Source organism: Magnolia sinica, chromosome 7 (genome assembly GCF_029962835.1).
Source record: "Magnolia sinica isolate HGM2019 chromosome 7, MsV1, whole genome shotgun sequence".
Classification (NCBI taxonomy): Eukaryota; Viridiplantae; Streptophyta; class Magnoliopsida; order Magnoliales; family Magnoliaceae; genus Magnolia; species Magnolia sinica.
Genome location: NC_080579.1, coordinates 9,149,488 through 9,203,370, shown reverse-complemented (window position 1 = coordinate 9,203,370; position 53,883 = coordinate 9,149,488). Strand labels below are relative to the sequence as shown.

At 38.8% G+C, this 53,883-nt stretch overlaps 2 protein-coding genes across 8 annotated transcripts; one reads left to right on the top strand and one right to left on the bottom strand.

The window, feature by feature from the left end:
* Window positions 1-9,761: 9,761 nt before the first annotated feature.
* Window positions 9,762-34,319, top strand: LOC131251011 (rhomboid-like protein 20). Its single transcript, XM_058251454.1, has 8 exons — window positions 9,762-9,942; window positions 10,101-10,204; window positions 18,427-18,567; window positions 27,445-27,511; window positions 30,895-31,046; window positions 31,211-31,312; window positions 31,889-32,014; window positions 33,795-34,319. Exons 1-8 carry the CDS (start codon window positions 9,918-9,920, stop codon window positions 33,966-33,968), a joined length of 891 nt encoding a protein of 296 aa, XP_058107437.1. The 5' UTR covers window positions 9,762-9,917; the 3' UTR covers window positions 33,969-34,319.
* Window positions 34,320-37,170: 2,851 nt separating this feature from the next.
* On the bottom strand, window positions 37,171-49,155 carry LOC131251009 (uncharacterized). 7 transcript variants are annotated; one of them, XM_058251449.1, is made up of 6 exons: window positions 46,917-48,581; window positions 42,921-43,340; window positions 42,229-42,529; window positions 40,712-40,834; window positions 40,317-40,461; window positions 37,171-39,239 (listed from the first exon to the last, which is right to left on the bottom strand). In XM_058251449.1, exons 1-5 carry the CDS (start codon window positions 47,090-47,092, stop codon window positions 40,318-40,320), a joined length of 1,164 nt encoding a protein of 387 aa, XP_058107432.1. In that variant the 5' UTR covers window positions 47,093-48,581; the 3' UTR covers window positions 37,171-39,239; window position 40,317. The 7 variants fall into 7 exon arrangements, with proteins under 7 accessions (XP_058107432.1, XP_058107431.1, XP_058107433.1 ...); XM_058251448.1 differs by having other exon boundaries at window positions 37,171-37,925; XM_058251450.1 differs by lacking the exon at window positions 37,171-39,239 and adding an exon at window positions 48,941-49,155 and having other exon boundaries at window positions 40,001-40,461; window positions 46,917-47,013.
* Window positions 49,156-53,883: the final 4,728 nt, after the last annotated feature.

Here is a 53,883-nt window from a genome sequence, read left to right as displayed (position 1 = left end):
AAATAGCATACCTCTTGAGGGAAGTGGATTTCCTGCGAAACGTGAGTGGGCCCACCGAGATTAGATGTTTGTGAATAATCTATCCCGTTCATCCTTTTTGTGAGCTTATTTTAGGAAATAAGACCAAAAGTGAGAAGGATCAAAGACTTAAGGGTCAGTTTGGGCGATGGGATTAGAAGGGATTAGGCCGGATGGGATTCAAAAAACATAATTATTACCCATGGTAGGGATTGTCCCTGTTGCCATGGGATAAGATTAATGCCCTGGTACATTGAATGGATACACCCACCATCATTTGAAATTCAGTTGAAACCTCTCGAGAGTGGGCCATGCTAAAGGAAAAAGGTGTTTAAGGAAATTCAGTTGAAACCTCTCGAGAGTGGGCAATAATATTTACAGGCCATACATACCATTCATAACGTCTAGATGAAGTGAAAACATAAATATTATGACGATTGAAAACTCCCGGGGCCATGAACATTTCAATTGTGGAAGTTCAATTCTCACGTTTTCGCTCACTTGCGCATTGTATCAAGTTATTTTTTTGGCTCCTGTTCTAAAATGAACTCACAAATAGGATTGACTGGTAGATTTCTCACAAACATTACAGTGGTCCCCACTTAGGTTCTACTACTTCAACTTTCGTGGGAAATCAGCATCCCCTCTTGAGTAGAGAAGGCCCCTTTTGTTTTTGTGTTTTTTTTGTAAGGGCCTGATCATCTACTCAATGGGGCTCAACTAATGTCCCGCTGAATCCATGCAGGTGTGCAGCAATGCGTGCTGGCTCACTTTGGGGATCTCCTATTGACTGTTTGGGTTAAGTAACATTGTATCCACATGGACCACTTATCTATGGTTTGTTAAACTCATGTGTAATTTTGAATTAGTAAAAAAAATAGACGTTTAAGACTTTTACTAGGTTAGCCGTGGGCCTAAAAATGCTCATGCGCGTGAGACGCTGTACACCCTTACTCCTTGGCTCTTTCCTTTATAGGCAGCTGGAGTGAATGAGGTGTGATGTTAGGTCAATTGTAAATAAGTATATAATTTTGATCTAATGCTAGCCAAATGAAATTTAAAATTTACAGTAGACTAAAATTTGTATAATCGCCTGAGGGTTGAGGGATCCTGAGGGATCATAAGATTTTTCAACTTGTGTGACTCATGCAGTTGATTTAGGATTGTAGATTTCGAGTAAATGCCTGGATGACTTCAAATGGAGGGGTTAGGCACCCTTTTTAACATATGCAACGTGCAATGTCTATTTTATAGGAGTTATGTTTTTTAGGAATTCAATAAATCTTTGACAATATTACATCTAACATTTACTTCACATGGTTTTAACACTTTGGTCAGAAAAAAAAAAAAATAGCAGATGGTATTACTTCACAAGATTTAAGATCTAGATAAGCAAATAAAATAAAAAAGAAAGTGTAAGTAAAGGAGAAGGATCACGTGAATAAAATAAATGAGTCTACGTTGTTCACGTTCTTGAAAAGTGTGAAATTGAGTGTAAATTGATTTAAAATGTAATGAGAAAAATAAGAGATATGATGCTATTTTCTGTAAAAGGAATGGTTAGACATCCCCAATTCTAACCCTACTCCAGTCATTTGTGACTTCTTTGATTGCAAGTCACCTCTTGAGTTGAGTGGAGTTTTGGCACAATCGAGAATCTTCAACACAGGTATGGCATATTAATTCCGCCAGCCAAAACCCAAAAAAAACCTCTTCGTGTATTATCTATATCTGACAACTCTCTTAACCCTCCATTGCCTATTGTTCCCTTTGTTAGCTACCCAAAGGCCCATTGTTGTGCAATTTATATATATTTAGACAGGCTGTCATTGAATGGTTGCCTCCAGGCTACATACTTATTGTTCTACCTTGGCAATCAGGTAAAAAGAGTCTTTAATCGAGGCCATCCTTCATGGAAAAGTGACCATTGAATGGTCAATATAAATGTGTTATGATCCAAGAGGTAGTTTGGTCAATATCAAATTGGTTGAGCTTTTGATTTGTCGATTAAGTTCATTATTTGGATTGTAGTACTAAGCAGCCTTATAGCCCTCGCCGCGTGCACGGACGGACAGTGCATTGGGAAGATTTGAACCTTGGGAAGATTTGAAACTTGGTTGCAGAAGCAAAAACCCATTCCCTTATACACTTTTTATAAAAAGTCTAAAAAATTAACATATTTATTTACTTATTAAAAATAACTTTTATTTTAAAATTTATTTTTATTATAAAAATGCAGTTATGATCTTTATAAATAGGCTGTAAGACGCACTAATCATATGGACTTGGAACTTTATCATGCTTGAAAACTCCCAAGGCAAGCAAGAGTTGTGATGGGCTTAACTTCTTCAAGCCATTTTTAAAAAAAATTGTAATCCCCTTGTTGACACAAGCCTGACCTTTAACAACAATTACAACTTATCCTTTTTTGGTATGCATGGAATGCAATGTATGCCATATGTGCAACTACCAAGTTCGAGTACATACTAGATATCAATCTCCATGTACAAAGCATGTGCCACGTGTGTGGGTGTGCACATGATCAATGAATATTACACATGACGTAGTATGCATCAAGCTTCTTATATCAAGGTGTTTTGTGGATAAATAATGGAATAACTGATCCTAATAACATGGCCCAGACAGCCCATGCCAATCAACCTTGCTTCCATTCATATAACCCCTATGCAGTGACATATTTGTTCTATGTAATTCATGCCGTGTGTCAATCTGCACATGCACTATACATGTTGCATATGATGCCATTCATACCGAGTTTTATTTAATTTTTTTTTCTCATATCCTAAAATGATATGGCGAAATGGATGGACGGTGTGGATAAAACCCATACATCATGGTGGCCCCTCAAAGCCATACTCAAAATTGGACACTACCCCCACATAATCCCGAGCTCAGCACAGGCAGGCACTCCTAGGGGTCCAACATGATGCATGGGTTTTATCCACACAGTCCACCCGTTTTGCATTGTCATTTTCAAATACAAAAAGGCCAAAACAGGCGGATCAAAGGTTCAAGGGAACCACATCACAAGAAGCAATATTGATAATGATGTTCACTGTTGAAAACTTTATAGGGCTGATTATGATGTTTATTTGTCATCCAACTTATTCATAAGGTCACGCAGTCTTAGATGAAGGGGGATGCAAAATTCAGCTTTATCCTAAACTTTTATGACCCCCAGGAAGTTTTCAACAGAATGTGTTTAATCCATTATGTATGGGTTTTATCCACACAATCCGTCCATTTTGCAATGTCATTTTCGAATGCAACAAACCCAAAATCGAGGCAGATCAAAGGTTCAAGTGGACCACGCCATGAGAAGCAGTAGTAATGATGATGTTCATTGTTGAAACCTTTCTAAGGCCCATCGTGATGTTTATTTGGCATTCAACATGCTCATAAGGTCACGTGGGCCTGGATAAAGGGAGAATGCAAATTTCAGCTTGATCTTAGAATTTTGTGACCCTGATTAGTATTCAACATTATGCGTCTAATCACTATTATGTGTTCCACTTGAGCTTTGGGTTTGCCTCTTTTTTAGAAGCTTTAATCTTAAAATAACAAGGTAAAATGGATGAACCACGTGGATAAAACCCTTAAATTGCGATGGCCCTCGAAGCCCCTCCCCGCTCCGAGCTCCAAACCTGCAGGCGTACCTTCCAATCCACATATAGGTAACGCTATTAGATATGTTGGCCTATAAGTCAGGCCATTTTCATGCTTTTGGGCTAATTACAATATAAAAACAAGTAGATAACTAGTAAAAGTAATAATTTTGACATGAGTTAGCTTTGTACATGATGAACCCATGCACGGGATGAAACAACCAAAGGATGTATTATATCTACTCCATCCATCGGTTATGCCAGCACGTGGTGGGGCATCCTCTGAGATATCAAGTAAGTGTGTGTGTGTGTGTGTGTGTGTAAACTGAAGTGGCTACAACATGTAAAAGAAATGGGATGGAACGCCCACTACCGTTGAAACTTCTTCAGGGCCACCATGACGTTTATATGCTATCCAACCTGTTCATAAAGGTAATCCCCACCACGATCGATAGGAAAAACAAATACTGATGCGATCCAAAACTTTCATGCCCCAAAAGAAGATTTTAGTGGTGGGTGTTCAATCACCGTTGTTTCCTGTAGTGTGGCTCATCGTGGATGGACTTGATGTGCTTGTAGCACGAGTTACAAGGATAGCCCCAAGCCCTACAGGGCCTATAATGATGTTTGTGTTCCATCCATTTCATAGCTCATCTTAAGAGGGGCAGCCCAAACATGAAAGAATTCTAAAACTCAAGTGGTTCGCACTGTTGAAACCATGCCCTAGCCCATCCTGATGTTTTTATAGTGGTTGTTGTGGATAAATTTATCTTCAAAATGTTGGTTCCATATTATGGGGATATAATATAAATTTTTAAAAATATAAATAGAATAGTATAATATGGAGAGTTGAGGCACATTACGGCTGTTGTCTTGAAGACAAATTTTCCCCCACAGGAAGATCACTGATGCGCTAGGTTCCAGCAAGTCTACCCCTGGGATATAACGATTTTTCTCGTAGATAAACAGTGTTTATTAAATGTACTCACGATCTCGCCCACAAGAACCCAAGAATGCTCGTATTAATCTAACCAGAGAATTGTTGCAAAGAGAACCGAGAGAAAGGCTGGAGAATGATGGGAAATTTCAGAGTAAATTTTCAAAGGAGATGAAAACCATATATAAAGAAAAGCAGGAAGTTGTTGGGGCTCATGGCATAATAAATATATGTCGGTACATACCAGCTCATTAATATTATGTCGATGTATGACGATTTTCTATCCACATATGCATGACTAAGACATCATCCATTTAGAGATTTTTTTTTAAAAAAAATAAAAATAAAAATTGTCCGATCAAAGACACACCACACCACGTTGCAGCACAACCATGAAAGCGGCTCGTGCATGTGTGCGAAGTTATTCCCATGACATATCCTTGATTCCCAATACAAATTATTAGTGCCTGTTTGATTTTTGGATTACAATGTAAATAGACTCCAAATTGGCATTTATTATTTACATCGGTAATTCCTTTCTTCTGCTTTCCCTTGAAGCGACAGTTGCCATCATTTACTTAATCTTAAAGTGACCGCTGTTTGTATTTGGAAGGTGTAGCTCTGAGACAATAAAAAAACTACAATGAATGCATTAAAAATTATGAGGCCAATTGATATGTATATGTCTAATCCATGCCGTCCATCTATTTTACTTGCTCATTTTATGGTATGACCCCAAAAGTGAGGCAAGTGTGAATCTAGAGTTGACCACATAAAGGAAACAAAGGGAATTGAACGATTACCATTGAAAACTTGTCGTGGGCCATGAAAATTTTGGACCATGTTGATATTTATGTTTATCCTTCATCCATGTATATGTGACGTTATGAACAGGTTGGATGACAGCCCCACAACCCTATGGGGCGTAGGAAGGTTTCAGTTTTAAATGGTGCAAGTTATTATCCCCTTGCTTCCTCTGGTGTGGTCCAGTTAAGCTTACAATTTGCCTTAGTTTTTAGTCAATGCCCTAAAATGAGATGGTAAAACATTTGGATGGCGTGGATTAGACATATATATGATTGTGGGACCCACAAAAATTACCACTATGCATTTCCATCCGATTTCATGCATGTATGTGTAATTTTCGAGACACATATAAGAGAATGTATTTCCCCTTTTTTCAAACATGATGTAAAAGTATTTATGACTTATTTACATTCATTTAAATTCTTTTACATGTAATTCTTAAAACCAAACAGGCCCTGGTGAAGAGTTTTAATGCAGAGACTTAATTTTCCTAACTACTTTCCTATGTGAGAGTAAACCAACAAAGAAAAAAATAATAAAAAGTCCAAACAAAGGAAAAATATTTTTTCATATTTTTTAAATATAATTTTTCTTAACAATCCCTCATGAATTAAAATTTTGAAAACCGGCAAAAGAAAATTATTAGAGCAGGCCAACGAATTGAAGTGCATCGGCAATGTATCTTAAATATTCAAACATTGCTTTAGTGTAAATATGTCTGGTTTGTTGTGTGATAATAACATAGAGTTTTGAACTAAACCCCGCAATAACAACTCAAACACACAACATTTCAAAGCAACTTGAATTTCGAAAGCCGGTACATTACGGTCATACGTTTTATCCTAGTTTCATAAGTGCTTTAAAGAATGCTCCAATTCTCGTAGGAAGCGGCTCCACTTCTACTCATATAGGTGAGTCCATCAAGAATGTATATGCAGTTAGATATCCCATTGTATTATAACTATGGTACTTATTAATGACATAATCCAACCTTCATCGCTACATGTTATGGCACCATTACACCATGTGAGTTGGATTTTCAATTTTCATTTACATTGTTGATAGCAAATCACTCAAAGCAACCCGTTGTTATCCATCGAACTTAGTTTTCAAGATCTCCAATCATATAGGTTGTGTGTCTCATTGCCGATGATTTATGTAAGTGAAACTCAACACCATTTCACTCGACACACTCATCACTAACTCTCTGGATGGTGTTTTAGTTAATGGATCAGCTAAATTCGTATTAGTTATTATAAAATCAACTGTAATTATCTCATCTTAAATTAATTGCTTGATTAAGTTATATCATATACGCAGATGTCCAGACTTTCCATTACAGGTCATATTATTTGCCTTAACTATCACAATGCAGTGCAATACGTTGCCACGGGTTTACCCCGTAGGGGTATGTCAATAAGCAAAATTTTTGACCATCATGCTTCTCCACTTGCAGTTGCAAGAGCAATAAATTTGGGTTGTAGTGTGAACCGAGAGATACAAGTCTTTGATTCTTAAACTTTCAGTATGTTGCGGGTCTTCAAAGAGCAAATATACAACCACTCGTGGAATTTATAACAATGAATTCGAACAAGCCATCGGTTACATCATTTCCCAATAAATATACAATTTTTAGAGGTAATACATTTTTCAAACTCAGACACTAACTTAAACCATTATTATCAATAGTAAAACCAGATATAAGATTCTTATAGATGTCCAGTATATGCAACATGTCTAAAATAGTAAATATATTTCTAGAAGTAAGCTTCAAGCCCGCCTTTCCCTTGCCAACGACCTTTGCCTTGGACGAATTCCCCATGAATGCATCATTGGCATCATTTACCTTCTCGTAGGAGGAAAAGATGCATCAATTGTAGCAAAGTTGCTTGGTGGCTCCTATGAATTTCAAGCAGTGAGTGTTATCCACAACTCATGTGTATTGCTAGTGATGAGTGCCTTAGTAATGATCTCTACAAACTTCTCAACAATATGAGCATGGATCTCTCTCAATCATATCACATTTGTGGAATTTACATTCATTTGCAAAGTGACCATTTTTCTCACATACATAACACCCTTCACCGTTCTTATTGCCTTTGTTAAATTTTATTGTTTCCAAATGGTTTATTGTCTTTTCTTCCATCCATATGTGAAGGCTGCAGTCATTCAAGCTTATATCATTTCTCGTGTTTCAAATAATTTTTGTACTCCTAAGATGGTGGAAGTTTTTCAATTATTACAATAGTTTGAAAAGCCATACCAATTATCATACATTCAAAAGAGACTTCACAGACAACCTTTTGCAAATCATGCACAAAATCTATTATAAATTTATCATCGGATATCTTAAAATTAATTTAGCGATTAGCTACACATTTATTCGTTCTAGCATCCTTTGTTCTTAACTTATTTTCAAAATGTTCCCACGGATCCTTAGGGCGAAAGGATGATAATAGATATCATAATTATCATTAGTCGTAGCGTTAAGAATGTAGTTTTTTCATAGTTAGTCATTATTATTCCAATTTAATTGTTTGGAGGATGCCACTGATTCGTTAACATTGAGGGATGGGGCATGATCCTTAAATATGTATATCAGCTTAAGAGTTGTGGGATAAAACTTAATTTTCTGCTGCCACCTTTTGAAAATATTTCTGTAAAAGATTATGATTTTATGATTTTCAAAGACGGTTGCCATGACATTCGAGACTTTGAGAAAAAAATTTAGTTTTTAAATTGCTAGTTAGAGATTATGGATATATATATATATATATATTAACTGCGTGATATGAAGGGCCAATGCATATTACGGTAGTTGTCTTAAAAACATATTTGCCCCACAGGAAAATCTCCAATACACTGGGATCCAACAAATCTATCATTAGATATAGCAGCTCTCTCCGTTGATGAACGGTTTTGATTAAGTACACTCATGATCTCGCCCACATGAACAAATTAATACTTGTACTGATTTGCTTAAAGAATTGTTGCGAATATAACTAAGAGAAAAATTAGAGAAAACGAGAAAGATAAAATTTTGGAGTGAATTTTTAAAGGATATGAAAATTTATTTATAAATAAAAGTAAGTAGCCACTAGGGCTCGAAGCACGCATGAGTGGCCTAATAAATGCACGTAGGTGCATGTCAGCTTATTAAATATTATATCGGTGTATAATGACTCTTTATCCATGTGCATAACCACGACATCATCCATACAGGGAAAACCAAAAAAGTCCAATTAAAGATACGCCACACCCCACCATTCCACCCCACCCCACCCCACACCACAATTACGACCGCGACCCGCATGTGTGTAACATTGTTCCCATTGCATACTTTTGATTCACAATATAAATGATTATTTAAGGATTTTAATATGAATACTTAATTTCCCTAAATACTATCTAACATGTGATTAAACCCAACAAAGAAAAAATCAACAAATTCAAACAAATGAAAAACATTTTCCTTTATATTTATAAATATAGTTTTTCATAAGGGTAATGCACTTGAGTTTTGAATCTTCTTTATGTTTGGGCCCATGTCAAAAAATGAGCTAGCCAAACAGATAAACAAAGTAAACATAACATGAACATAGCAGTGCAACCCATGATGGTTACATGACAAGGTGGAAATAACACATACACATCACTAACACTAGTTTGAGTATATTTAAGTGCATTTGGAATCCAAAAACATGCTTGAATGCACTAACTCGTAAATAAATGAAACCAAAGGTAAATGAAATGCAATATTTTGACGTGTTTTAAATTTTAGCTTTTTATTATAATTTGGCTATTTGAGTGAAATATGGTTTTTACTCCTATACAACAAAGGTATCCTTAAACTATTAAAATAAAATAAGTAGTATGATTATAACACTCCAAAACAATTTAATTATTAGTTGCATAATTAAAATCACATCATTGATTCCAAACACCAGTCATTTAAATAAACAGTTAAAATACTTTAGGCTCATTTGTGATCTTTGTGCACGTGGCGTACCTAAGGTCTGAATTTTCATCATTATTTTTCAAAAATATATATTTCAATGGGCTTATTTCCATCATCCTATCAAACAGGACAAACTAATTTAAATTCAAACATCTATAAATATATTATAAAATTTCAGTGATTTTTATTTTTAGATTATGAAGCGATGCCAAACAGAATCCAAGATTCGGAATCACCCTTATTTTTTAATTGGTTACCATGCATTCAGTATCCAAGCTTCCAAACGAGCCCAAGCAGTTTTTGCAATTGAAAGCTCGGATCTCGCACGCATCTTTCGTGTGGTACGCGTTCTCACGTGTGGATGACAGAGCTCCCACGCGGGTGTGGAGTTGGCAAAACCTGGACAAGGAAGACTTTGTTGGAATCGGAGCGTCGAGGACCGTTTTCCAGAACTCGGAATTCCTTCCCTTTTTTTCATAAAAAAGAGAGGAAAAACCCAAAAAATCTCACCCTCTCTCTCTCTCTTTAAAGGCAGAGAAGGAGGTCTTTTTCTGCTTCTTTCGACTCGAAGATGAACGGCGGTCCATCTGGTTTCCGTACGACTTTCTACCCCACCAAACCCAAAAATTCTCACAAAATCCCAAATCCCAAATTCCAGATTTCCTTTTTTTTTTTTTTTTTTTTTTTTCGTTTTTTGTTTTTCCTTTTCCTCCAAATTTTTATGAAAAAATCTAACTTATTGGTTTTAATGCAGACAATGCACCCGTCACAAGAATCTTCATCATTGCGTGCGCCCTCCTCACAATCTTCGTTGGGATTCAACGCCATTCTTCGTCAGCCCTCGGATTATCTTCCCAGGTGTGCTTTCTTTCACATTCTACTCGCTTTCCGTCGTTTATTTCCGCTTTTCATGCGATTTTGATGAAGATATCAATCAATTCATGCATATTATCTATTTCGGGAAGTGGGTTTTTGTTTAATCATGTGGCTGTTGATTCCTTTCGGCTGTCACTGTTCACGTGCACGGATTTTGCTAGTGTTGATAGTTTCGGGTCTTCGATGTGTAATTGCAAATGGGTTTTAATTGTCATCGGTTGAATTGGCTTGTGTACTTGGATTTTCATTGTAGCTGTTGGTATGTGTTGTATACCAGGCCGACTATGGATGTCTCACATATTATGTCTCCAAATTTCACAATCTCTCACCTGAATTGGCCTAGAGGTTCTCTTTCCCATAATAGCAGTGAGCATTGATTGCTGAAGTTTCTTTTTTTTTTTTTTTTCTGGTCGTAACAACATTACTGATTTTTTGGTCATAACAACATTACTGATTCAAGCCAGAAATTGGAAATGAACCATAAATTAGTGAGAACTCAAAATCCCTGATTCCATTGCTCGAAGCTTTTAACTGGTTGATTCTGTTGTCAATTGGCATTTGATCCTAAGTGAGATTGTTAAAGTGCCCCTAGGAATCAATAAGGCCAGAGGTAAGATTTTTGTGGGGCATGCTTCTCCATTCCTCTGGGGCACATGGATGAGTGTAATGAAAGAGTTTTCAAGAATTCACATTCCTTTGTTGAAAGGTGTCTTGATCTCTTATGAGCTAGAGAGGAGCCGGAGAGAAGTTGTAAATGGTTACAGAAGGCTGCCAAAAGTGGCGCCAAATTGGCTCCTCCTTCACTGAGTTGGTGGAAGCGTAATGTGGATGTGAGTTCTGTGGGTAACCAAGGGCCTTCAGGGATGGGAGAGATTGTTTGTGATAAGCAAAACTGAATTAAGCTTGTCTTCTTAGGCCTTCTGTCATTGATGATTCTAGTCTAGCTGAATTGGAAGCAATAAAAATTTAGGTGCAGTTGTCTCTTGGCGTAATCTGTTCTATGGACAAGGTTATTATGGAAGGGGGCTCAAATTGTGCCCTAGTTCACATCCAAGGATCTAGATTGTTCCCTGGAATCGTTGCTTTTAGGTGAAAGAGTTTATTGGCATGTTTTCTTTGTGTACTCATTTGTTTAATTTGGTTTGTAACTTTTTTTTTTTTTTTTTTTGAAAGATAATGAAAATTTCATTGAAACAAAGCAAAACTACAACCAAGGGGACGACGAGAAGGTGATAGATTCCACCGATTTGCTGACCTTGTCAAAACATCAAGCATTCCTTTCTTCCCACACAGCCCACCAAAGAGCGATTAATGCCATCCTCCAAAGCACAATCATCTCTATACCAAGCCCCATCCCATGGCAAGCATATGAGACAGATATAATTGAGTCCGGAGAAGACCATGCAACTTGGAACCGGCTCAAGAGGTCGACCTCACAAAAGGGCAATGAACAAAGAGATGATCCACCGTCCCCTCATTGTGCACGCATAATAAACATATATTGGGCAAAACCATGAATCTTTTGCAGAGATTGTAAACTGCGAGGACCTTCTTCCTGCCCACTTACCAAGTGAAAGCGACATACTTAGGAGGAATATCGTAATGCCACCTGAACGTAGTAGCATTGGCCTCGGTTTGTATCACATTATCACGGATAAGGGAATAAAGGGATTTGACCGAAAGCGACCCCGAACTATTGGCCATCCTTATCATCTTGTCAGACTCGTTGGTGCAAGGAGCATAGAGGTGGATGCAGTCTAAAAGGGGCACGAACTCATCAACTTCCTCATTTCTAAGAAACCGTCTACAAGGAGGTTCCCAAAGAGTCGATCCACCCAACTGAGAGAAACATTCTGCCACAACAATGGAAGGATCCTGAGCCAAACAGAAAAGCCTAGGGAAATTGGCTTCCCCCTCCCCCCCGGTGCAAGGAGCATATAGGTGGATGCAGTCTAAAAGGGGCATGAACTCATCAACTTCCTCATCCCTAAGAAACCGTCTACAAGGAGGTTCCCAAAGAGTCGATCCCAAAATCCGATTTGCTCACCATTTCCTAATGAGAAGCCAACACCTTCAAGAAATGCAACTTTTATGGAAGAAATTCCTTTCCACAAGGCTAAAGCTCTATAGTTTGATGATTTCTTAAGCCACCACTCATCTTTCGAGCATTCATTTGCTTTTAATGACTTCCTTCCAAAGCGCTCCATCCTCCGTACCGAATCTCCACAACCATTTGCCAAGTAAGGCTAAGCTCATGGATTTGATGTCCTTTATGCTTGCACCACCCTCAACATAAGATTTACACACCTCATTCTAGCTTATCAAGTGTAATTTCTTTTTATCCTTTGCGCTCTACCATAGAAAATCCCGCGTCAACTTGTCAAGCCTAGTAAGCACTGACATTGGGCATTTAAAGAGCGACATGAAATACAGGAGGAGGTTGGACAACACCGCTTTAATGAGAGTGACATGGCCACCAAGCAAAAGATGTCCGCTTCTCCATCTTGCAAGCTTCCTGTCAAGTCTTTCTACGACCTTATTCCAAATATATTTAGCCAGTTCACCCACGCAGAGGGGAAGACCCACAAACATAGCTGAGAGGGACCCGACCGCACACCCAAACACCTCTCCCAACTGATCCACCTCTTCAATTTGGTTTGTGGCTTAGTAATGAATTGGACAAAGAAGTTGTATCTAGGCAATCCTTGTATGTGAGTGATTCTTATCATACCTTAAGTGTCGTTTAACACCCTGTATTAGGGCATCTTCGGAGGTAATTGGGTCTAATTGCACAATTTTGTTGCGTTTAACGCCATGTAATTGGAGGTAAATGAAATCGTTGGTAAATGAAAATTTCTGTTTTGGAGTGTTTTGAATTCCCTTTTGTTTGGTGTGAATTCAATTTAATTGGTGTAAAATGCCTTTTGTAAAGGCAAGACAGTTGCAAAAGTAACAAAGGTGTCGCTAGGCTACTAACTTGCCGTACATGTGGCATGCTGATGATACCTTGAAACAATCTAATTATCGGCCGCATCATTAAAATCACACCAATAGAATGATCCAAACTATCCAAATGTTGTCCATCTAAATGGATGGTTGAACAATGTTGGCGAGTCTCTCATTTGGGATCTTTCTGTTTGTGGTCCACCTGTGGCTCGAAATTTTCTCATTTTTGGCCAAATTATATATTTCAATGTACTTGTGACAATCATTCTGTCAAATATCACATTTGTACATTAAATTTGGATTTTGATTTTAAAGCTGATTTAGTTAATTAAATTTACATTCCTATGATATACTAAATAATTCTAATGCATTCCAATTACAAGCATCCCAACACAATGTTTTGATTCCAGTGCATTTCAATTACAAGTCAACGAACACAATTGAGGATTCCAATTCACATTGATTTTGTGGTAATTATGATTTAAGTTCCAATTTATTCCAAATGCAAGCTCCCAAACGAGCACTTAATGCATGGGTTCTCCGACTTTCTCTGCTAATAAAATTTTTGTTACTTAGAAAAGATTTATTACTTATAAAAGAGACTTTATCTATGGGAAATCGGGTAACAAGTCGGCAGATGCAGAGGTTACATGCCAAGTATTTGATGAATTGTTTGAAAAAAACAAAGCCTCAGTTACCCCTGAGGTTTTGAATAACGGTATCAGTCGGTATATTGGCTGGGCCCAAAAACAATATGACACCTTATCTTGCACGGCATGGGCCCATGTGGGATAATTTTTTTTTTTTGAAAAGTTATTAGAAAATTAGTAAAAAATGTGAAACACTAGAATGTTTCACTTAAAAAAATTGTTTCTAACATGTATTTTGTGTTGTATCAAACTATTCTTTGATTCGTTGAAACCCCCCTTCAAAATCTTGTGTTTTGATTACCAAAATAAGCCTAGTTCTTGTCTAAAATAAGTTTCTAAGCTTCCTCTATGGTTGAAATGAAGGAAAAGTGAAAAATATGACAAGAATAATAAAGAGAAAAAAAAATAGACAAAAGAGGTGTTGGGATCTGATTAAAGATGGTTGTTCGGTTGAGTTTTGTAAGAGGTGTAGGGATGTGATTATAGATGATTTGATGTAATTTGTCTTTGAGTTTCATGAAAGAGGCTGAGTCAGCAAAGGCTTAAACACTATTTTCATCACCATGAGCCTTAAGGGAAAGGTGGCTTTGTGGAGTTTGGGTTTTTGCCAATTGGCTTTGTAGGGAGCATGTGCAATATTCTTGAGTGAATGGGCTTTGGAGTCATTGGCCATATTGTTTCTCATCGTAAGGGATTTTCTCGAGTGATGTGAACATTTTGGATGGTATTCTAAACACAAATGATTGTATTGACTCTTGGAAAAGGAGAAGTTCACTTGGAATGCTTTGCAAAGTGGATATAGAAAAGGTTTGTGACTGTGTGGATTGGTCTTTCTTAGTCTTGTTTAACGACTCTCCTAAAGGTTTAATCAAGAGTTCAAGAATTGTTTGGAAGCAAGAACTGGGCCGTTCTCTATTAATGATGGTGCTGTGGTGGAGATTCAGGTGGGATCAAGGGGTCATTCAGAGAAGGGGTATTACTAGCAAATATGGTGAAAGGGAGAGGGGATGGGTACTGGTATGATGGTGAGGATGGCCCTTAATTTGCAGGTTGATTTCAAGTTCAAGGATGCTTCTAAAGGGAAAAGATATAAAATTGCTGACATTGGAAGGCTTCGTTTTTTGGGAAGGCCTTGGGATTGGATATTCTCGGGATTATGCTCCCTTTCCAATAGGAACTTCACATAGAAGAATGTTTTGAAGTTTTGGGAGGAAAGTTGTATCGAGTAACCCTTTTAGGAGGAAGCTTTTGGACTTTGAAGTGGAGATGCTCAAAGGCTTGCTAGAGGTGCTTAATGGCACAAATAAGGTTGACGACAAAATTTGGGCCCTGTCATCTCATGGTTCTTTTTCACATGAAGCTTTCTTTAAGGTTGTATTGCCAGTGGATCCATTAATGAGCATGAATGGATTAATGTACGTGACAGGGGGAAAACAATATCAGCAGCCTCTTCCAATAGATTTGCAAACTGGCAGGGAAATTTCCTTTGAGATGCCCACTTAATTACATTCTACGAGTTGCCTTCAATAATCAGCAGATTGAACCTATGTTCAACAACTATTTTAACACCTTGAAATGGGCCAGTAACCTCTGTAAAAGATGAGTCTTTAACACCAGCAGGCCAGAGAAATTCAGGAGTAGCAAACCCCAATGCCTGCTAGATTGGAGATGCCAAGCAAGCAATTGTTGAAGTTTAATTTAAATGCACCAGCGGGAAGCAGTTTCCATCTTTCAACAACAAGTGGTCTGGGCCTGACCCTATTGAGGGGCTTGACTCAATTAGACAAGAGAAGAGAATGCGGAAAACTCCTCGGCTGGCCCTCTGATTTACCCCAAGGTTCAGAGAAACTTGAAATTTTCTTAACCATTCAAGGCTTCAAGCTTTTTGGTGGACAACATGAGTGAATAAGCTTCTCATGTTGGACAATCTTTAGAAAAGAAACAACTTCTTGAATATTTGTTTGTCTTGGAAAAAAAGTGGAAATGGTGGATCACTTGTTCATTAATTGTCTTGTTCCATGGAAATTTGGTCCGTGATTACATAGATTGGGATTATTTCCTGGACTATATGCTAAGTTGGTTGGGGTGCGGGCAAAGTTGGTGAAGTTGGATCCAAGAATGCGTCCGATCGGCCATTGTTTTAGTTTTGTTTAATGGGTCACCAAAAAGATTCTTCAAGTCTTCTAGAGGAATCTGTCAAGGTGATTTGGTCTCCCCATTCTTGTTTGTGATGGTGGCAGAAGCTTTTAGTGGAATGCTAGAAAAAGGTCAAAGGGCTAGCTTGTTTCTAGGCTTTAGGGTGGCAAATGCTGGCCTATAAATCTCTCACCATCAATTCATTGATGATATGATCTTTTTCTGTGAAGTGGGTGGTGTTATGGTGGATAATATGATGAAGGTTGTGAGATGCTTTGAAGTTGTTTTGGGCTTGAAAGTTAATATATCTAAGAGTGAGCTATTGGTTTGTGCACCTAACCAAAGATGTGGAGGAGCTTGTGGGGGTTTTTGGGTGTGGCAAGGGTTCCTTTACTTCGTCGTACTTCCGTCTCTTGCTTTGTGCTGGCAAATTGACAAAGCATCTTTGGAACAAGGCTATTGAAAAGGGTGGAGAGGAAGCTATTGATATGGAAGAGCTGTTGCCTCCTCGCAGAGGAATCTGTGGGATGAAGAAATGGAGGCTTCTGGACAAGATCCAACGATGCTCTCTAGTTTTGGTGGAAAGGAATTTGATGGTGTGGAAATTCGATAAATCTGGCCATTTTTTTTTTTTTATTTGCTCCTTTTATAACGTGCTTTGAAAGTCCCTGGTGGAAGAGTTTGTTATCATGCAGCCATGCCTTGGTTCCACCTAAGGTTGCATGCTTTTGTGTGACTAGTGGGGAGGAAGAAGGAGCCAACTACTGATAATATTAAAAAAAAGGTCGATGGTGCTCCCAAATATTTGTGTCATGTGTATGGAAAACATGGAATCCATTTCTTTTGGTCCGTATCCTCTTTGCTCGAAAGGTGTGGGAAGGGTTCCTCGATATCTTCAAGATTGCGTGGGTTATGCCTGGGACGATAGTAGATCTTCTCTTGGTTTGGCACAGAGGTGGTGTTGAAAAACAAAGGTTGAATGCTTGGACATTGGTATTTGTGGCGGTTCTCTGGGCAATCTAGAGGGAAATGAATGGCAGGTGTTTCCAAAATATAAGTGGGTCGGTGCGGGATATAATTAGGAAAATTAAGATTGAGGTGTTGGGGTGGACCTCTTGCTTGAATAATCGTGATTAATGCGTGTTGTATAGTTTGTTTGGGGTGTCGCCTTGTGCCGGCTTTGGCACGTTTCTTTAATAAAATCTTTATTAATTCTAGAAAAAAGGTCCATTTTCTTTTGCACCTTTGTAGTTTCATGGGTTTTACCTAATTTAGCGGAGAACCTTTTAAAAGGCTGGTGTAATGGCATTTTGTGTCCAAGAGGAAGGATTCTACGGAGAAAGCTGTCACTTTCCATGATGAGGGTGTGTGTGTGTATGTGTGTAATATTATATTATATTATGGAAACCCCTCCTCTTGTTTGAATGAAGGAGAGGATCAAGTTCTCTCATGAATTTGGGTCTTGTCACAAGCGTTCGGACGTTGGATCTTTACTAGTTGAAATTGGGCATAGATGCATGGTCATTTCGGATAATCCTTCCCTCCTGAAATATACAATGTTTAGAGCCTACTTAGAACTGGTGTTGGCCTTGGGAGCTTAATACCGTCGGTTGCTCTATGCAGAATATGGGAGTTTCAGGGACTGGAGGTGTTGTGCATGACAATTAAGGGGAAACTAGATTGTTTTCTCGGGCTTGGTGGGGATGGGCTATTCTAATCACACTGATCGGAAGCAATGAAGACTGAGTGAGGAGTTTGCTAAGAGCACACGCATGTGCAGTAAAGCTTGTGTACGCGCCACATTTGTGCCAGCTTGGCACATACGTGTGAGATCTAATCCACCCATTAGGTTGTTCCGATCTTGTACATGTATCCCCCCCCCCACCAAAAAATAAATAAAAAAAATCTGGTCCTGTCAGCATGTGGGCCCCATATATTGTAAACAGGTGGACTTGTTAGAAAACTTCATCCAAGTCTTTTAGAGTCATACATTTGTTTTGCGAACTGTGGCCACCGGCGGATTAACCTGATTCTTGGGCTAGGGCATAAATATAGCTGTGCTGTTTTGATGGATGGACAGGAATGCGGACCTATCGTGCCATGTTGGCACATGTGTGGTGTGTTGACAGGCTTTATTGCACATGTGTATGCGCTTAGCAAAGCTCTAATTAAAGAGTCCTTTTGCTATAAATTCATCATCAATTGCATTTTTGATTGTCTAATTTGAATTATCATAGGTGGGCCTACATCGTGTAATGAACAGAACAATAGGAGTAAACTCCTCATATGGTTTTATTGGAAATTTTGCGTAAATCTTCCCTAGTAGGATGTTGTAGATACAAGGTTTTCTAGTATTGAGCTTTTTAGTATCGACTCAGTTGGCTTTCTACACTGTTGTGACAAGTTCCCAAATACTCTTCATATGCTTCATTGCTGTATACCTATTTACTCAAGTTATCTTTGCAACGACAGGATCTTTTCAAAAAGCTTCAGCTTTGGAGGTTAATTGTGTCTGCATTTGCCTTCTCATCTACACCAGAGCTGATGTTTGGACTGTATCTGCTCTATTACTTCAGGGTATTTGAGAGACAGATAGGATCCAATAAATACTCGGTAAGTTACTATGATGCCTGACTGATTCTCGAAGAAGACGGCTGTGAAATTATTATCTGGATGAAATTTGTGTTTGGCAATCTTGTGTTGATATTTTTGGGATTTCATATGTGAATTTGCGTTGTCCATTTGTGTTATTGTTTTGAATGAATGATAACTGGACTTCTATTAAGAAAAAAAGGGGAAACAAAAGTGGACTAACAGAACTAGCACTCAAAGGTGGCGAGCGGCCAGCACCGTGGGTTTGCTCCCTACAAGCATGGGTTCGACTCCCCTCCCCAGCATTACCTGATGCGCGTGGTTGCATGCATTCACAGGGAATAGTCTCGCCTCAAAAAGGGGCGGGGGCACCCTGTGTTGTAAAAAAAAGAAGGTGCCAGTTCAATGGGGTTGATGATGAGAGATCAATGATTCCAAAGTTCCAACACAAGGAAGACCCTCCCCTGCGACAATCCCCTATTAGATCTTGACTACACCTGGCGAAAGCGTTCTGACCCACTGCCAAATTGAGAACTCTACGCATACTCTTTTTTTTTTTTTTGGGTGCTGATAAAATTTGCATTAGCATTAAAAAAAGAACTCTAATCCTAGCCCTTTGGTGATGTAGAGCGGGTCGCAGACAGTTTCATGGCCAAGATGGATCAGAAAAGGCTCGGTCGACGACAGAAGTGATCCGGACCATCGGACCTTAAATCGGGCGTATCTCGCAATCCGGAATGAGTTATCTGACGTAAAATATATGATTTTGGGGTAGAACGAGCTACTTTAGCCAACCAACCCAGCTATGCCGGGTTGCGCAGCCCGGAATTGCGAAAAACCCCTTGATCGATGGTCGTTTCCCTGTTTTAATTCCGTTTTTACTATAAATAGTAAGTTTTAGTTTGATTATAACTCTTCATCCGTCGGGCTTTAGGAGTTGCGCCCAACGTGAAAAGAGCTTAGAATAATTAGGGGAACGGTTTGGTGAAGCCAAATAGGACACTTACTATTTTTGGCCGAAAACCTTGCGCACTAGTAGACATCACGACCGTCTATAAATAGTAAGTTTACTATTTATAGTAAGTCGCGGATTCTAGGAGTTTGAGTTGTAGTTTGATTATGATTTCTTTCCCATTGCTTGATACCCTTATTTAAAGGGTTGTGAACTCGTTTTTAATTATTCATTAATCAATTTTGAATTTATTAGAATTTATTTCTATTTTCTGCTTTCTTTCCTCGTGGATTCGAGAAGTCTCTGTGAGGAGTCCAGAGAAGTTCCGTGGATTCGGAATAGTTATCCTCTTGAGGAAGACGGTGCTCGACCTCACGTCCTCCCCTGCGTCATTTGGCATGTGATTTAAATTTGATTCTGAACATTCTATTGATGCATTCCTTCCAGATTGACCGTATAGAGCGAGATTGCACAAAATCTTCTTCATACCTGATCAACCCTGATGCTATGCTTGGCAAAAGACATCAATCTTTTCCTGTGTCACTCAAAGACATCACTTGAATTTATGGCCCTTGATAGAGTGGAATGGTGGAGCATGATTCCAGTTAATTGGTATAAGAATTAGACGATGATGACTCAAATCATCTCAAAATGATAAACAAACCACTGCCAAAATTCCACTGAGAAATCACAGTGCATGAACAACTGCTCCATGGAATCCTTTTGTTAATAAAATTCAAGATATTATAAAAGATGTGAACAACTGATTCCTCACTCAGATGGCAGAGAATGCATACATTTGTGATAATAATTTTTGTGCTCCTCAAATGATTGGTAGTAAGCGCCTTATCCTTCCCAATGAGGTAACCACAAAGCTATCCCCTAAGGAGACCCTAGATATGTCAAATCCTGCTGTCTAGACCCTTTCTGTTCCTTGCTATCCTCTGAAGTGGGCAAATAGAAGTAGAACGACTTCACCGAGAAGGTCCCTGTCTTCTTGAGAGTCCATCTCCATTCATGCCGTCCCCTTAATATTGGTTTCCATTATACAAAACATTACCACGAAGCTCCTCCATCTTGTTCTTATAATGGTCCCTCAAAAATGTTAATGTCCTGTATCTCTTGGTCCCTAGTTATAATATGACACCGTGAAATTGTGACCTCTGATTTGGGCGCTACCCTGTACAGAATGATTTGGTTTAGGCTTAGTTGTCACGCCATGCATCCTCCCGAGAAATGCATCCTCAAACTGTTCCCAAACTTGCATGTGGTCGCCTTGTTGAATTTCTCTTCCACCCTAAAAGGCGCTTGCCATAAACCTGATGCCATGTAATGGAATAAAGCTCTAGTATACCATCCCCTGCATGCACCACATGTCTACATGCAATCACTTGTTTCCATAGGCCATCATCTACCACATGGAAACTGTAGAGAGCCACCTGCCCAACAGCACGGTATTCATGTTCTCTAGACCATTTTTGGTTTGCATTGAATATTGCATGATTGCATATGGTTGTATTGAGATTGAAAAGGAGTAATTGATGTTTGTCATTGCAATTCAATTTTATTTCGTAGCTCTGTATGCGTCCTCCATGTTGGCATTTCCTCCCTCCCTTCCCACCCCTCTCTCTTAGAGAATCATGTAGATTGAACCAAAAGGAAGAACATATGAGCAATTTCATACCTCGCTAGAAGACCACCTAGCCTACAAGGGCCAAGGAGTGCTTTAGCATTTAGGCAAATCTTAAAGATCCATTCGAAAAACCATGCTCAAGGGACCCTGTTTTACAGTCCCCTAATCTCCTCTAGATTATTTTCAGTTCCAAAAGAAACCTAGAGGCTGACTACATCCTCGATGGAGCAACTCAGGGATCTGTTGAAGATATAACATGTAATGTCTACTCTAATGGATGACATCTTGTGCTCTGGGAGTGAGAGCTTGAACATTTCATCAATCAGTCTCTAAAAATGCGGAATGAATGGTGACTAAATCTAGATTCAGTCTATTAGAATGGTGCAACGTGTCTTGTTGGATATCACATTAATCTCGTGATATGTTAGGGGATGAGTTATACCTTTAAATGATAGAAGCCTGTTTGTTTATGTATTCTAATCAATGATACAATTTCATTTCTTATCCATGAAATTATGGAGAATGCACCATTTTTGTCTGTCATTCATTCTTAGGAACAAGTCTCTATCACCCCATGTGACTACAGTAGAATGTTTAGTAAGATGATACCAACTTGGGTATCACATTATCAACATACTGCATGAAAGTGATTTAAATATCGGAATTGATGCATGTATCACATGACACCCTTGGGATACAAAAATATATTAGTATTACATGAGAAATATCACGTATCGCATAATGTGTCATTGTTTTTGGGAAACATTGGGAAAATGATTGAATTTTTCAACGAAACTTTAGGAGATGTTAAGAAAAGACATTATCATATGTTGAAAAAGACATTATTATATCAAGGTGTTCCAAAACGGTAACGGTAGCTGTAACGGCCACCACTGTTACCATTACGATATGGGATGGAACGGCCATTACGACCCCCGTATCCGCCGTTATGGCCGTTTTTTTATTTTTTGAAAAACTGTTACAGTACCGTTACGGGGACTTTACAGCCTGTTTTTTCTGTAATGGCCGTTTTGACCCCGTAACACGTAACGGTTATGATTGTTACTGTTACGTAACGGCCGTTACGTAACCGATTTTGAATACGTTGTATTATACACTTAGAAATCAAAAGATCACAAAAAACAAGTGCACAATACGTTTCTTTTGTATGAATGAGGTCTAAACTATGTGCTGTTTGATAGAGTGATGCAATTATATCTAAAATGAGTTTATATCATTTATTAGCCATACAAAATACGTATGAAAACACAACCAATAAATTCAAAAGGCAAAAAAAAGGGAAAAAATACATTTGTGCCCTCATTACACCTGTGCTTATGACCCATATTACAAGGCGGCTCAAAGTCATCATCTCCCTTTCCACTGGCGTGGCCATAGTACTGCTACATGAATCGTGAAAACTGTGCCCATGTCATGATAAAATGATATCAACTTTGATACTCTCTCAGGTATTGTTGGTACTTATATTCTCCAATATGGATTAGTATGCCCATTCATGGGTATTGTGTAATTGTTACTAGCTGATGTGGATATGGGTTGGGTATGTATGTGATTCCTTAATACATCTGCCCATAGTTATATCCTGAATATACTTGCTTGTATGAGCATACTCCTATTCATATCTGTGGTCGAATGATTGCATCTATGTGCCAGTAACTAGTAGAGTCACTTGTTGCATATCATGAGCTTCATAACCATATGATCCATATCCATACTGTGGCACGAAACTAGAGCTGCCCTGCCCACCACTGATGTCCATGGTCTTCATGCTTCATGTTAAAAGACTTCTCAGTGCCACTCAACTATTTCTTCTTACGATGATTGTACTTTTTTTGCCAAGAAGCTAGTGGTGGGACATGATGAGAAACATGGTTTTCATCTTAGGTGGTAGCTCAAATTCTCTCCCTAGCGAACGAGCTAAGAGGCCTTTGACTCTAACTCTTTCCATGAACATCATTGCCATTGTCACCTCTGTCTCCATTGCCATCACCAATATTTTGGCCACCTCGCTCTTTATGTCACTATCGATGTCGAAGAGTGTGGCCACCACGTGTCCCATGGGATCCTGATGTTCAACTTCCTCTATGACCGCATCAACATCAATGCCCTCTGATGCTGCCTTCTTTGCTATCTTGGGATTTGGTTGGTCATCTACTAGATCTAAGTTAGTTGATTTAACCCACTGATAAAGTGGTTCATTCACATCCCTTTAAAAATAGTGTTCTGACCAATCATCATAAGATCTAGCAGGTCCTTTTATACTTTTCTCACACCTTTTGCCTGTAGCAACCTCTTTCGAAGCTTCATATCATAGTGGCAGAATACTAATTTCTAGAGCTTCTCATAACCCAGATCGTTTTGCTTATTCATGTGAATGAGCGAGAACATGCTCCAATTTCGTTCAAACGGTGATGACACCATTTGTATGAGCATGTAGATAGTTAATTGTTGTAAGGTTTTGTAGTCACTTTGTACATGGACTACATATTGATCATGGCTGTCTTTTAGTTCCATATGTAATCTTAAAACATGAAAACTAACTTTAACTATAAGCATATGGGCAACAACTCATATGGCATCACTGTCTTCCTTGACTTTCTCATGGCTTCGCACCCAAACAAGCCCCTTGCATCTCGAAAGTCCATAATCTGTTGAATATATTTAATACTAAAAATGTCAATGTAATGTGCTAGGAACTTAGACAAGAATTAAATGCAACAATTTACCTTGTTCCTGAAATGAGTTTTTCTTGGATAATTAGGGAATTACTTCTCGTATACTTCATGCACCGCTCCCTTTAAGTAGTTGTCCTCATTGAGTCTACGACTATAGTGGTACTTGTCGTTTAGGAAGTATGCTGAAACCCAATGACACTGTACACATTTACTAATGGGTGTGAAGAAGATAACCATACCATGCAAGCAACTAATAAAGTATTGAAACATGCATAAAATTAAATCTAATTACTTACCAGCCTTGTGAAGTGGGTGCTTGAGAATCCTATTCTATCGGTCATCAATGATAGCGTGCACCTATTTATATGCCTTGGGGGCTTTTACCTTAATGACATCTTTCATGTATTGCATAAACTCGTCCATGAAACCCATTGACGGATGTCTCATTATCTGCTGTCCTTAACACTCTGTAAATGCGCTTCAAAATACCTAAGACATTATGTGTGTGGTCCCATAAAGAGCTGCTCATGACAAACCCTTAGCCGTCGTCGCCAAAACACTGCCGTTTTGATTTCAGTTCGCATACTCTTTAGAATGAAATAGGTCTTTGACTTCATGCTTGTGTTTCAAAACGCTTTTTAAGACAATGAAATTAGCGAGGAATTGTCACTCTAGGCCACGCTATATTGCCATGATACCTTGCAAGTATCTCGGCTGACAGCCGGGTGTACTTGCAGATGAAATTTATAATTGTCCAAGCATTAGCGATCACACTCTTAATTGCAGGCATGTTCCCCATCACCTCAAGTTCAAATCAATGCAATGGGCCACGCATGGGGTCTTGGACAGATCATTCTTGTTCATCAAATCTTTCTCCACGTCAACGAATGCACTACCATTAGCTATGATGAATTGCATTACATTCTTCCTCCTCACCTCCTCCATCACATCCTTCATTAGGTCATGTGTGTATTTTCTGTTCTTAATTTTATTGAATGTTTCAATGGACTTTATAAATATGGTTCTCTTTACAGTGGGTTATAAATTTTATGATGAAACACTTTGTGGGCCTCATTCATCCGCCACACATCGGTGTGACCTGATAAGTTTGACAGCTTCAACCCATCGATATAATGGTGCAACTCAGCAGCCTCATCATCTAAGGCCCCATAATCCTTTATGGTGTTGGTGGCACCACACCCTCTCCCCGATGTTGTATTTCAGTAATCATTTTCTTGAAGTGCGAGCTCGCAGCTAGCCAGTAAGTTGTCGTTTGTCAAAAACCTTGCCACAATCTCCCACCCTCTCTCTTGCATCCCTTCAATTCCAAAGATTCTTCAATGGCTTCTGTTTTCGTTTCTTTGTTCTATAAATTGCTGGATCTGAAGGTAAATCCAACATTCTCACACTATGTGCGCCGCCCCCCCCCTCCCCCCCCCCCCGGCTGCCACTGACCTTTTGCATAGACCCCCTCAAAAGTTCTTTCCACTAGTTAATCTGATCCGTATCCCACCCCTCCCATAAGGATTCTTCAACAACCCATTTATGCTTGGAGTCATCATCTTCATCCCCTTCTAATGCCCTCATATAGGATGCGCCAACTCTTCCCAAAATTCCATTTGACTCTCAACATGATCATCTCTTAGTCTCACTTATGTTCTCACCTCCGAAACATGTGTGCGGTCCACAACATTCTGATATCCCACTGCTATGTTTTCATTCAAAGGGGATACTTTACCGCTCTTCATCATGTGCCTGCAATAGTTGCACTTGGACCTATGTTGGTTGTTTGCAAGCGGGGTCTCGTGCTGCCAATCAATGTTGGGCTGCCTCCCTTTTTCAAACATTTTCTATCTACACGACTACATTAGGCAAAAAGAATATTAGGAACAGCAAATAATATCATCTTAAATATTTTCACAAGTTTTAATTATTTTAAAAATAAGTAGTTAAATAATAAGTATGAAAATCATTAATTTTTCTATATTGCTTATAATTTATTAAGCATATTAAATGTATTAATTAGTTGTACCAAGTTTTGTCTTACAATGTATGGCTCATTTATTAAAAAATGTATTTTAAAATGATTTTTATTATAAAAATTACATTTATTTTTGAAAATGAATAAAAGAGTGTGGTGGTTAATATTAAGATCAACATGCACTCATCAATACACAAATATATTAGGGACCAATTTTGGTTGGTTAAAAAATTATATTTATATATTATTTTAGATATTGTTTAACTAAAATTTTTCAAAAAGTCCAAAAACTTCTATCAATATGCAGATTAGCCTACAATGTCAAAATCCATGATTGCATAGATTACTATTTACTAAGTTGGTTCTATTGATTCTAAACCATTTGAACAAGAAAAAACACTTTAAGTGAAAAAATCTCACTGATTGGGTTCAGGCCCGTCTCTACTCTTTGATCTTAATTTCCCCACACACTTGGGGAGGCTCTCAAGTATCCCTGATATTATCTGTATATCTATCTCGATGATACCTATAACACTGGTAGCGATACCGATAATATTGGTATTATAAAAAATTCCATGTATCGGTGATGCATCACTAAGTCTCACCAATGTATCGATATTGCCAATATTTCCGGCTGTGTAAATTCCAGGTGTCACTTGTATTGTCAATATATTGATATCGCCAATATTTTCGACTGTAAATTCCAGGTGTCGCTTGTATCATCATTGTATCAGCGGTATTTCAATAATATCATCAATGTATCAATATTGCCAAAAATCCATTTATTAAAAGAATTTCAATTTTATTTTTTATTATGGCTGCATGGTTGTATGCAGTGTTCAATTTGTTGATGATAATATCGATAATATCGTGATATTATCGTTATGGCAACACGGGCAATATTGAGACCACAATCTTTCTTTTCCTTTCCAGTTGTTAGCGATTTCTGATGATACACGAGAGTTTTATAAGGCGATATATTCAAAATACCGCAATGTATAGACGTATCACTGATATATTGCAATATCATGTGATATTTTTGACAGTACTAGTGAGTTTGATACTCACCCCTTATTTCGTATCACCAGTGTACAATTTCCTCAGGCAATACTATCGATATTTAAATCACGGGCATGAATGGCTCTCCTCCACTCTTCATTCTACTCTTTATAAACTCTCTTCTAATTGTTCTTTCTTTGAAATATCTTTTCATTTTCTGCAATAATACTGAACCTGCTGTTAAAGGCGCCCACTTTTACCTTTTCCATTTCAGTGGCATTTGGGTTGCCTTCAAGCTTCCCATTAATCCACCAAGTGTTTAGGGTGGTCAATCTTTTTTCTATTATGGCAAAAAAGAAGGTGCGTTTCCTGTTCTATGTCAACCATGGTTTGTCATTATCACATTGGAATGACCTTGGGAACATTGAACACCCAAACATATCAGGTTTTCATGTTTTAATCATTTTTGTACAATAAATTTTCTATGATTGTTAGAATACAGCTCAATTTCTAGATTAATTTGATTCAGTGATCCTATTACTTTCACCCTAAAAAAAACTATTACTTTGGATTAATCATTCTGGTTCTAGCAAGGTTGCTGAACTTACGAATATTCACCCTGTGATATGATATGCAGGTCTTTATCCTGTTCTCCACAATAGTTTCGTCACTCTTCGAGGTACTTGCTTTTTCAGTACTAAAAGGTATGCATTTATCTATTAAAATGAAACTGATGCTATGCCAATGAGAAATTGATAACTGCTTTTGCCACTTGTCTTACCACCAGTAAAATGAACATGTGTTGCACGTGGGAAACACTTTGATTGCAAATTAAACCTGATTAGCACACCTCCATAACATTACATAGATGCTGTGTCAAAAATTAGGACGAAGGCGTTCCATAACGGCCACTACTGTTACTGTTACGATATGTGTTGTAATGTCCGTCACGACCCTTGTAATGTCCATTACGGCCTTTTTTTTCTTGGTTGAAAAAAATCTGTTTTGGGGCCATTATGGTTCCATTATGGAACCGTTACTGGTCATTTTTTTCCATACTGGCCATTACGGCCATTTCTCGGTCTTGTAACACATAACAGCTACCACAATTACCATTACACAACCTTTTTGGCATACCATGATTAGGACAATACCATGGCCACACATTTACAAAGGATTTGGATTGTTGGGATATTTCTCTAAACCGGTCATTGTTGAGCACGTGTGAAATTCTCTTTTATCATGTGTGTAAAGCCCATCTGCTCCCAGCGTCTCTACGTGTGGTGATCAAGGTGCAATTGTAGTTGACAGTCCTGGTACTTGAATTATTTTAGTTGGTTGATGAGTGTACTAGTCTACATTTCCTACCTAATTAGCATGCCAACATGCAGCTTGTGTATGGAATCTGTACCATGCAAAGGCTAGGCCCCATCTTGAGGATCGATAATCTAGAAAATCAGGCTAATTCACTCAGTAGATGGGCTACACTTGTATGTTGAGTAAGGCCATTGGTTGTCAATTTGATTCCAAAGGTGTGGCCTATTGAATGATGGACCGGCCCGATTTCTATTCCAAATTATCTTCATGGTGGAACCTACCATTTCCATGGTAAGGGTGTCATGCACAAGTTTGAAATTGGTGGGACAGATGGGATAACATAACAAGCTATCTTGGACCAATTAAAAATCAATTTGAGTTTTCACTTATGCCAACCAAGAGATAGAAGACAAAATGAGCATTTATGGGAGTTGGAAAATAAGGTTAAATGATTGGGGGTGTATTGAAAATGTATTTATAGGGTTTGTAAACTTTAAAGTTTGTAACTAAATTGTGATTTTGGATTGGAGAATATATTCCACAAGACAAATCGATGGGTTGGTTGGCATACAGTTGCCCACACCATGTGGGCCTCACATGTAAATAGTTGTACAATAAGCTTATCATACAATGTTGTGGAGGAACTAGCCTGTTTTTAATTTTTAATTTTTATTTTTATTTATAGTTTTGTGAATTATAAGAGTGCAATCATCATTAGGATAAATGTTTATTATAAATTAATTGGAGTATTAGGCACATATATAATATTGGCATACACATAAATATGTCGTATATTATAATATAATTATCTTCGGTGTGGGCAGGGTAAACTACCCACACTAGTGTTCAAAGTATTAGTATCGTTACAAGTTTTGCTGGTCAGGGATACAAAAACAATATCGATATCGCCAATAATATCGCTAATAACTGGAAACGCGAGAAAACATGGGAAAAAGTAGAATTTTCCATGAAACTTTAGGAGATGCTAAAATACACATTTGCATATTTAAGAATAAAAAAATTGTAAAAAGAATGTATACACAATTAGTTTCCATTTAATGGGGGCTTAAAAGCATGTGTCGTCATAAGAAACAATCTAACCATCCCATCTATCCCTTTTAACCATTCAATCACCCATCCAAACATCCATTGATATTGCAAAATATTGACAACTCATGGTATTTTGCCAAGAAATCATCAACAACAAGAAAGGAAACAAAAGATTGTGGTCTTGATATCACACATGTTGCGATAATGATAATATTGAGATATTATCAATATTAGCAACGGCAAATTGAAAACTACATACAACAATACGCTCATAAAAAAATTGAAATAGAATTTTTTAAATAAACAAACTTTTTGTGATATCTTTATGTTGGCGATATTATTGAAATATTGCCGATACACTTGTGATATAAGCGTCACCTAGAATTTACACAGTAAAAAATATTGGCGGTACATTGGCGATATCGATACATTGGCAACACAAGCGACACTTGGAATTTACACAATTGAAAATATTTGCGATATCGGTACGTTGGCAGTACTTAGCAATACATTGTTGATGCTTGGAATTTCTAATACTACCGGTGTTATCGGTATCGCAAAGCTGGAGATAACGATAATATCGGAGATAATACAAACAATTGGCGAAACCCATGTTATTTGGGGCCCATGAAGGGGCGGAATCCTTGCATTTGGGGCCCACGAGGAGGGTTCGGCTGAGGACCTAACCATGGATGTGGGGCCTAGGCTATGAGATAAAGGGAGTAGTTCGCCATGCTCTATCAATTCGAGCTTTTAGAGCAAATGGTTAATTGTCTTGCATCAGAATCAGACTGGATTAGCCTAGTTCCTTCTGTTTTGAGCAGGGCATAGAATGAAATGAATTGGGAAAGGCACCATTAATGACTTTCCACTTGCTGTTGAGATACGTCTCTGCATGCAAAGGGCGCTCATTGATGAATCCTATTTTTTCTTTCTTTTATTTGCTAATAAACTGCAGCAACCAGTCTCTAGACATGGCATTCTGATTATTGATTATGGATGTAAGCACCTGCCTCCCTTTTGAGATCTTTCTATCCCTCAGAAAGTTTTTGGATCATCAATATCAACCATAATTCTCATAGTTAGATGCCTCCATATGATTTACATGACCACGTTACTTGGAAATGCCTATATTCTCCTTTCTTATTAGTTCTAATTGATTGTTTACAAGGTTCTAGTGACTATGATTTTCAGACCTAGCACCTAGGAATATGGGTTCTGCGAAATATGATGACTACTTGTGAGAATGGACATCTAAATCCTACTTTCCTCAGCCAATGTGGCACGTGTGTGAGACCCTGGTCATTCATCTGGTGACACTCTGATTAGAATGTGCATAAAAGAAAATGGATGGTTTAAAAGGGCAAAATAGTCCGCATTTATTGTACAGGTCTGGCCCAGCTGATGATCAGACCAACCTACTTTCAGGCCATGGCACATAGCAGGCTCACTGCATGAATGACCCGGAACTTGTACAAGCATGCCTAGAGAGTAGGATTCTAATGCCTAGAGAGTAGGATTCTAATGACTATTCTTGTGAGTGACCATAGAAGTGCCCATCATTTTAAAGGTGTTTTCATGCTGTAGTGATAATGCTATGGTGGAAATCAATTGTATTGATGGGGAAAAGTTGCACTATTCTGTATTTTAAACTTCGCCTTTTGTTTTTGATATTGAGTTAAAAGTTCTCTCTCATTTCTCTTTTTTTTTTTTTTTGCAGATCGTGCCCCAAGCATACTAGCGTCAGGACCATATGGTCTTATATTTTCTTCCTTTGTTCCTTTTCACTTTGACATTCCTGTCTCATCACGGTTCCGTGTGTTTGGTTTTCACTTCTCAGACAAGTCATTCATATATTTAGCAGGTCTTCAGGTGAAATCTTTTTTCTTTTCTTTCTATTTTCTATTTTCCTTCTTTCTTTCTTCTTCTTCTTCTTTTCCGAAAAGTTCATGCTCATAGTCTTATTACATGCCTATCATATTAGTTTCCATCTCGCAGCTATCATGACCAATCTAACTCGGGTTTCCGTCTCTCAGCTTCTGTTGTCATCCTGGAAAAGATCTCTCATACCTGGAGTATGTGGTGTTCTTGCTGGCTCTTTATATCGCCTCAATGTGCTTGGAATCCGCAGGATTAAGGTGACTAGAATTGAAACGTAGTGTGCAACAAGGTCTCAAGGAATTATGCAATGTTTGATCAAGCATTGGCCTGGCCCGACAAACTATGACATGTGGATCTCATCTTTTGGTGGATCCAAACTGTTCATGTGGTGGGCCTCATGAGTTATGATAGATGGGAGGTACTTCAAAAATGACCCCTATTGGATGATCCTGATTGTCTGCTTGGGACCCTATTAAATGTGGATTGTTGTTGTTGTCCCTTTTCATATGATTACTAGGATCAATCATGATAGGGGACATGTTGAGGCATGGCCCACCCCTTGATGGTGCCCACCAGATCAATGGCTTAGACTATGGATGGTGGGCCCCTCCCATGCCAATTCTGGATTAAACAAAAAAAAAAAAAAACTCTCTTTTGGTTGAGCATCATATGTGGGATCCCCTGCCAAAATCGGATTAGACTTAAATCCTGATTATGTTGGATCCCCTACCCAAAAGAACCCTTACGATCCAAATGAACCCTTAATTTTTATAGAAATCTTCTTGTGTTATTGCTTGCAAATGCATGATTGTGTAAATTTGGATATTTTTCAGTTCCCAGAATTCGTAACATCGTTCTTTTCACGGCTATCATGGCCCTTCTCGGGAGGTTCATCACCCTCAACGTCAACTGGGAATATTGTAGGAAATGTACATCCTTACCCTGGTCGTCAAGTGGAGGTAAGTTTCATTTTTAAATGCTTTCACTTTGATTGTTCTTCTTGGGCACTTGTTGATGTTTTCTCTGAATCTTTTATTCAGATTTATATAGCTTGACAAATTATTCACGACTAGTGATTAGGCATATATTTCTAGGGGTGGCAATGGGCCAGGTTGGGGCGGTCTGAGTCCAGTGGAGTCCAGGTTCATTTTGACGGACCTGTAATTCAGTGCTGTTGATTTGAGCTTGGACTCGCATTAATAAAAAATTGCCAAGCCCACCAGACCATTTATTTGGTGGGGATAAAATAGTCGCAGGCTCAATCCATGGGTCTGAAAGTCATGCCCAGGTCTGGACTCTGGCACATGGTGGGCATGGCCTGGTTGTCCAATGTCATCCCGACCTATTGATAGTCAAATTATCTCATGGTCAAATGACCTATAAAGTGTTCTAACCCATGGCTCAGTGCTAGACAGAGCGCGTTTCAACATTGAGGTCATGGGTTCGAGCCCATGTTACAACCTTTCAAGAAAAAAGGAAAAAAAAAAGAAGAGAATAACTTCAGAGATCAATGTTCATTTTTGAGATCACCGGAGCATTTCTCATAATAATAATAAATGAATAAATAAATAAAGAAATCTATCAGTTATCAGTAGATTCACACCGGTCTCTACTCCATGAGAAACACAAGCTATATACATGAGAAACACAAGCCATCTTCATTTCTTGAAACCAGTTTCATCTATGAAACTTGGGAGGCAACTTCCATCACAAAATTCAGATTATAGGGTCGGATTAACATCAACTAAATGCAGATCTTATGGTCTAGTGAGAGATTAGAAAGGGCCTTTAGGGAATCTAAATCTAGAAGGTTCCGTTCTTTCAATTTCAAAATGCAGATTTTGGTTGATCTTGTGGGGCCTACTTGCTTAGCTGTCCACTCAGGTCAAGTTTCTTTAGAAAGCAATTCGTGCAAGCCTTTGATTCTTTGGGGCCTTTGATTATCGAAGGGGATTTAATGAATGTTACTTTGTGGGCTGCAAAGGCCTGAAAAGCACTTGGAAGTTAGCCTGCCGTCCTTGAAGTCCATGATATTGCATGTAGGTTAAACATTCTGTTTATCCATGTGGGATACCAGGGTTTCGAATTTTGATCCCTACCTCTTGATATGATGTTTCCACATTTTATTTATCCCATGAAAAATTTTGCCACCCGTCAAAAAAAATGTTGTTACCCCTGAGAAAAAGAAAAAGAAAAAAAAACTTCCGATATCTTAATAAAGCTGCACCCCGTCCACCATATTGGCTGTTCATCCATCTTGACAATCGAACCATGGGCACCACTTGTACAAACTCCAGCTGTGAGGATACCGTACAAGTTATTGGGTTGATGATCATTTAACTCTACATTACAGTGGACCCTCGTCTTTCTTTTCTGATAATATTGTGGGTCCTGATGTGAGATAAAATGGTTAGAAAGAAATTACCGATGTTTCAGATATAGAAAGGGTCAGGTTTTAGAGGCTTTTAGCAGGGCCTAATCTTTTGTAATGGAATGGGCATTAGCTTCAAAGGTGAGAGATCGGTTTCTGGATTGTTGGCGGAAGTAGTATATTCCTTTCTTTTTTGTTTTTGTAAATTTCTGCCTTTTGACTTGTTTAGTAATACAATTATCAATGTTTTAAAAAAAAAGATAAATCAAATCATGCACAACAGTTTAATGGAGCTGAATATTCGCTTCCCTCTAGACCTTTTGTACTTGTGTAGCACTCTAATCTGCTCGTCCTGATCTGTGTGTCAGCGTAATTATCCTTCCTCCACGCCTCTCACTTCCATTGCCGAACCGCCAGAGGATTCCATTGCTACATTGGTCTCAATGGGCTTTGAGAGAAACTCAGCAAGGCAGGCGCTCATGCAGGCTAGAAATGATATTAACGCGGCCACGCACATACTCCTTGAAACACAGTCGCACTAATTCGAACATCACGAATTTTTTGTTTCTAGAAGAAAAAAGAAGGGTTGATCTTGACTTCCCAACATGGCACAATCAATCCACATCAATTGACAACAGAAGGAGCTTTGCGGTAAGAATGCCTTCATCCGCTATAAAAGAAGAAGAAACCGTAGTGGCTGCAGCAATTGTTTATTGATCTTTTCGATTCTCTATTCCTTTTGTTTTTTGTAGTTCCAAAAGTGCATATGAAAACAAAAGGCTGAGATTATGTCATGTTCTAAGATAATCTAGATAGGGACGGCTGTAAATTCTTTCTGTGGATTAAACAGATGGAATATAGAACTAAGGAAAAGACCCACTGGCATTCATGAATGTGAGCTTGAAAAGCTCAGCCTCTTTGGGCTGGACTTTGGAGTTTGTTGGATGTCTTGTTCTCTAACGTTTTAAACTGTTCTATCTCGGATTTCATGTCTGAGTTGCATCCCACTCAAGTGAGTCAACTTGGTTTCGGACAGGAACTCGTCGGGTCACAATATGCTATTCCAGAGCTTTTAGAAGAGAATTCCCTTGTCCCAATTCCAAATCGCGATGGTCTTGAGTTTGAAAAATTGAAGAAAGGAAATTTTTGAGGGCCCGTTTGGACGCTTGCCCGTAGGGGGGTTCTGAAGCCAGCTTTTTTTGGTGAACATGGAAAAAACCAATCGGATTAGTTTTTGTTGAGTTGGCGTTTTAGTGCTTCTTTTATTTAGGAGATGGGGTTTGCAAAGTGCATTCAAATGCACAACATCAACTGCCGTTTGGATCGAAACGGCATTTACGCCTCAAACGCCCCTTCGGATCGTGTCCAAACGGACCTTAAGTTGACATGTCATGCATGGAAGGGCATGTGTACCAACTTGTCCATTGCGATGCGTCTTTTGAAAACTGCGATACAGCATGACTTGATGGGGTTGCTACTTTGCAAATCCTCAAAATGGAGAATATTATTGAATGATAAGTTGCGTTTGGATGCACCATTCAATTGAATTGCAATAGCTTTAATAAGAGAGATGCTCATGTCTAAAAGATTGGAAGCAGCAGTGTATGTGTGTGTGAAACATCCAACCCGTCCAACAGGCTTGCCACTCCATGAGGGTCACCTAATGGTGGGCTATACGAGATAATTAAAAAAAAAAAAACAGTTATGGCCTATCTAATGAGTCGATCAGGCTTATTTTTGCATAAGTTGATTTTCATAGCGTGGTGAATCGTTTGTGCATGGTGAATTAGCAGGTCAACGGTTGGATGTGAGCATCTCTGGGAAGTTTCATCGTCCCATTTTTTGAACGGTTAGGATTGTCCAGTCACTGTTATTTTGGTCCTTGAAACATTCATCTTTGTTTATGATCAATGTGAGGTGTTGCCTTGTCTAAAAACAGCAAAACGACAAGACGTGCATGAAATCTGCCCCGTCCATCAGGTCCATCACCCCTGGTTTTGCCTTGATCCCAAAAATCAGGCTGATTAAAAACTCAAGGTGGGCCACCTCATGAAGTTATACCTAAAAGCCTCTAAATTCACGTTGTCAGACCAATCTAGATTTTTTGGAGAACTATGATTTTTGAGTATTTCTTTCATCCTGATGAGGCACATTAGATGAATGGGTTGGATGGAATATAAATACAATGGTTAGCTCCACGCAAAACTAAATGGTGGGTGTCACATCCTAACTTTTTCCTAGAGTGTGGCCTACCTGAGTTTTGGATGGTCGTTATTTTTTGGGTTGCAAGGTGAAAAATATGACAGCTACCTGATGGACGGTGCGGATCTCATGGAAGTTTCACCCATGTGGCTCTTGGTGCGCAATGTACCTAGTGTGAGGTACATTTACGGTGCATAGCTAAAGCTACATTAATATTGGGCAGACATGAGGCCCAGGTGATGCATGATGAAATCCAAGCCGACCATATATGCATCATCACATGCTACCACCAGTGCCTAGAATCAGGTGGGCCACACTATCGGTGTCAACGGGTTGGGTGCATCCAATGGGTGCTCGAGCATGACCTGACAAGAGACAGGTATGGTTGTAGCTAAACCCGGACGCGGATTACACCACCTCCAGAGGTGGTGTGGTGATGTATTGGGCTCTGTAGGGCCCACCATGATGTATGTGTTTTATATCCACGCCGTTCATCCGTTTTGCCAGCTCGTCCTTAAAGTTTTGGATCAAACTAATATTCGTGTCTTCCTTTCATCCATGGACCTTATAAACATTTTGGATGGAAAATAAACATTACGGTGGGCCCTAGGAAGGTTTCAACGGTGGATGTCATTATCCCTGTGTTTCCAGTAATGTGGTCCACTTGAGCATCAGATCTTCATTTCTGGGTTCATGCCCTAAAATTATCTGGCAAAATGGATTTCAAGCCCTAGCCCAGCTATCAAGCTAAGTTTAGTGGCTCAAGCCCTGCCCCTTGAGGGTCGGATCAGCTTCCAACCTTAACTATAACATCATATATTTTAATGGACCGTTGTATGATGTATGTCAATCACAGAAAAGTTGTACTTTATGTTTATGGGGCCTGATCCAACGGTGAAAGGTATTTGGTGGTATCATCAGGTGAACTATTGATGGTTTTAAGATTTTTGGATTGGCCAGTTGAAGGCATTCTTCAAATTAATACTTGGATTCTCAATGCGTCCAATACAGCTCATTCTTGCTAACTTCTTGTCGGAGACCTCTATTATTATTATTATTATTATTATTATTTAAATCTTATGAAAATTTAGGAGCAGTTTGGATGCTCGTAAATTTTTTAGTTATAAACAAGTTGTGGGTGCGAGTTGTTTAAAGATAAATCACTTATTTTTCTCAAGATTTCAAGTGGACTGAAAAGTTGCAAGTGATTTACAGGTTATAACTCACAAGTGAAAATTTTAATCCATCCACCACATGTGAGTGACTTACCTGTAAACCTTTTACAACTAATAAAACTTACAGGCATCCAAGAATCTATTCTTTTATGGTTCATCTTTCAAGATCAATGGTTATTTCATATTTACAAAGTAATCTATTTGTGTTTTAATGGCTCGTTTGGATGGCTCATTATCAACTAAATAATAAATTATGGATAATCTATTATTACCATAATTCATTTTGCATAATTCTAAAAAAAAAAACATCATGCTTGAAAATGGTGCTTGGAAAACATTCCAAAGGAGCATTCCTCAAAGACAACCATTAAACATCTCAAGTTGCTAATCCGTATCCAACTGATCGCCCATTTCAATCGAATGTGATCACACCAGTGGTCCAATCTTCTATTGTATTTTTCGCATTTATATTACAATAACTTTACAATCTCATGATCTCTAATATATATAAAGAAAGTTCTTGGATTGCCTTTTATCAGTAGTAGCTCTATGTGAAGTTCCTTCTATATTACACAATCAGCTACAGTCGACAGCAAGTGGACAGTTTCAGCTTACAGGCATGGCCCACCTGATAGGAGACTGATCTTGGGTCAGGTCATATGAATACTGGTACCCATTTAAAGAGCCAGCGGGATCTTGCGCATGTGTGCCAATTCGGCATGCATGGGGCATCCGCAAAGGCAACCATTAATGAACAACAGCTTTCTCAGGTTGCTATTTGTTCATTTCAGTTGAATTCGCTGTGCAGAACTGTTTGTTGAAACAATGTATTTGTTGCTGGCAGGGCCGACATTGCTGTCCTGATGACAACTTATATCTAGAATATATTCTGGTATCTTGAAAATCCATATACTGGCGGACTGCTGATGTTGGATGTAAGGACGCCGGCAAATGGGGGCAAGGGATGGCTGTGGGCTGATTCAAACTGTAACTGTTTGATGTGGGTATCTCAAGTTCTTCCCTGTTGAGATGTATCAATGCTGCGCATGAAAGGTCTGGTGGCCGCAGTTCAGTTTAGGATGCATCACGTCGTCATGGTCCCATTGATTCGTCCTACCAAACCTGAGGATCAACTGTTGTATTTTGATCAACAGAGCAAACAGTTCTACCCGCACGGTCATAAATGTTCGAAAGTTGTTAAGAAAGTGATTTGGGCAGTTTTTGTTGGAGATCGCACAGAAGCAAACCCGAATTCAATCAAACAAGGTGAAATCAAACACAAACAAAGATTTTTATGTGGAAAAACTCTTGCGGGAAAAAACCACAGCACAAAGCGACAAACAATCCACTACGAAGCAATATTACAAGAGATGGATGGACTTATCGATCCGAACAACACCAAAATCCTTTCTCAAAATCCTAGCTTTACTTTGGAACACCTTAGGAACATCTTCACATTCACTTAGAATACCTTAATCCCGATTACACCCGATATATTTACTATCACAACTGGAATTAGAAACAAATCGCACACTCACACAGTTCCGCACGCACCTTCGATGAGACCTTCAATGGCATCGACAGCCATCGAAGACCAGTCGATGACATCGAAGCTACCTTTGATGGCATAGAATAACAACTCCAAAATTGTACAGTGAACAACTGAGATTTTTCTAGATTTTCTCAATGGCATTGAGTGGTCTATCGATGGCATCGACAAACCCTTGATCTCAGTCAGATTGAAGACATCTGACAACAGTGTTCAAATTTCAATTTGTTGTGATGAATTTTGTAAATGTGTTTGCATGATAGGAACACAACCTGGTTTTTTATGGGCCATTGAGTAGATGGGCCATGGCCCAAAAGAAAGCAACGGATCAAACTATGATATCTTTCCAATCAAGGGCCTGCAAATGGATTGTTCACTCAAAGTTGAGGAAAAAAATGAGCAACAGTCGGCAAAAAACACAATGAGATGGTTAGGATTGCACAATCAGTGTGATTTTTGGCTACGACCCACCTACATGGCGATCCCTCACATTGAAAATCCCAGTTTTTCATGTACACGGCAGGAAATGCACTTCAGCAACGCTCTGTTTTGTTTGGAATGAGAAATTATAAAAACAAGAAGGATGAATGCTGATCTCACATGCATAGATCGCCTGAAATTAGCATGTGAACCTCCATCAGACACATGACACATGTAAAACATCTGGACCACTCGCCTGGCAGGGCCCATCATGGATGGGCCATATGCCAATATTTACACCAGCTGGATGATTCTAAAACATTCAATCTGGATTTTGGAATGACAGATTCATCTCCCTAGCCCGAATGACGTATGAAGGGCGCTTGGGTCCTCCCAATTGGCACTAAACTTGCATAGAGGCTTACAGGATGGTGGGAAGATTTTCCTCAATACCATATATTACCTACCTTGAATTGCCAAAAATAAAATAAAATAATCCTTTAGTTCACAGCCATGAAAAGGAGACCAATTATTCACATTCAGTGGATAGAAGTGCTCCATCGAGCAACTAGCATTGTCCGAATATGATTTTTGTTTGTGGTCCATCATATGGACGGTTATGATCTGAATCTCACAATTCAGGAAAAAAAAAATCTCATGGGAAACAATTTGATTCTTATGTTTAAATCCCATTCTCCAAAGCTATTTAAAATCTTATGCTTCATGATTTGAATTTTGGGGAGTGATTTTTTTTTTTTTTAATAGCTTTGTATCATTTCAAGGTATACAATGCATGGATGACACCAATGGCAATAGTTATAATGGAAATGAAGATGTCGACACAATTGAAAGTGGTCGACAATTTCACATACATTGAGAATCGAGTGTTTCCATTTCATTTAGTGGGACTTTTAGCTTTGGAACTTGGAATTACAAGAATATGTTTATTTCTCTGAGGGTGCGTTTGATTGCAACAAATATCATGATATTTCATGATTAATTAGACTGATTAATCATGAAATATCATAATATTTTTTCGCAACCAAACACACCCTAAACAACAACAAAATGTTTTGTGGTATTATGGCGATGTTTTTCCATATTTCTTAGTGCGGTATGGTCAAAAGCAAAGATTTGATCACATCCCACTTCTTCTTTCATATTCTCCTAATATTATTTTAGTTTTTTCTATATCACTCTGAAAAAAATAACCATAAAGACATGTTCATTTGTGGCAACCAATGATTTCATTGCTTCACGATTTTACAATCTGAAGATGTTTAAGTCTTGCAGATGTGGGCCATGTCTTCCAATGGAGCCATATGTGACATTTTTACATGATATTCTGTATGCGATACTAGCATTCCTCAAACAAATGGTGGTAGAAAACATCTTACCATTGCAAACTACAACTAGAAAAAAAATGAAAGATGAAACTAATTCCTTAATCTATGAAACATGAACCGCTTGATTGTATGAAGAAGAACACTCGGCCCCATGCTTGCTTCCTTTCCACCACACAAAACAAAGGGTAAACGGCATACCTCAATATTTCATTGTGATTGTTGCACTAGAGGGCTCATCCATGATGAATTCAGCACTTCTTTCATTTGATTCATGTCTTTGTTTCAAGTCCTTAGCTAGACGGTAAAAGGCATCCCGAAAGCCAATTCGGGTGTTCTGGTTCATCTGTTCAGGACACAAATCCATTAGGAATTACGTCTAAGATTGTGTTTGGATCTTCAGTTGTTTAAATCACAATATCAATTCAATAAATAGTAAATGACCAACCAAGGTGAGGCTAGCTAGATTGGTTACAAATCTAACTTGAAACGCATGGAATTGCAATTAGTGGTTTCACTTTGTAAAAGTATACAAGCAAGTGAGCATCCAAACACACTCTAATTTATCAAAGCTTCAATTGTCCCATCACTTTTACCTGTCTCATTACATCTACGAGCTCTTGGAGCACTGTTGCCTCCATGGATTCTTCATCGACATCTGAAGCCGCATCGCCAGATTTCTTTAGTTGAGTGGGGTTCAATACTGCGATCGATGGTGCCTGTACATAATCAAGTTATCTGCTTAAACCTTCTGCTTCATTGAATTTCAACAATAGCCATGGGTTTCAATGTACTGTAAGTGGAATGAAGATGATCTATGAAAAAAAAATGCAAGGAGAATTAAGAGTGATGTATTTGAAGCTTGAAACTCAACTAGGATTCATGAGCATAGTTAGAAAAATGGCAGACGGTCAAAAAAGGGTGTGGGAAATGTTTGTGTTTAACTTAATCTCATTCATAGAAATGCCGTAGAAAAAAAGGAAAAGCCAAAAAAAAATTGGAGACTGAAAAGTTCCAGTTTAAAGCAGTTGTGACTAAAAAAAAAAAAAAGAAAGGTGAAAAAAACGCTATATGCATGTATATATTATATTATATTACACACAACGTGCGTGCACACACACACACACACACACACACACACACACACACACACACCACATGGGCACTCAAACCCATAACCTCAATGTTGAAACACACTCTTATCTACCATTGAGCCATGAGTTGAGTCCCAATGCGTATATAATAGTATATATTATATATAAATAGGTTAAAATACAAAAAAATAATTAAAATACCTAAAATGTATATATGTATGAACATAGATAGCTAAATGGGGTTTTTTTTTTTTTGGGATACACCCACACTTTCACCACATGGGCACTCGATCCCATGATCTCAGTGTTGATACATAGTCTGTCTATCATAGATAGCTAAATGGGGTTCCTTGCCTCTCTCAAATCCTCTCTTTTCAAGTAATCCTCATTAAAATTAATGGGTCTCTATTAAAAAATTTCACCCTCCACTCAATTTTATCACTGGGCGGCGACCACGCATCTCTATCTTTTATATTACCCCCAGAATTTTTTTAATAAATAAAACGTGTTTAATTCGGTTTTCACAAACAGAAATGAGTTTTGAAATATACATGGTTTTAAACGTTTGATCAATGTATGAGTTTTTTTTCTTTTTTCTTTTTTTAACAAAAACATGTAATTTAAAATAGACTTTTTCTAATTAAGTTCGTAAGGGCCCTAATCGATTCCATACCAGGGCCCTAATCGATTCCATACCCATATGTATGCTTATTCTAACATAATGGATTTTCTCTACTTCAACAATAATGCCGTCTAACAACAAAAACAGTGATTTTCATAGAATGCTCTTTGAATCATAGTGTACTTGAATAACCCGCTAAGATCAATGATTGGGTCAAGTGAAGTGACTTGTTTTTCCCTAAAAACCTGGAAAAATGGATCAAATCATTCAAGAAGCTTGAACAATTAGGCCACACATACTTTTGAACTTTGAAAACTCAAACAATTGCTCCATGGAGTTAGATTTTACTCATCAATCCATAAAGACCTTTGCCATAACTGTATATGAGATATCTCACCTTTATGGTTGGCAAACTTTCAGTTCCCTCGGAATAATCCGGAACAAAACAGGATGGTGGGTGATCTTCCTTTCCATCTTGATCATCTGATAGGTTGCCTGTTGGTAGAGAAAAGCTACTCTCTTGAAGATGCTTTGAACCATCAGTACGTGATGATCCTTTCACGGTTCTCTGTGAATCTACAATCATGTCTGAAAAAAGATTCTCACTTGACATCAAGCTCCATTCAGAATCGAGAACTACGCATGCGGGTTGGTGTGGATATTCCACGTCCCGTGCGTCTTCTTTGAGTAATGAATCCCTGCACATTTGAAATGTACGAATTGAGATGACAGAAAATCATATGACCCCATTTATGAAAATGAAAGTTTAAGGCCAAGTTTGGATGCACCATTCAATTGAACTCCAATAATCAGTTCAATATAGAGGAAATATCCGACCTGTAACTACGCTCTTTCAGGTCCTACTAGAAAGTAACATAATTGCAATTTGGGGCATACTCTTGCAATATGGATGGTAAGTTAATTCTAATTTGGTCATTTCTGCCTCATCGAACTAATAATTGCAATTATTCAATGGTGCATCCAAATGCTACCTAACATCGAATTATGATTCTGAAGAATTTTTGAAACTACATAATTACTACAGGCATTAAACCAAGAATCTTAAGAACTCCAGAAATGATCACATACAAGAAAATGTCATCCATCAACATGCCGCCTAGGCCGTCGATGCTCTCACACATGTTCTGTAGCTGGTAATCAGGCCAAGCATTTGAAAATCCCTGCCCGTTTTGTGAAGAATTATCTGAATTCGGTGTGCTATAATCAACAAAAGAGAAGTCTCCACAAGCACTGTAGTTTACAGAGCTTTCGCTTTCGTGAATGGAAGGGACGTGGTTGGATTCAATGGACAAGATTTGTCTGTCAAAGTCAAATTCTTCCATGGTCGGCTTTGCCACTTTGGTGCTACAGTTGTTCGGTAATCTGAAACTTTCAGCTGCTGTTACACCCCATTGCAGCCATTCATCTGGTGATGAAAATCTTCCGTCCTCGCGAAGCATGGCTGCTGTATTGGGTTTCCTTGGAACAATGCAATCGTTGCTTTCTCTTCTGATATACCAGTCCATTTGAACAATCTGAAAATGTTTAGATGCTTGTTACAAGACCTATCTCACACTTATTTGAATTTCCATCCAGTTTATCTAAAGCTGTGTTTGGATGCACTGATGATTTCAATTGCAATAGTTATTTCAATAAAGTGTTGATGACCATATTGCAATTACTTTGCACGGCATTCATACTGAGAGACTAAGCCCTGATCAACATCATTGCTGTGTCCCAGCTATTTGGGTTGCAAAAGTAACTAAAATCTGGTCATTTCCTCTCTATCGAATAAATTACTGCAATTTGATCCTATTCAATGGTGCGTCCAAACACCGCTTAAGTGATCTTTCTTGTTTGCAAATCAGAAGCACTCTTTAATAACCATAGTTTCACATCACATCTAATTCTGAGCAAAAAAACAAATGAAAAGACTGTATCTGTACCCATACAGAAAATCTATCATACAATATATGAAAGACTAATACAATCATGCAACTGCTTATATCAACTGTTACCCTTGAACAAAAGAATTAGGGTTGCAAAACGGTTGGTTTGATCCAAACGGGTCATTGGACCAGACATATAATAAGCGGGTCTGGATCTGAATTAGAACTGGGTTTGGGTTTGGAAACTCTTGGAGCTTACCTAAACCAACCCGCCTTGGACTTTTTAGATGGGTTGGATTTGGACCATCCCAAATGGTCTTGACACCAACGCAACCCGTACCCAATCCAGAACAGTGCCTAAGATTCCTTCAGATAAGGTAATTAAGGAAATTAGCTAAAATCTAAGAGGTATGCTCAAAAACATCCTGAAATATTGCAATACGATGCATCAGAACTTTAGTGTTTGAATCTAGGTCTTGCTTCCAATGATAAAAACCATTAATAAATATGTCAAGTCTCACTTGTTATGGTGAAAAACAACAAATAATAGCTCTCAATTGGATTAGTTCAACACTTCGATAATTTGGCTCTTTGGCTTTGAACATGAATGGTCACCATAACCTTTGTATAATCAAAGGATAGAAATATTCAATCCGTAAGTTCTTTCCGACATCCCCCATCCAAGAGCAGTCCTATCATATAAACGGTTTGGGGCATTGTAAAAACAAAAATAAAAATCCAATGGCTGGACTCCCAAAGTATCTTAAATTCTTAATTGCAATAAGTCGGGATGTATTCAAGCAAATATATACATAAAAAAAGCATACTTAAGAAATCATGGAGTTGGATGCTTTATGGGAGTCTATATTACATAGGGAACTATAAATTGGACCAAACTCAACTTAGACCCAATCAAAACCCAACCAATAGATACATGGGTCTAGACCCGACCCAACCCAGTTGATTTGGACGTGGACCTAAACCAGAACTGACCCATATAGGTAGGTCCTGAAAATAAAATAAAATATAAATATAAATATAAAATCCTAATTAGATAAGGATCAGTGGGATTAGGTGATATTTCATATTTATTGGTATCTTTGGGATATCCAAATCTTGATGGATCCTATCTTTGGGCTATCAGATATAGATCTTAGGTTTTTCCTATATATTTAGTTCTTAACAAATAATAAAGAGGTTGATTCCATACATCAAGTGTCTTGAACACTAGAACGTATATCCCCCTCGAAGAGGATCAAGCACCCGTCCTTGCTTCTGAAGTAAGGACCATATCATTCGGTATCAGAGCATCAATTCGGTGGAAGCCCAAACTTAACATGTAAGCTTAGCAGATGGAGTCGACGGAAGCCAAGGTAAAAAAGTTGGAAGAACAAGTACAATATTCCGATTTGTTCGAGAGATTTAAAAAAAAACACCATGTTCACAATGAGCCTCCAATATGAGCAATTGGCACCGTCGGTGATAAAAAATGAGGGGATCTAACTAATGATTGAGATATGAGGAACGAATTAGGTGGATCTAACCGTAGGCCCAATAGAAATAGTATGGTACTTATCCAAGCAAGGTACGCATCTCGACTTTCCAAAATTTTGGTTGCAAAGATCTGACTAGTTGGGTCTATGGCGCTGAACAATTTTCAAGATTCAAAACATGCCGGAGAATCAGAAAGTTCTATTAGCATCCTTTCATTTGGACAGAGATGCAGTGTGATGGTATCAGTGGTACGAGAAAACGCAAGCGACCTTGCAATGGGCTGATTTTGTAAAGGCCTCATGCGTTCATTTTGAACCAACCGAATATGAAGATTTAGATGCCGCAATCTCAAAACTACAACAAACAGGTACCTTTTATGACTGCCAAACTAATTTTGAGCGGCTTGCAAATTGAGTTGCACATGTGCTAGAAGCATCTTTTCCTCAATGCGATGAAGCGGTTTGAGTTTTTATTTAATATAATTAGGAATGCAAAGATGCTCTTCCCCCTAAAAAAAGAGTTTGAACCAAACATGATTTATGTTTATTTAATATAATATTTTAATCTTCAAAAGAATGGAATGCAAAGATGCTCTTCCCCCTAAAAAAATTTCTAATGAGGAGACATGTCTAAAAGGAGTTATTACACGACAATTCGTCGAACTAAATGGTGTTTTGTTTGGCCCAAAAACACCACTGGTGGAGCTCACCTTTCCAAAATCAAGAAAATTCATCAGGTGGACCCCATCATGTATAGGCCTCCTCTCCGGGGGCAATCTTAACTATCCAATTGGCAGCCAATGGTCCACATTCAGCGATAAACAATCCATTTCTTGTATGGATGAGATTTTCGAATGTGAAAGGTTCCTTTGGGCAGGACCAATAAATGATGGCTCTCACAAGATAAATGCTTCTGATCATTGAAAGGCAGGCCAATTGAATGGTTTCTAGCCAACCAAAAATCACAACTTCGCAATTGGTAGAACATCTTATATTACATGGATTAACTCAAGGCAACCTATTCTTAGTAAATTAACAACAAGGAGAGGATATTTCAAAAATGTTCATAAAGAGAAAACACAACAAGAAAACCCTATTCCAATATGTGAACGCAAGTAATTTTTAGAAGAAATAACAACAAAACAAGATCGGAATGAGGGGAAAACATGTTAAAAGAAAATTAAAAGGCCCGTAAATGTCATACTAAATAAAACACTGAGTAAACAGACAAATCCCAGAATCTCAAATTCATGTGCAGGCAATCAAAAGTATAGAAAGCTTCTTGCAATCTAAATGCTAAAAAACATATCTTGAAATTCCATCAAAAATGTATTTGTCACTCATCTAATAGCAACAAAAAGCACATGAATATAATAAACAAATAGGTAGAAAGACTAATACCATCTTAACAGGAGTGATAATCGCAGCTACGAAATCAAAATTTAACCAACAAATGATCAAAATCCAATTTCTAGCATTTCCATTGGTTGTGATATTTCATTCATTAAACAGCAATGATAACAACCTAACCCAAAATCTCGAAATCCACGCATAGACAATCAAAACCATATAATCAAAATTTCTAGCAATCGAAATGATGCAAAACTCATTTCTTGGACTTTCAACAAAAATGATTTTTCAAAAAAAAAAAAAAATCCATTTAAAAGTGAAGAACGAGCATGTGAACTTCATACTGACATTACCTGAATTCCTCGTCGCTCTGGTATGTATTATGAGAATGGTTATGTGGTACGCAACTTCCTCCACACGCAAGGATCATGCGGGTCGCTCCAGTACATACTACCAAGTATACATAATAGTTATGCATCGAAAAATCGGTGTTGTAATTTATATAGGAAATGGCGAATGCTATCATCATAAATCTCTATGTCCAAGCTGTTCATCAGATGGGTCCCACGTTGCGGATGGCCTTGACCAAAAATCGGACCTCAGCTGATCGGTTGAGCTACGATTTGAAACAAATAGATGGCTAGATTTTTATTTTTATTTTTAATTAAAAAATGCAAGTTCTAGTAAGCCATTCTTTTGTTTCTAACATGGCCATATTTGATGAGTGGATTGGCCTGATTTTTGGGCAGGGCTATCTACACAGTGGGACCTGGACTTGAAACACATTCTCCCTGTTGGCACATTGAGTGGCATGTAGATGCGATCCCTTGCGCATGCATCTGGGCATAGCAATCCTCATGTTTAACATATAATTTGAAATTATAGCTTAATCAACATAATATTGCAAACCGTATTGTAAAGGAAAAGTGCGATGATTATAATTTCTTTACCTGTCTCTTGATAATATCTACATTTGACTGCCGATTCCCGTGTTTGGTTTATCAGTGGTAAAATCGTAATGATGGCATTTTTCTATTACTTCAATGTCAAATCATCGCTGTTTGTTTTCAAGATTTCAATGGTAATGTCATGGAAAATTGCAATGATTACAAATTCTTTTACCTGTCTCCTAGTGGAGCCATCAATGGGCGGGGTTCGGGCCTGCCAAAACCAAATTTTTAAATAGGCCCTGCCCGACGGCCAAGCCTGAAACAATTCAAAATCTAGGCCGAGGCCATCCTCAGGCCCGGCCCGTTGATAGCCCTATCTCCTGGAAACATCTGTATTTGACTAATGATTCTTGTGTTTGGTTTGGTGGTGGTAAAATCATAATGATGACACTTTTCTTTTACCTTACCATGGCAATTAGTAATCCAAATAGGACCTCGATGCAAATCGTAAATGATCCTATCAATTGTTGACCAATCCAAGTTGGATGCGACTCATCCGAGCCGACTTCGACTCAATCAAGTCTGATCCGGTTTGGAACCACAAGACAGAAATTGAAAATATGCCCAGCTCAAACAAGTCACCGACTGAGTCGCGTGAGTCCGAGCTCAACTTGGGACCAAACAAGCCAGTTTGAGCCATCGAGTCTTCAATCCATGAGTGACCCATAATCAGGACCACACAATTCGGAGCGGAAAAATGTAGATGCGCTCCCTTCCACATGCATCTGGGCTTAGCAAAACTCATGATAGAATTTGAAATTCTAGGTTCATCAACGTATTAGTGTAAACCTTAATTTTAAGTCGGCAAAAGCAGCGATCCGGATCATAAATGACCCCATGGATTGCTGACTCATCCAAATTGACTTGGACTCGATCGAGTCCAGTTTAGGACCACTGAGTCAACATTGAAAATCTACCCAAGTCGGACGAGTCGCCCCATGTCAGGCAAGCCCCAAATCAACTCTGGACCGAACGAACTGGTTTGGATCATTGAGTCTTCAATCCATGGATGATCCATAATCTGGACTGCACAATTCGGAATGGAAAATGTAGGGAGGTTGGCGATTTGGGTACCATTGCATCATACCGACAAAACTAAACCCAAAACAATCACAACCATAGAATGAAGCTTCTACCAATCCAAATGATAGAAAGACCCACATCTTCGATTTCCATCATCCACCATTCTTTCAATCAGTTACCGGCCGCGATCAAACATGCGGGCCGTATACCAAATAAACAAATAAAATAACAGAGATACCATTCCAAACTTCGAAAATTCATGAACAGGTAATTGTAGCAAAAGAATCACAATTACTATCAATCCAAATAATTATAAAAAAAAATAAAATAAAATCCATGTCTTGGATTTCCACAAAATGCCCATTTTCCATTCATTAGCAGCAGCAAGCGAAAAATGAACGCACCTCCTATGGCCGATCCACGGCGGAAAAAGCTCCAAAGGACAAAGGGAGAAAAACCCAGTTGAGATCTTGAATGGAGAATGCGAACCAACGGTGAGGATCGAGCGATTGATCGGTCCAATCTCAAGTAAAATGATTGACGAGTGATTATAGAAAGCTTAGAAGGGCCTAATTTTTTGAGGTCGAGCGAGGAGCTGGATGCTTGTGAACTCTGCAGTTAGTGGCTGGCTTTTATTGAGCTCTGTTTGTGGCTGAGAAGTGAGGAGTGGAATTAGTGGCTGAAATTCCTCCATCTAAATCTCTCTCGTGATTGGCCCACGTGGCACAAGGAGAGGCCCTCATCCGTCTGTTCGGTAAAAGTCAGTGTACATAGCCAGTTTGTGGTGGTGAGAGCTTTCGTGGCACGTTCACGTTACACACGGAACACGGGGCTTTTGGATTGGAACATTTTCCCATAATACCCCTGTGATTTATTTGAAATAACGAAATGCCCTTAGGAAAAGCGGGCCAGCGCATGCCTGTCGTAGGGCTGTTTTGGTCATTTCGAAAATAGTGGACAGCTGGGGGGTTGGGATTTCACGACAGCTAGCTCCGCGTCATACGTGCTTACTCGTTTGGGAGACCGGTCATGTGCGAGGTTGGAGGATAGGTTGACACGTGGCGCGAGGTGGAGGTACGATGAACATGCGGTCGCCTGAGAAAGTTTTCGCACGTGCCTTTTGCACTCGTGTAAGAGATGTGGGATGCTATATCCATCGGGTCTCCCTGTCAAGGTTCCCTGGGTCTAAATCTAGGCCATCCCATTCACCGGGTTGCTCACGTGCATTGATTATGGACCGTTCATTACCCATTTCTTACCATCATGTGTGGCCCACCTGACGACGTCACCAGTTTGATGACATCTCGTCATAAACGTTCTGGATCTGGCACAAGCGTGCTGCACTGAACGTGCAAAACACGTGTAGAAGACATGACGTGCCCACACGTGTCAGATCACGTGTTCATCAGGTCGGCCCCCCTATTAGGGGTGTCAATGGGCCGGGCTCGGACCTGAAAATCAAATTTGAATAGGCCCGGCCCGAAACAGTTCAAAACATGGGCCGATACCTACTCCAGGCCCGGCACGTGACAGGCCTCTTTAGCAAGTATGAGAAAAACTTTGAAACTCTGGTAAGTTTATGGTTGATACACAGGCACTAAGGAATTGTAAAGATGGGATACGATTGGCTCTTATTAAACTGTCCAAGCTGTGGGTCTTACTCTAGATGGATCATAATCAAAATTTACGCAGATGTGATTGATTAACTAGAGGATTGATGACCACTTTTATGGACGGCTGAGATGAAAAATAGTCAATCGGTCTGAAATCACTCTTTTTAGTATCATGACTCATGAGCTATCTAGAACCCCAAGAGGAGGCGGCTGGTAGCTGATTAGTGCGGCCTCGGCCTTACCTAAGACAGTACGGTCCTTACCATGGGGCCCACCTCAATATATTTATTCAATATCCACTCCGTCCATCTGTTTTTTTATATCAATTTAGTTCATGAACCCAAAAATAAAGTAGATCCAATTTCAGGTGGACCATAACATAGGTAAAAGTAGTGAATGACCATTAATGAAATGAAAACGTTTTGGATCAAGTCAATATTTGTTTTTTATTTCGTTAAGACATTTTTATATGACCTTATTAAAATGTTGGATGGAAAATAAACATTACAATAAAGATTTCGGTGGGCCCTAGGAATTTTTTAATGGTAGGGCGTTCAATCGCCACTATTTCCCATAATATGCTCCATATGACTTAATCTTATTATTATCTGGATATCTAGTAAAATAATATGGAAAAACGGATGGACGGTGTGGATATAGAATAAATACATCTATGTGGCCCCACGGTCATGTCCGTACCATCATCAGTACCGCTGGGGCCGCACCTAATCAACTCCCGAGCCAGCTTGGGATCCACCGAAGTGGGTGGATTACTGATAGTGGAGCCCACAGTGACGTATTTATAATTAATCCACGCTGTCCATACGTTTTTAAAGATAATTTTAATAAGTGATCCAAAAAAATAATTAGAATAAAGTCTTCGAACGACCACACTATAGGAAAAAGTGGTGATTAAATACCGACCATTAAAACATTCTTGGGGACCAAAAAAATATTTATTTTCCATCCAAACTGTTGATAAGGACAAAAATAACTGGATGAACAGATAAAATAAATATAAACTTGATCAAAAACTATTTTGGCTCACAAAGTTTTTAATGGTTAATCTTCACTCTTTCCTATTATGTGGTCCATCTGAGATTTTTATCAAATTTATTTTATGTATCATGTCCTAAAATAATATTTCAAAACGGATGGACGGCGTGGATTTAATTTTTGTAAATTAAGATTGGCTCAACAATCAGGAATCCACTGCCGTTGGTGGATCTGGTGATCCACCGAAGCCGCGCTCAATCTGGAGTGGGTCACGCCATTTAAACGTAATTTGAATCGCAGTCTGCCATTGTCTACGAAGTGCCTGGCACGCGGATTGCCTGCTACAGCCTGTCACAGGAACTTTCCTGCGACACAGCTGGATGGGGCCCACCATGAGTTTCATGATAAATCCACCCGTCCATTCGTTTTTTCAGGTCATTTTAGTACATGGTCCCAAAAATCAAGTGGATCCAAAAATCAAGTGAACCTCAAGACGGGAAACAGTAAGATTTGAACGTCCACCATTGAAATATTCATCGGGCCACAGAAATTTTGGACCAGCTAAAATTTGAGTGTTTTCGGTTCATACCGGTAGTAACAACGTTATGGATGGTATGTCGGTATGGATGACATATAAACATCACGATGGACCCAAGGAGGTTTCGACTATGAACGTTCAACCCTCACTGTTTCCAGTCGTGCGGCCCACATGAATATTGGATCTTTCTTCATTTTCATACTAATGTCTAAGTCAACATAGAAAAATGGATGGACGGTGTGGATTTCTCACGAATATCACAGTGGGCCCCAACCAGCTTCTGTTGCAGGTAGATCCTCCGACAGTCTGTGGCAGGCAATCCTCCATCATGGTGTCTCATCTTGACGAGGTTGATTTGTCGTTACTCGCATAACACGTTAGTGGGTAATAATCTTACCGTGGGGCCCACCTTGATGATTTGTTGTATATTCACGCTAGCCAACCTATCAATTTCGTGTGACATCTGAACCGTCAAAAGGTGAGCCCTCCACGAAAACATATCCTGAAAATCCGGCCAACCCATGCAATATATGGGCCATTGTGTCAGACCAATGGCCATCCACTGATTTCAACGATCAAAGGTCTACATATTCTAATAAAATATTCTTTTATGTCACTATAGAAGGTGAAAATTATCATTTAACGGTTTGGATCACTCAAAAGATGACCCAAAATCAAAGGTTAACGTGCAGATGTATCCTGTAACATACGTCAGGATGTATTCTAGAAAACCCGTGCAATACTGTCCATGACCGACATCGGCATTGACATTGCTGGCTCGTGGCTCCCAGTCCCAGGACAAAGTCTTATATAGTTAACCACCATTTTTTAAAATGGTGGTGACTCATCTTTCCTCAAATGGGGCACTCATGTACGGCTATCCAGACCAATCAAGTTGTGGGGCACATTGTGAATGAAATATAAGTATAATATCACTCTCATCAAGCAATCCTAACCGTTGAATTGAAGGCTATCAAATGGATGGCCGAAGTAAAATAGTACGAGGTTCAAATGTTAGGTGAAAATCAAATGGTTACCATCATCTTCACAGTTTAAATTTTAGATTATGCTCCATCGTAAGTAGGTCAGAAATTTGGACGGTCTAGATGGTTGTACATCATGCCATGTGAACCGTTGAAGAGTCACTAACCATCTGTTAAAAGGGTGGTGAACTAACAAAGGAGTCCTCCGTCAGTCCAAATCTCTACAGTGCCCATGGTATACAAACCACACCAGAATCATCAAACGAGCGGCCAAGATCAGAAGTTGTCAATGGTCCAGACCAAAAAAGCAGAAGTATATATTAATCTGATGCTACTATTGTTCGATCAGACTGGTTTTCTAACCATCAATAGAATGGCCCACTACTTGGACGGACCAGATTCATCACCCCAACCATCACGTATACTGTAAGTCGCAACTAACCGCAATCGTTCATTGCGGAATGGACTGAAAAGCTCCACATACCAAGCCAAAACATCATCATCATCAATTTTCAATTTTCATCTATTTGGTGGGCCCGAAATTATCAACAATTTCAGGTACCTATGCATGAGAAATTACGTGTGGCCCACCTTATCCACAAAATCTATAATGTTTTTTGTCTTTTTCTGCATTTCACATCAAGACCACTTGATTACTCTCATTTCTAAGCGAGGAATATGCCCATCCATCTCAACGGACGGCAAAGTTACCAACTTACCATCCATTGGCTTGCTCATGTCACACGTGTAAAACATCCCACCACATCCGATCTTTCGAGAAGGTTGGATCTATCTTGATGAACATTTCTTGGAAATAATAGGATGATCCGTTTGTTATGTGGGCCACACATGTATATTGAGTTAATCCATTGGTTGTCATTGTTTTATACTTTTTTCTATAGTGTGGCGGATTTTCTGAATAGATGGGAATTATTTATTACAGTAGTGATCCTCAAGGTGGGCCCATACTTTTAGACGGTTTGGATTTCGAATGTCCTTAAAATATTGGCCTTATGAACTAAATGAACGGTCGACTGAGATGTACGTGAACATTTCACTTTGCAGGTTGTACCAGATTGGAATGGAGACTGCTTCAGAAGAACGCGACATGACTGCAACATGGTACCAGCGATGTGGGTGGGACCCTGACCATGGTGCCCACCCTGACGTATGCATTGTATATCCACGCCGTCCATTCGTTTTTACAGATTATTTTA

Excerpts from the sequence above, each read along its gene's own strand:
- LOC131251011 (XM_058251454.1), top strand. The coding sequence starts at position 9,918 with ATGAACGGCGGTCCATCTGGTTTCC. Across the intron at positions 18,568-27,444 it reads TAGGATCCAATAAATACTCG|GTCTTTATCCTGTTCTCCAC; the intron begins GTAAGTTACTAT and ends TATGATATGCAG. Across the intron at positions 31,313-31,888 it reads TTGGAATCCGCAGGATTAAG|TTCCCAGAATTCGTAACATC; the intron begins GTGACTAGAATT and ends GATATTTTTCAG.
- LOC131251009 (XM_058251449.1), bottom strand. The coding sequence starts at position 47,092 with ATGATGATAGCATTCGCCATTTCCTATATAAATTACAACACCGATTTT. Across the intron at positions 42,530-42,920 it reads TTGATGGATGACATTTTCTT|GGATTCATTACTCAAAGAAG; the intron begins GTATGTGATCAT and ends TCAAATGTGCAG. Across the intron at positions 40,462-40,711 it reads TCGTAGATGTAATGAGACAG|ATGAACCAGAACACCCGAAT; the intron begins GTAAAAGTGATG and ends TGTCCTGAACAG.